The 72,089-nt window shown below is 39.1% G+C and overlaps 1 protein-coding gene across 1 annotated transcript; it reads left to right on the top strand.

Annotated features, from left to right (window-relative positions):
• Positions 1-19,361: 19,361 nt before the first annotated feature.
• PUM3 (pumilio RNA binding family member 3) lies at positions 19,362-61,046 on the top strand. The gene is made up of 18 exons (XM_010388784.2): positions 19,362-19,451; positions 26,444-26,535; positions 27,604-27,822; positions 30,811-30,946; positions 31,557-31,632; positions 33,638-33,731; positions 33,993-34,059; positions 35,242-35,416; positions 36,430-36,533; positions 38,053-38,131; positions 40,712-40,810; positions 41,713-41,766; positions 45,102-45,182; positions 52,781-52,923; positions 53,583-53,805; positions 54,735-54,822; positions 57,247-57,337; positions 60,734-61,046. Exons 2-18 carry the CDS (start codon positions 26,454-26,456, stop codon positions 60,864-60,866), a joined length of 1,944 nt encoding a protein of 647 aa, XP_010387086.1. The 5' UTR covers positions 19,362-19,451; positions 26,444-26,453; the 3' UTR covers positions 60,867-61,046.
• The last annotated feature ends 11,043 nt before the right edge of the window (positions 61,047-72,089 follow it).

Below are 72,089 nucleotides of genomic sequence, written 5' to 3'. Positions count from 1 at the left end.
AGGACCTGGTAGAAGATGGGCCAGACCAGCATCAGTGGCCAAACACATGGGTTACCTAAACAGAAGGGGTAAGGCAGAGAGGCCCTCAGAAGCAGGGTGTATAGGGTATGGCTTCTGCAATACCAGGAAGAATTTTGCTTCCTCTAGGCCATCTCAAGCTGGTGCCTAGGCTTCCTTCCATGAATCTTTATCATTTTATTTAGATCTTTGTTAGGAAGGAGTTGGAGGGAAAAAGTTCCAATTGATAAGGATACCCAAGGTGATTCAGTTCATTACTAGAACCCACTACTATATACTACGATTTATATTTAAAGTTTCTTTACCACTTGGCCTGGTGTGGTTTCTCATGTTTAAGAGATTTCTGTCTTGTCTTTGAGACACTGTTTGAGAGAATAAAATGCTCAATCTCCATATTCTTCGTGCCTATCAAGATTTCCTTGGGGATGCTCAGCTTGTATATTTCGGTGTAGCATTCCTAAAGGTTGACTCATGGGATAGGTCTCTCTTCTGCAAAACGTACCCCATTTTTCTTAATGGTAAGTTATGTCAATATTTTTAAATAAAGCCTGCATTTAAATACTATTTAGAGCTTATAAAATTCTATTGGATGTTTTTGATACTTATTTCAATGCAAATATCATTGGGAGAGTTGTGGGTCTTATCATGGATACAGATTTTAGTGTAATATCTGAAATGGGGACTTGGTAGAAAACTTAGAAGAAAAGGAATGAGTATACTTGGTATATACAGAAAAGAGGCCAAATATTACCAAACAGGGGAGGAAAGTTTGGGAGGAGAGAAGGAGGACGTGACCAGTACCAATAACGAGACTGGCATAGCTGTGATAAAGCTGAAGGTATGGTGGCACTCTGGTGCTCTGCTGGTTTAGTCATCTTGTTTAAATTCACATGACATGCAAACTTACTTTGAATGATCCCTTAAGTTCATTTATTCTCTATTCTCTTTTCTACCCTATTAAATAGGTAGAAAAAAAAAACATTTTTGCTGAAAAAATTTGAGAGAGTAATTTTTTTTTATAATACCAGATTTTTTGAGCCTGAAAGAAAGTAACAGGAATTATGTAAGCAAGTATGCTATTATAAAATAAATTTAGATAAAAAGACTTCCTAGTAGCAAGCAGTTAGGGGGAAGAGGAAGGAAGAAAAGAATGAAGCCAGATAAATCTGTGTTTAATTGTTGAAGATTCAATACAAAAGTAAGGGCAAAGAACAGCCAGGAGACTCCTGTGGGGACTTTTAGGGTGCTGAAAATGTTGTTTATTTCTTGACATGAGCAGTAGTTACTCAGATGGTCACCTTACACTAATTCAGTAAGCTGTATATTTTTGATCTTTTTTGTATATGTTAGTCATTTTCCAAATAAGAATTAAAAGAAAAAAAAACTGAACCCTAAAAACAAAAGACAGAGACAGACAGAGAGAGAGAGAGTGATCCAATTCAGGCAGACATATCTAAAGTAGGGGGAAAATCAGCAAATTGACCGCTTCATATTTCAAACAATATACTTGATACTTTTGGATATGTGTTCCCTGGTTTCGTGAATAGGCTGAAAGAATTTCAGTCATAGGTCCCTTTTGGGCAATAAGGATTGGGTCAGTGGTTGTGCATGGAAAGGATACTTGATTTTCACAAAGGTTATATTTAATATAAAATATTCTCCTTGCATCACTTCTCTAACCTGCATGAGGAGATATGAGTAAGAATGTTGGAGAAGCATTATTCAAAATAGCCAAAAGTAAAAAAGGTGTCCATCAAAGTAAAATTGATAAATGTGCTATATTCTGGCTATATTCAGCCACATAATAAAAGCTATCCGCAACAATCCAGATCGATCTTCTTTTTTCAAGTGTTGGGCAGAAGAGAACAGAAACAAAAGGACACGTTTTCTATGATTTTGTTTTTATAAAGGCCAAATACACACAAAGCATAAATGATAGTATTTAGGGGTACACACTTATGTGGTAAAAGTGTGAAGAGAAGCCAGACAGTGGTGAGCATAGAAGGAGTGAGCAAGGAAGGCATGGCCTAACATGTGCCAGCCTCACTCCAGGCTGACTGGGAAGACAAATCAAATGGAAGAGACTCTCGCTCCTTAAGGATGCTGAGTAATTAGTGTCTAGAATCACAGCACCTCAGGACTGAAAGGAGCCTAAAGATCACTAAAATAAGTGACTTTTAAATTTTTTACATTTCAATGTTTACTATTATATTTCAATAAAAATTAGGGAGTTCAATAGAGGATTTCCAAACTTTATTCCAACAGATAAGGTATATTTACAAACATACTACAATCTATCATTGACAATTATTTCATACAAAGAAAAGCCTTGTCACCCTCCAAAGTAAGAAGTAAATAATTTTAGAATAAATGATAGCCCTTTACATTGAATACATTTAGATTTATGAACCATGCTGCCTATTTCTTTCCACGAACTTAGTAAAAAAACAAACAAACAAAAAAAAGTTTGGTGTTTTTTTTTTTTGAGACGGAGTTTTGCTGCTGTCACCCAGGCTGGAGTGCAATGGCACGATCTTGGCTCACTGCAACCTCCACCTCCCAGGTTCAAGTGATTCTCTTGCCTCAGCCTCCCGAGTAGCTGGGATTGCAGGCACCCGCCACCACGCCCAGCTAATATTTTGTATTTTTAGTAGAGACGGGTTTCACCATGTTGGTCAGGCTGATCTTGAACTACTGACCTCAGGTGATCCACCCACCTTGACCTCCCAAATTGCTGGGATTACAGGCGTGAGCCACCGTGCCCAGCCAGTAAAAATTTTTAAATAAACTACCATCAATCCATACACTAGTTGGTGTATGAGAAACTTTGACCTTACCTACCACTCATCCAATACTGGAATCTTCTTCCCCAAATCCATAAAAGGTGTAACTGGAGCTTGCCTATGCTTGCATACTTCTGGTGAATTAGAACTCACTACTAGAGATGCTGACATATTTTCCTCTTAGAACATTTGTGACTAAATGCTCTTCTGCTGTTGAACCTAATTATTTCCCCTTCATTTGTGGTCTTAGACTAGTGACTGCACTTACTGTCTAGACTGTACAGTCTTCTATGTGTCAGCCTCAACCTATGAGCAACACGTTTTATCCCCCTCCCTGTCATGACCCCTGCTCCTTCTCATGTTGAAACATCTCAAATCCTCTGTACTATTTCCTATACATATCCCAAATCGTCAGCATCCTTACCTCTCTGCTTGAGGTGTTCCAATTTGTCTGTATCTAATTTTAAAATGTGATTTTCCAAACAGAGTACAACTTTCCAGGTTGGTTTGCCTCACCCAAAAGAGAGTAAATGCATCATCTCTTTTATTCAAGACATTCAACTTCTTCCCTCAATGTAGCCTAAAATTTCCTAAATCAACTCTCCCATTCCTATTAACTCATTTGATGAAAACAAGTTCATATGCCAGTGTGAGTCTAGAGGACTGGTTTCCCACAGAAAAAAGGAGAGGATGGCAGATCTTTCAAACTTGTTAGATACGAGAATGGCTGATTATTTATTTTTAAATGCTCTGAATTCACCTAATTTGTGCTTAGTATACATCTCTTCACTTGTGAGAAAGTTAGCAAGATCCTCAGACACCTTTCAGAGGACTCACACATCCTCTTAATACGACACTCCAGTCTAGTAAGCTCCAGAAAAAAAGAGTGGAGTGACGGTGCTGGGATTTGTCCTCGGTGACTGCTTGCTGGCGCCACCTACTGGGATCAGCGTCTCTTAACAGTTTCTCCAGGTTCGTACACTCGGGAACGAAGACTGAGTTCCCCAGTCTGCAGTTTGTAGAGTTTATTTTCTTCCCATCTTAGAAACTGTAAAGGATGTGAAGTTCTTGCTTGCAGTCTCTTGTTACCCATGAGGTTAAAAAAGTCCCACTAGCAGCAGTTCCATGATCTCATTTGCATATTATCTCAGTAAACTACAACTTTGATTTGCCTGGGCGGTGAGACACAAAGGTAAAATGAGTTGTTCATGATAGGAAAGTAAGACTATTTACAAAGAAATTAATAACAAAATTACTTCCATTTGTGCTATTGAAAGTTAGTTAACACGTATTCTTCTCTTCCTCATATATTTATATTCATAGTTTATCCCAGCCTGTAGAGCATTTAGCTATAGATAATACATATTTAGCTACATATATATACAAATATATGTATTCTATTTGATAGCAATAGAAATTTACTCATGACCCACATCGAATATTTTGTGGAGAGACAGTATAAAATACAGACGGTTTTGGGGGATGGAGGTTGTTTTTTATTTTGTTTTGGATACAGGGTTTCACTCTGTTGCCCAGGCTAGATGGAGTGCAGTGGTGTGATCACGGTTCACTGTAACCTCGATCTCCTGGACTTAAGCAACCTTTGTGCCTCAGCCCCTCCAGTAGCTGGATACAGGCACGAGCCACCACACCAGGCTAATTTTTTAATATTTTGTAGAAACAGGGTCTCCCTATATTGCCCAGGCTGCTCTCAAGCTCCTGGCCTCAAGTGATCCTCCCACCTTAGCCTCCCAAAGTACTGGAATTACAGGTGTGGGCCACTGCACCTGACCTTTTTTATTAAAACAAAAAAGTAACTTTAAAAAAAAAGATCTCTTTAATTAACTCATTTCTTCTTTGAGTGTGGCCAGCTTGAGGGAAACTTTACTTTCTTCAGTTGGCAAAAATGTGTCATACAGTCATTAAAAAGGCATTGAACCAAAGGTTATTAACATTGGGTCTTCCAATAGTCAAGAGATTCATGGACAGAAATCAAGAGGTTCATGGACACAGTTTTTAAATATATATATAAAAATATGTATATATATATATATATTGTTTTTTGTTTGTTTTTTGTTTTTTGGGTTTTTTTTTTTTTTTTTTTTTTTTTTTTGAGATGGAGTCTCGCTCTGTCGCCCAGGCTGGAGTGCAGTGACGCCATCTCGGCTCACTGCAAGCTCCGCCTCCTGGGTTCACGCCATTCTCCTGCCTCAGCCTCCCAAGTAGCTGAGATTTCAGGCACCCACCACTGCACCTGGCTAATTTTTTGTATTTTTAGTAGAGACGGGGTTTCACCATGTTGGCCAGGCTGGTTTCAAACTCCTGACCTCAGGTGACCCGCCCACCTCGGCCTCCCAAAGTGCTGGGACTATAGGCGTGAGTCACCGTGCCTGGCCAGTAAAAATAATTTTTAAAGAACAAAAGAAGGGAGGAAGGGGAAGAGAGAGAGAGAGAAGGGAAAAGAAAATACACCTTTATTTTTTACTGACTTTTAAGTAAAATTATAGTTTATAAAATATGATTGTAAGCCACAACATGACATTATAGTTGTTGCAGATATTTTGAAATACTGTTTTTGCTTATTGTTATTTTAAAATTACAATGGATAGGAGGCCAGCCTCTGGCTTTTATTATTTACTGCATTAATAAAGAAGCACATATATTACTATGTCTTGCATTTGCTTAAATATTCCAGTAGCTGCATTTCAATATAACTGCCTTCCGTTGCAATCCTATGCATCCCATTTTTGCTTTTAAAATCACAATGCTGAGAAGGAGTTCAGAAGTCTCACCAGACTGCCGTAGGGATTAAGAGCTCCTGCATTAAACTCTTTCGAGAGCTTTGTTGGGAAAAACAGAATCCTTCAGGCCATCCCGTGCCAGGGGAACTGAATTGCCTCAGAACAGACAGAAGCTTTGCCTCTGTGGTTCTAGGCCGTGACTTTAGAAGAGATGTTAATAATAATGAAAGACTCTCCTTTGTAGCCTGGAGAGTATTCCAGAATCCTGGAGAGTATGCCATCCTGGTGATTTTGGGTACCGCTGGGTATTTCAGGGAAATAGTGCCATCTGGTGGCTGATGCTCCTCCTCCGGTGCACACTTCTGTTTGTCTTGCAATTGGAAACATTCATGGCGAAACACAGTGGCATTTAAAAGTATCTTCACATAGCTCTTCCCCATTTCCGTCCACTGCATGTGTTTAGTTTTGTCAATTCACAAATCTCACAGATTCAGTGAATGATAATGCTCAGTGTTCTGTGGAATCACATTTTTGTCTCCTTTTTAGACATGTTTAGCAGGAGACAGTGATTGACAATATTTGAATTCCAATTCTCAAGCCTTCAATAATGGTAAAGGTCCCTCTTCCCTCAAAATAGCATTTTCATTTTTTGTAATGCCTAGATCATTTCAAATGCAAGGTGTACAAAGAGATATTAGGGCTGCAGGGTTGTGAGTGGGGTGTGCTATCTGCAGGCTTCAGGTGATGTTGATGTTAGTGGATACACAGGGTTTCTGACACATTGACCCTGGGTTTTCTTTCATATTTTGGTCACATTGCCCTTGAATCAGCAGTTATGATTCTGATTCTGGCTCTGAATGCAGGCTGTGCTACTTTTCCCTACCTTCTTTACTGCTTTTTACAACTTCCACTGCCCCCTTCTTGGTCCAAGCTACCAGTCCCTTTTCTCAGATTATTGAAAGAGTCTCCTAACTGGTCTACCTTCTTCCACATTTTCCCCGCTAAGTTCATTCCGCACATGGCAGCCAGAATGATCCTGTAAAACCACAAGTTAGATCATACCCACTCCTCTGCTCACAATCCCTTTCCTTCAGAGAAAAAAATAGAAGTCTTCTAATATCCAAAACACTGTAATCAGGCTCGCAGATAACTACCTAAACGCATCTCCTGCTCCTCTTACCCTCACCAACAATACTGGCCTTCTTGCTGTTCTTCAAACAAAGCATGGCTCTGCCTCAGGACATCTGCACTTGCTGTTCCCTCTGCCTAAAACACTGTTCCTCCAGTTATTAACATGGTGCATTCTGCATTCTCTTCTTTCAAGGTCCCAGAGACTGTGTGGCCCTTCCTTTATTTTTCTCCACAGTCCTTATCACTATCTAAATTTTTATGTGCTTTACTTATTAATTTCTGTTGTTTTCTTCCTCTTGTTAGAACATAATCTTCATGAGCATAGAGATTGTCATCTTTGCTTCTTATTATAGTATCCATAGTGTCTAAAAAAAATGCCAGTCATGGAGCAATCAAATGCTTGTTAAAAGACTCATATTTCCTGCCATGATGAGATCCCGATCTACCTGTTAGGTGGACTTTATTTTACTGTGCCTGCTGTGAGATCTGTCCCACCTGGACTCTCCTGGCCTATGATGGTCACTGGATGATTCTCAGGTATGTTCTGAGCTATGACAGGTTTCTCTGCTGCTTATAGCATCGAAGAATCATTCCTAAGTTATAAACCTTAATGTTGAATGTCCTTCCTGAAAATAGCATATGATGACTCAAAAAGTGGCTCTATTGATAACAAAGATACTTCTATGAAAAATGAATATACAAAGTTTACTAACTGAAATGTCAAAGTAAGAACAAGCAATATTTATAAATTTGTATGTTATTTTTAAAGTGATTTTAAATGTGTCTGTGTCACTACATACATTAATATTCTAAGGAGAAATTTGGCTAGTTCAATTATGTCTATAAAAATTTAGTTAACCAAGTTGGCCCAAAGATACTTTTGCGGCTTCTTCTAATGGAAGAGAGGAACTCTGTATATTCAAGCATATATAGTATTTGCTAAGCCTCTCTCCCTCCTTCACTTTCTTCCTTCCTTCCTTCCTTCCTTCCTTCCTTCCTTCCTTCCTTCCTTCCTTCCTTCTTCCTTTGCTCCCTTCCTCCCTTCCTTCCTTCTCCCTTTCCTTCCCCTTTCCTCCCCTCCTTTCCTTTCTTTCTTTGAGACAGGGTCTTGCTCTGTCACCCAGGCTGGAATGGAGTAGCACAATTATAGCTTAATGTAGCCTCAAACTGGGCTCGAGTGATCCTCCTGCCCCAGCCTCCCAAGTATCTGTGACTACGGGCATGCAACACCACATCTAGATAACTTTTAAAAAGTTTTTTTGTAGAGATGGGTGGGGTCTCACTATGTTGCCCAGGCTGGTCTTGAACTCCTGGCCTCAAGTGATTCTTCAACCTCAGCCTGCTGAAGTGCTGGGATTACAGGCATGAGCCACAGCACCTGACCTAGCCTCTCTTTCCTCTCTTCTTCCTCTGCCTTTTTACTCTCCACCATTTTCTCCACTTCCCTTTTCCACTCTTCTTATCCTCCTCTTCTGTTTTGTCTTCTTGACCTTTTTGTTTTGCTTTCTCTTCATCTTTTCTCATTATTTTAAAATATGTACCTTTAAAAGATCTCCATTTTCCTTGGTCATATATACCCATTCTTGTTCACATGTCAATTTCTAGAGGATAGAAAATAGTTCAGAAGACTGGGGAAAATCAAATCCTCTTAGGTTGCTGAGAATGTCTAGGCACCTACACTGATGGACAAGGTCTGAGAATAGTCATGGAGAGGATGGTTCCAGCCACAAACCTGGCAAAATATCACTCTTCACCCTCCCAGGTGTGGTGCTTCTCAGTACATAATTGCAAAAAAGTGTTTTTTTGGTTTTTGTTTTTTGTTTTTTTAAGTATAGGGTATGTCTTAGTTATTCCTTCTGTTGCAGGTATGAATTTGCTGCAAGAATTGACTTTTGTTTTTCTAAATCGAAAAGATTTGGCTAAGCTGTCACCCACTAGAGGTGGTGGAATATTTTCAGTGGTGTCTCTAGAAGTTTCTCCCTCTCTCGTGGGTCATGAAGAGTCCCATGGGGCTTTAGCTGTCAGAAAAAAAAAAAAAAAAAAATCAAGGAACAGAGTCTTTAATCTTTAGTTCACTGTGATTGTCAAAGAAATGCTCGTTCCCCAAGCCCTTTGGACCCTCTGAGGCATTCCCTTCTGTTCCACCTTGTGTTCCCCCACATTGTGGGAGTCCTGCCCCGCCTCCCGCTTCCACCTCCACTGCAGTCCCATCACCACCTGCGCTGCTCCCTGACACCTGGAATGCTTTCTCTTTTGGACATCTCAGGTCCATTCTTCAAGGACCCCAGCTTTCCTTTATCTTTCTTTATCTTTCTTTTAGATTCTTTTCTTTTAAATTCTGTTCTGTCTTGCTGAGGAGCCAAGGGGTGGGGAAAAGGGTAAACACCTCTCATTCTTTTTGTTACAGCCATGAGAATGAGACTGTATTAGTGCTTCAGTATATTATTCACCCATGCTGCTATTTTTTCATTATCAGACTTGGGGGAGGTTTTCTCGAAAGCTCCTGCTGGAAATATTTGAACAAACTGTTAGAATGTACTTAAAAATTGTTTTTCATTTATTCCTAGATAATGTTTCTTGATTTCCATTATTTCTTATTTTTTGTTTCATCTCTATGAAAAGGACAGAATGGCTAAAATGAGCAAGTCTGGAGTTTGACGTACAGTTGTGTGTCACTTAAAGACAAGGCTACATTCTGAGAAATGTGTTGTTAGAAATGTGTTTCATCATTTATAACATCATTGTGTGGACATCACAGGGTGCAATTACATAAACCTACATGGTACAGCTACTATACACCTAAGCTATGTGGTACGGCCTGTTGCTCCTGGGCTACACACCTGTACAACATGTTACTATACTACATAACTGTAGGCAGTTGTATCACAATGGTCAGTGTATGTGTATTTAAACATATGTAAACAGAAAAGGTACAGTAAAACTATGATACAAAAGATAACAAATCGTACTCCTGCCTAGGGCACTTACCATGAATTGAGTGCAAGACTGGAAATTGCTGTGGGTGAGTCACTGAGTGAGTGATGAGTGAATGGAAAGGCCTAGGGCACTACAGTATACTACTGCAGACTTTATAAACACTGTATACTTAGGTTACATTACTTTTTTAAGTAATTGTGCTATAACATTATGACTGCAATGACATCACTAGGTGATAGGAATTTTTAGCTCCATTATAATCTTGTAGAACCACTGTTGTCTATGTGGATGACTGTTGATTAAAACGGCATTATATGGCCCATGACTGTACATTACACTACTATTCCATTAGTGTGTTTTTTCCACCTTTCCCCAGATCCTTTTTTAAAAAAGATTGATCTTATGAATACTTATTTTCCCTACTGTATTAAGAATAACGCATGTGGGACCAGGATCACATTTCTTTCTAGGCTAACTCCAAAGTCATTAAATGGCCAAAATCTCTGGTTGCTTTATAAGACAAGGATTTTTAAGACCAATCCCTGCAAATATTCCTCTATACAAGCTCATAAAATCTGTTCTATCTTTTCACTCCCTACTATCAGCACATTAGTCTGGGTCCAAGTGACTTTCTGCTGAGGAAACTGAAATAATCCACTGTTAATAATCCTGTAGTGGATCCTGCCAGTAGACTGTCCGAATCCCCACCCTTGCCTCTTCAGTGCACATTGTCCGGCCTTCCATTGCCAGCAGATGGATCTTTTTATGAAAGTTTCTCTGATGCCACCAGATGCCACGTTGATGCTCATATAGCAGACCAGAAATATTAGGGAAATACTAGCCCCACACCCACCCTCAGAAGCAGTCATCAACTAATGACTGATGGGAGTTCATGTACGAATGTCCCAGCTTCTGAACCCCTTGGGTGGTCTATCTCTGAGGTATATGTACTCCGTTGGCTCCCAAAGTGCCCCAACAAGATGGCTGTTCAGTTACCCACAATGGTAAGTTGTTTGACAATGAACCTTGTTGGTTATCTTCTGTTCCTTGCCTCACTCCCCATTCCCATACAGACATTCCCAGACTAAGCCATTTGCACTTGAATCTTTGGTTTAGGGCCTTATTAAGATCTAACTTCCCTCCTGCAGAAAGACAACACAGAAGTCTCTTTCTGAAAAACAACATGTGCCCTCTTCCCCCACCCAGAGCTACCCCAGATGCCTCTCCCAACTGCCAGGCCAATAACTGAGGTCAAATCCCAGAGAAATACCGGGCCTGATGAGGATAAAGAGAGATTGTATCCTAAAGGACCTGCAACAATTACCTACAGCATTTACTTTCAAGAGCTGGGGAGTTCTCAGGGGCAGGACTATGAGAGTTCTTGACCCAAGGGCTGGAACACAAAAGTGAACAAGCAAGAGTGCATTGACTTGGAGTCACTTTCTCAGGACACGGTTTTAGCACCCTGGTAAGGCCCTAGAGATGGGACAAACACACTGCTATGTGGCTTTCCAAAGCCTAGTAAAAGCAGTGCCCAGTTGCTGAGCAAAGGTGAAATGCCTGAGTTGCCACAGCAGATGGTAAAATGGATGGAAAAAAATAGATGGAAAATAAGATCAGAAACAGTTCATATTCCTTGGAATGAACAACGATACTCATTTACAGTTTTGCACCAGGGCTATGTTAGCTCGCCCACCCTCTGTCTTAATATAGTCCAAAGAGATCTGGACCATCTGGACATCCTGTAGAATATCACATTTGATCCATTACATCAATAAAATGAAGACATGGCTGCTATGCTAGGAATCTTGGTAAGAAACATGTGTTCCAGAGAGCAGGAGAGAAATCTTACAAAGATTCAGGCACAGGCCACTTTGGTGAAGCTTCCAGGAAGTCAGATGAGAATGTACACAAAGTATAAACATTTTCACATGCTAATACCCATCAGAAAGCATCCACTAAAGGAGAAACATTGAACAATTAAGTAGACAAAATATTGCAGCCAGTTGACATTGGTCAGTCTTCAGCAATGGGCATGATGGACACATGAATGCAGTGAACACAATGGCAGAGGTGAGGGCTGCACATGTGCCCAACAGCATAAACTTATACTCATTCTAAGGCCATTCTAACTGCTGCTTCCTCTAAATGTAGAGTCTTCCAGCAACAGGAACAAATACAGCACTCCTGATATGGCCCATTTCCCAAAGAGACCAACAAACCACTCAGTGGCAACTTGACAACATTTGGGCTCCTTTTATTCTGGAATGGCTGACAGTTTCCCCTCAGTGGGATAGTCTTATTCCAAATATGAGTTTGCCTTTCCCATCCACAAAGCCTCAGCCAGCATCAATATCCAGATGTTTATGCAGTGCCTGATCCATAAGCATGTAATCCTATGTAACATAGCATCTAAACAGGGGCACAAATCACAGCAAAGTGGGCGCAGGAGTGAGCCCATGGTCATGTGATTCTGACATCACATCACAGATGCACCATCAAGAGGCAACCAACCCACAATAGAACACTGCAGTGACCTATCGAAGGCACAGCTGGAGCGCCAGTTTACAGACAATAGTCTACAAAAAGGAGGTGCTGTCCTCCAGAGTGCAGAATAAATAAATCAGAGATCTCTATAGAGTACTATGCTCCTAATAAGAATACATGGGTCGAGAAACCAAGGGAAAGAAGCAGGAATCATCATTCTTACCATTATTCTCAATGGCCCTCTGGGGAAATGCATGTTTCCTGTCCCCCTAACTCTAGGCTCTGCAGGTTTAGAAGTCCTTGTCTCCAAAGGAGACACACTCTTGCCAGGGGACAGAGCAAGAGTTTCATTGAACTACAGATGTCTCCTGGACATTTTGAACTCCTTGTGTCCAAGAACAACAGTTAAGAAGGGGCGTCTCCATCTGGGCAAGTGTGATTAACTCCAATAACTAAAGGAGATAGGACTGCTTTTGGTCAACTGAGACATGGAGGAATACATATAGAACCCAGGTGATCCAGGGGCGTCTCCATCTGTACAAATGTGATTAACTCCGATAACTACAGGAGATAGGACTGCTTTTGGTCAATAGAGACGTGGAGGAATACGTATAGAACCCAGGCGATCCACTTAGGTACCTCTCAGTTCTCCTCAGCCCCCACTGTAATGGTAAATGAACATATGAAGCAACCCTTGGCTTAGAGGCTATGATCACTAGAGTCTCAGACCCTGTAAAACCAGTGGTTTGAGTCACATGACCAGGTTAGTCATCAAGACTTGCCAAGCTAATAGCCAAGGACGAGGTGAATTTAGAATGGATAGTGCTGCCATGAGATGATGAGTACTTGCTGCAGCCCCCAGGAGACTCTACTTTGTCCCCCTGGTCTCCCTCTTCTAACTTTCCCCTCTCAGCAGAGGGCCATAGGAACAATGGAGGAGCCGCTCCCTAAACACAGATGGAGAAATAGCCCTGTGCTGTGTGAGGGGTAGACCCTGGCAGCCATGGAGTGAACTGCTCCAATCTCCTTTCAAGAGAGAACCGGCTGCGAGAGGTGTAGTTAGCTGATGCCTCCAGCTGCCACAACTTCAGCATCCACCGCAGCATTCATGCTGAGGCCATGTGCTCCCTGAGTTGCTCCCAGCCAATGACTGAGCACAGCAGGGGTACCTGAACTGGGCCTTTCCTACTGAAATTAGGTTTCCTTTAAGGAGAAATCTTTGCTCTGTAGTGCCATGCTGGCCTCACTGAGGCTTTCTCAGAGCTTTACTACAGCCTGAAGACTTTCTACCACATCCTCCTTCCTTCTGCCTCTCTCTCGACACACGTCAGATCTGTATCATGGTATCAGGCACTCCCTATTTACTGCTATTTCCTCTCGCCTCATCTTATTGTGAAGTTTTTCTCACAACATGTTTCTCACAACATGTCTCACAACATGCCTCCTAATTCTATCTTGGCATCTGCTTCCTGGAGAATTTAAACTGACATAATAGGTTTGAGCAAGTGGGTTAATTTTTTTCTTCATCTTAAAAGGAAGAGGTAGGCTGGGCACAGGTGCTCATGCCCATTAATCCCAGCACTATGGAAGACTGAGGTGAGAGGATCACTTGAGGTCAGGAGTTCAAGAGCAGTGTGGGCAACATAGCAAAACCTATGTCTCTCCAAAAAGAAAAAAAAGGAAGAGAGGCATATTGGGTAGGTAAGTAGAGCTATATCATTATTCTAAGTACCAACTTGAAATTTCTATACTTTTTAAAAGTAAAGTGGGAGGAATAATTAAAAATTTTTTTCTATTTTTAGCTTTTTTATTATACTTTAAGTTCTAGGGTACATGTGCACAACATGCAGGTTTGTTACATATGGATACATGTGCCATGTTGGTGTGCTGCACCCATTAATTCATCATTTACATTAGGTATATCTCCTAATGCTATCCCTCCCCCTCCCCCCACCCCACAACAGGCCCCGGTGTGTGATGTTCTCCACCCTGTGTCCAAGTGTTCTCATTGTTCAGTTCCCACCTATGAATGAGAACATGTGGTGTTTGGTTTTCTGTCCTTGTGATAGTTTGCTCGGAGTGATGATTTCCAGCTTCATCCATGTCCCTACAAAGGACATGAACTCATCCTTTTTTATGGCTGCATAGTATTCCATGGTGTATATGTGCCACATTTTCTTAATCCAGTCTATCATTAATGGGCATTTGGGTTGGTTCCAAGTCTTTGCTATTGTGAATAGTGCTGCAATAAACATACGTGTGCATGTGTCTTTATAGCAGCATGATTTGTAATCCTTTGGGTATATGCCCAGTAATGGGATGGGATGGCTGGGTCAAACGGTATTTCTAGTTCTAGATCCTTGAGGAATCGCCACACTGTCTTCCACAATGGTTGAACTAGTTTACAGTCCCACCAACGGTGTAAAAGCGTTCCTATTTCTCCACATCCTCCCCAGCACCTCCTGTTTCCTGACTTTTTAATGATCGCCATTCTAACTGGTGTGAGATGGTATCTCATTGTGGTTTTGATTTGCAAGAAAATTATTCTTCATTCATATTTTATGAAGCCTGACAGCAGAATTTTAAAAACTTAAAATGCCAGCATATTAATTTTTCTTATCCTAGACAAAAAACTGAAGCTAGTATGTGTTGCTTGAGGAGTTTTGTTTAACAAAACCATAGTGCATTATAAATGCCACTGTGTATAAGTGACAATTAAGTGATATTACCTACTTTTTATTTCATTTCTCCATCATGTGCTGACACAATCTTTTATTAAGGTGAGACTGCTACAATCAGATAAACTTACATCTTGGCCAGATAATTTTCTGCTGCTCCAAAGTATGTCATCAAAGAAAGCAAAATACGACAAGGTTAATACTGTGTTTACTAGACAGCAACTACAGCATTATGAATGCTCAATTAATGTTTAGACTACATTAGTGCACTTCATAGGAAATGATATTGGAAAACATAATGCACACTATTCAGAAGCAGTTCTTTTTCACTAAAGAAAAATGTGTTGGCAACTGCTCCGTTTCCATGGATTTATGATTCTAATAGGTCCTGAAAATATAGCCCAATCCTTGCCAAAATCTTACTTGTGCTTTATATCAGTAACATGCCCTCTATCCCTGCTTATGTATTTGAGAAACAGAAAAACAACACAATTTGTTAAAAATCCACTAATTAGAACTCCAGAGAACTGATTTTGGGGAGGGGAAGATGTACGGGAGCTGACACCTAACTTATTTTATTTTTATGGAAAAAAGAAAATTGCACAAAATTATGTGAAATTGAAAAAAGAAGCAAACATTTTCCAGAATATGTTTGAAAGTGTATAGTTCAAATTTAAACCGTTTTTTAACATTTAATGGTATTAAATCACTTCAGGAGAACTCAATCAGCAAGAAAGATACAATTCTCTCCAATGTTCTACTTACAGAGAGAAGCATATTGTACACTTAATTCTTAAATTCTGGTACCTGCAATACAAAGAGGAACTGGGAGATTTAACCCCTAGTTAACTAAAGAATCAAATCAACAGACCCAGGGCAGTGACTCACACCTGTAATCCCAGCACTTTGGGAGGCCAAGGCAGATGGATTACCTGAGGTCAGGAGTCCAAGACCATCCTGACCAACATAGTGAAACCCTGTCTGTACTAAAAATATGAAAATTAACCAGGCCTGGTGATGCACGCCTGTAGTTCCAGCTACTTGGGAGGCTGAGGCAAGAGAATTGCCTGAACTCGGGAGGCGGAGGCTGCAATGAGCTGAGATCGTACCACTGCACTCCAGCCTGGACAACAGAGCAAGATTCTGTCTCAAAAACAATCGTCAACTTGAACCCCATTCCTTAAATAACTGGGTCTTAACCTTAGCTGCATGTTAGCATGAGATCTAGGCACCAAATTCTCAATGCTCAGGTCCCACTCCAGACCAATTAAATCAGAAATACTGCTATTTAAAGAAAGAAAAATGAAAACTCCACAGGTAATTCAATGTGCTGCCTAGATTTCTATCCACCACCTGGGATACTATAGTTATTTTAAGTTTTAAACCAGATTAGCTTAAGTCACAAATTAAATCTCTACTGCTGGATAAAAGCATATTTGCTAAGTGACCTTTAATTTTACCAGAGTACTAGAAAAAGAATGAAATCCAAATGCCTGGTTAACATTATATCTGATGGTCTTTCAATTCTGGGGTGGCCGTGTAATCCAGTTCTTGGCACTGAAATAGAAGGGAGACTCCTGCTGGGTCTTTTCCTTCTGGGATAAAAGGACAGAGCCCCACTGGGAGGAAAAAGTGGATTTCATTTCTTTCTCCACTTTCACTAGCCCTGAACTCTCAGATAAATACTGAAACTAAGGAGTACATCTTGCAATCAAAAAGCAGTGAGAGAATAAAAAGTCAACATGTTGAGGATGGTGGTAGGACAAAGATTAGAAGAGCTTGGGTCTTTGATGACATTGTTGTGTCATTGAACCACAACAACCAACTACCTTCCACATTTTTATGTTAAGAAAATGATTGCTTAAGCCACCATTTGCTGAGCTTTCCGTTACATGAAGTCAAATGTATTTCTTTTCTTTTCCTTTCTTTTTTCTTTTTTCTTTTTTTTTTTTTTTTTTTTGAAACAGAGTCTCCCTCTGTTACCCAGGCTGGAGTACAGTGGCACAGTCTCCACTCATTGCACCTCCGCCTCTCCAGTTCAAGTGATTCTCCATGCTTCAGCCTCCGGAGTAGCAAGGAGTACAGGCATGCACTATCACACCCGGCTAATTTTTGTATTTTTGTAGAGATGGGTTTTCACCATGTTAGCCAGGCTAGCCTTGAATTCCTGGCCTCAGGTGATCCGCCTGCCTCGGCCTCCCAAAATGCTGGGATTGCAGGTGTGAGCCACAGCGCCCGGCCCTAAAGTATTTCCAATGGGTACACTTTAGTTCTCTCTTAAGCGACGAATCACTCAACATTTACTATTGGCTAAGAACTTTAAGATATTATCACTTTTAAGCCTCACAGCAACTCCAGAAACAAGTGTTGTTATTCCCATTTTACATATGCAGAAACTGAGGCCCATACAAGTTAACTATCTTGCCCTTGGCCATACAGAATTTAGACTTTAAGCCAGGTTCCTTTGATTCCAATGGCAGTGCTCTTCATTGCATTGCTATAGTACTGTTATTAACCTCTTGGATGTGTGCAAGTCTAGTTGCTCTGATTAAATTGTGTATCATGCAAGAAGAGCATGTTAGGCTTGTAGGAGTACACCTAATGGTCTACATTTAGGTCAATAGATATTTGAAGAATTAATGGGTTTGCTTGACAAAAAAAAAAAATCACAGGATAAACTTTTTTGTGCTGTTCTGCAAAACCACACGAGGCTTTAAATTCACTCCACCAAAAAAAAAAAAAAAAAATCAAAATCAATCCACTTTCACAGAAGACTTGATAAAAACGTTTTTAATAATAATCAAGGGCTTTGGTATGTGATAACATTTTTTTCCCTCCCTGGTGAAAAGGCAAATAAATAGTAGGGTTTTGGTGTAGATGCTTAAGGCAACTATATGGACCTATCTTCAAGGATATGGGGTGCTGCTATCTGTCGAGTTGAAAAGACAAACGTACCCCTTCCCAGGGTTGTGTGATAGGGTATATTTTGTGATTTTTTTTTTTTTCTTTTTGGCCAGTATTTACTCTTCAGGTGTTTCAAGGTGTCTAATATCCCCACTACTATGCTATTTGCCCAAAAGGCACTGCTGATGGGCCTCCTGCAATTCCTGTTCCATATTCTCTTAGCATTTACTGAATTATTGAAAGCAATACAGAGGCAGCCACGTTGAGTTTAGAGTCAGGCTCACTGGACCAAAGCTACTATGTTTTGTCTTTCTCTGTGAAATGAGAAAAGACCTATTTAAAACTGTTCTTATGAGACTTAAGTGAGCTGAAATGTAAACAAACTACTAACAGTTAAGGTAAACAAGAAGAAATTATCAAATATCTATGTGCTGAATAGTGAGATAAGTGCCTGGAAAGTAATGATGGCCCCTGTCATCAAGAAGCATACAGTCTACTAAATTGCCAGTTTCAACTCTAACTCCTTAGTGGCCAGAAAACGGAGTAAGTTGGAAGATAGTAAAATCTGAAGTCTGGCACCTGGGATCAAGTGCCAGTTCTCAACTTTCCCAATGTAGTGGGTTGAATAATCTCCAAAAGTATGTCTATGTCTATATCCTAACTCCCAGGACATGTGAAAGTCACCTTATTTGGGAAAAGGGCCTTTGCAGATGTGATTAAATTAAGGACCTCCAGATGAGATAATCTTGGATTATCCCCGTGGACTCTAAATTCACTGTTCGGTGTCCTAAAAACACAGAGAGGTGACACAGGCACAAGAGAAGGCCATTAGAAGACAGGCAGAGATTGGAGTCATGCAACAACAAGCCACGGACCGCCTGGAACCATTAGAAGCTGAAGAAGCAAAGGATTCTCCCCTAGAGCCTTGAAAAGGTGCAGGGCTCTGCCAACAGCTTGATTTTGGAATTCTTGCCTCTAGAACTGTTACAGAATAAAATCCTGTTGTTTGACACGACCAAGTTTGTCGTGTCAGTTTCTTCATCTAGAAAATGGGGCATATATCCTAACCACAATATTATTTCCTGAAGTATAAAGTGGAATAACAGCACTTTCCAGGCACGAGCAGACATTAAAAATAGCATTTATTGAGAGCGTCCCATGCTAAGCGCTTTGCACGTGTAACTTAATTATTTCTATTTTATTGATCACGAAGCCAAGGCTCAGAAAAATTTTGTAATTTTCCCAGAGCCACACAGCTAGCAAGTGAAAAAAACGGGATTACAATTCAAACCGATTCACGAGATACCCCTTTTATCCTCCACGCTGGACTGCTCAGGAAGTATGCAAATTAACACACTTTAGAAACTTTAGCTACTTCAATATTTGTTCAGACTACGGGATTCAGGCCTCCTATTAATCGCGCCGGCCAAGTCTCTCCTTCAGCAGCCTGTTCGACCTCGCAAGAGATTTCCCTTTCTTTCCAGCACGGAAGCGACCGGGTTAATGACGTCATTTTCCCGTGACCGTTGTCGCGTCCTCTGCCCGACGGATCCTTTCAAGGGCCAAAATCCTCGCTCCTCAAGAGGAGGCATAATAGCAGCGGACCAATAGAAACTCCGAATTTTTGTATTGTCTGGTAAGCTCCACCTCTTAGTCACTGATCCGCCGCGGAAGATGAAAAAAAGCGGCCCGGGGGCGGAGCAAGGCAAGGAAGCGGAAGCGGAGCCGCGGTCCGGATGCGCTGCGCGAGCTGCCTCTGTCCCACGTGTGCGGTGAGTGTGGCAGGCTCAGCGGTCGCTCCTAGGAGGGGTTCGCACCCTGCCGGGCGCTGGAAGTCGGAAAGGTCTCTCGGGGCTGTTGTCCACTGGGCAGTCTCCTGTGGCCTCTTTTTGGGCTAGGAGTTTGGGACTGATTGGAACCTGGCAAGGAGGGCGGAGCTCCGACCTCTCTCCCACCACGTTGCCTTGCGTCCTGGGTTAGATTGGACTAGCTTCACTCTAGAATCCCAGCCCGTGCTCGGCCTGATCAGCCTGTCTGTGCTGTTTCACAAACACCAACTCCAGTGCTAGGTGGTGTGCCTGAATGTACGCAGATTATAAGTGCTGGGAGGAAACGAATTGGAAGCTGAGTTGGGAGATAGTGGAATCTGAAGAAGTGATCTTTAAGCGGAGATCTAAAGCATGGCGAGAGGCCACCCGGAGATCTGGAAGCTCAGGGAGTACTTCAAGCAGAGGCAATAATGGGCTAAGTCCCTGAGGTGGGAGCTAGGAAGGAGTACAGTTAGAGTACAAGATAAAGTTAGAGGGATAGAGTGGAACTAGGTTCTGTAGGGCCTTGAAGGCCATGATGGGGAATTTTTTTTTTCTATACAGTAGGAAAACATTTCCGTTGCTATTACCATGTGTAGAAAACATTGAAGGCTTATAAGCAAGTGAGAATAATGAATAGGCCCTGGTTCTCTTTAGAAGATGTATTTAATTTGGGAGCTCAAGAGATTGTATTAATAATAGTTTACATTAGGGTGGTGACTTAAGGGGCATTTAAGAGAACTAACTTATGGTTCAGTGTGGCAGACAAGAGAGAGGAAAATGTCAAGGGTAACTCACGTTTCTTACTTGAGCAGTAAAATAGATAATGTGCCATTGGCTGAGATGGGGGACAGCGGGGCAGAGAAAAATAGTATCTTGTTGTCTGTGGGACAGACAACAATAACATAGAGAACAACATAAGAGAATTATGTTTTGGACACATTAAGGGTAAGGTGCCTGTTAGACACATAATTAGAGGTATCAGATAAGCAGTTATACACAAGTTTGGAGCCCAAGGAGAAGTTCATATTGGAGACATGATTTGGGAGAACTCAGCATAAAAAGCCAGGAGATTGGATAAGACCATCTAGGGAAAAGTGTGGAGAGAGAAGGGACGTTCCCTAGGACAAAGATTTGAGGAATGCTGACATTTAGAGGTTGGTCTATAAGAAAATGTCATTTAAACTGAATTTGAAGGATGGGTCGGAATTGTGTTGCAGAGAGAATGGCTAAACTTCACTTAAAAGTTCACTATTTAGATAAAGAATAATGAGAAAGATTGACTCCTGTGTGGTGTTGATGAGTGGAGTGAATTAAGACCACATTCTGAATGGCTGTGAATGCCTGAGTTGGCACTTTTTCCTGAAGGCAGTGGGAAAGCTTTGAAGCTATTGGAGCATGGAAATCACATGAAATAGGTGTGCTAGTGGAAGGTTAATCAGGCAGCAGAAAGTGGATCAAAGCAGATTGGATCTAAACAAAACTGAGCAAGAGCTAACAGGAGCCAGAATGGGGTAATAGAGGGAAAGCAAAAAGAGGGGCCAATTCTGAGAGACACTATGGAATGTGATGATTGATTATGAAGGTACAGGGTCCCTGAGCAAAGCAAATTGCATTTTGCCGAGTGCAAGAAGCAAGACCCAAAAAGTTACATATTGTATGATTCCATGTATATGAATGACATTCTGGAAAAGACAAAATAGGCATGAAAACCCAATCATTGGCAGTCAGGGAAGAGGGAAGGAGTTGATTACAAAGGAGGTGTACCAAGGGACTTTCTAGAGTGACAAGACTTTTCTGTAAGATACTATGGTAGAGGATGCATGACTCTTAGCCATTTGTTGAAGCCCATAGAATTATACACCAGAAAGAGTAAACTTGACTATATGCACATTTAATAAATCTGCCAGCATTTCTGGGGATGCAATGCAGACTGTGACAAATCAGTTAAGCTATATTATAAACATGTAACTTCACTAAAGAGAGTGAGAGACTGAAGGGCTGATCTAAGTAGCTTTTTTTTTTTTTTTTTTTTTTTTTTGCCTGCAGCAGTAATTGCTACAGGCGGAATCCACTGACTTGAGTGCTAAAGTTAGCAGGTAAAACTTAAGAGGAGGTAGGATGTCTACATATTCTCCAAACATCTTGTCTAAAATGTTTATTAATTGCTATGGTAGTTTAACATTTGAAACAGAGTCTCACTCTGTTGCCCTGGCTGGAATGTAGTGGCACAATCTCAGCTTGCTGCAGCCTCCACCTCCTGGGTTCAGGTGATTCTCCTGCCTCGGCCCCCTGAGTAGCTGGGATTACATGTGTGCACCACCACCACGCCCAGCTAATTTTTTTTATTTTTAGTAGAGACAGGGTTTGGTCTTGAACTCCTGACCTCAGGTAATCCACCCGCCTCAGCCTCCCAAAGTGCTGGCATTACAGGTGTGAGCCACCATGCAAGCCTCTAAGTAACTCTGGAAAAGTGTTTTGAATGGATACAAAAAAGAATTGTACATCAACACTGTACCTTCATTGTAAATTTATTTCTCGTGGGATACACGTTAGCAGTTCTGAAAGTATACATGTATAGTAGGGTTGAACATACCTATACATAAATTGTAGATGGTGGGAAGCAGGTTGCTCACTGTCAGAGAAAGAACTTACAAATGAGCAAGAGGAGATGCCTAGAATGAAATCTGTGGTGCTTGATTAGATTTGGAAACATTAGTATGAGCTTCATGTTATTTTAATAGATATAAAAATAAATATAGGTATGTGCATATGCATAGGTTAATGTACATATGTGTGTTTCCTGAATCTGCTGAAGGGACGTAGAAACAAGGACACCTCAGTGACAACAAGCACACCTAGCACTCAGATCTTGGTTTTTAAATACCATTCTTAAAGGAACCAGGATTCCTTGGAGAAGTGGCTAATTTCAGGGCTAGTTTAAGGAAAATACAGAATGAACCTGGAGCTAGTGCCACAAAATAAGGGTGTGCTTTAAAAAACAAAACAAAACAAAGCAGATGGGCCATGTCAAAAGGACACAGAAGCAACCTGAAAAACTTCCCACTGGCTGGAGCTAGAATTATTTGAGCAACAAAATAACAATGGTAGTGGATTATAACCAAGGAATGAAATAAATATCTGAGACTATATGATATAAGTAAATAGAAAAGATGGGACAAGTCTTCCCTCCAGAAAAGTTCAGAATAACAAGGGTAAAAGTAATAAGAGAAATAGAAGATCACCATTTAAATGCAGTAATTGCTGCAGCCAAAATCCACCGACAGATGCTAAAGTTAGCAGGTAAAACTTAGGAGGATATAGGATGTCTACATATTCTCCAAACATCTTGTCTAAAATGTTTATTAATTGCTGTGGTAGTTTAACATATGCCTGGATTCTTTAGTACCCTGCCTTCTGGGAAGTGGAGCTTAATTTTCCTCTGAGTTTGGGCTGGACTTGGTGGCTTGGATCTAATAAAGATGGAAAGGTTAAAGTGGCAACTTTACAGTGGAGAAACCTGGAAAACACTACTTTGACCAAGTGAACACGGTTAACATAAACAGTAATAAGTCATGTTAATGTCATGTACCTCCTGGTAGAGTACTACCAGAAGAAAGCTTGACCTCTGGTAGTCTTCCAAAAAATGTGTAGCCTTAGCCTAATCATGAGAAAACATCAGGCAAACCCCAAATGAGGAATATTCTACAAAATACAAAGGAAACTTGATGGCCAGAATCAGTGTATCCTGGTACAGAAAGAGGATATTAGTGGAAAAACTGGTAAACTCCAACTCAACTCTGTAGCTTAGTTAATAGTATTGTATGCTAACGTTAGGGGAAGCTGGGAAGAGGGCATATGTGAACTGTGTATCTTGTCAACTCTTTTCTAAAGCTAAAATTATTTCAATATAAAAATTAGAATAAACATATAGAGAAAACATGTAAATGAATAGATTCTTAGAAAACTACATGGCATAGAAGAGCTAAGAGATGCAGGTGTGGTCATTGAGAGGTGATAATGTGCTAGCAGCCCTCACTCTCAGCGGCTCCTCGGCCTTGGCGTCCACTTTGGCAGCGCTTGAGGAGCCCTTCAGCGTGCTAGGGCACCGTGAGAGCCCCCCTCTGGGCTGGCTGAGGCCAGAGCCGCCTCCCTCTGCTTGCGGGGAGATGTGGAGGGAGAGGCGTGGGCGGCAACCGGGGCTGCGCACCGCATGCTCAGGGGCCAGCGCGAGCACGCCAGCGCGAGTTCCTGCGGGCGCGGGTGCAGGCTCAGCAGCCCGCACACTGAGCGGCCGGCCGGCTCCACCTGCCCAGGATAGTGAGGGGCTTAGCACCCGGGCCAGCAACTGCGGAGAAGGTTGTGCCTGGTCCCCCAGCGGTGCGGACAGTCGGCGCTGCACTCAAATTCTCCTCAAATTCTTGCAGGATTTAACTGCTTCCCCACAGGGCAGGGCTGGGGACCTGCAGCCCATTGTGTCTGAGCCCCTCCCCCCCGCCGGACTCCCGTGCGACCTGAGCCTCCCTGGTGGGCGCCATCCCCTGCTCCCTAGCGCTTGGTCCCATCAACAGCCCAAGGGCTGAAGAGTGCAGGCGCGGCTAGGGGCTGGTGGACAGCTCTGCCTGCAGCCCCCCGCCCCACCCCCCCATGCAGGATCCACTGGGTGAAGCCAGCTGGGCTCCTGAACTGGATGGGGACTTGGAGAACTTTTATATCTAGCTGGAGGATGGATCATATGTGCACCAAGCAGCACTCTGTGTCAGGGTCAGGGTTTGTGAATACAACAGTTGGTACTGTAGCTAACCTAGTGGAGACTTGGAGGACTAGCACTCTGTGACTCTGTGTCTAGCTCACGGATTGTAAATGCACCAATCAGCAGTCTGTGTCTAGCGCAGGGTTTGTAAATACACCAATCAGCACTCTATGTGTCTAGCTCAGGGTTTGTGAATACACCAATTGGTACTCTATCTAGCTAACCTAGTGGAGACTTGGAGAACTAGCACTCTGTTACTCTGTGTCTAGCTCAAGGATTGTAAATGCACCAATCAGCACTCTGTGTCTAGCTCAGGGTTTGTAAATACACCAATCAGCACTCTGTGTCTAGCTCAAGGTTTGTAAATACACCAACTGGTACTCTGTATCTAGCTAACTAGCACTCTGTGACTCTGTGTCTAGCAAGGATTGTAAACACACCAGTCAGCACTCTGTCAAAAGGGACCAATCAACTCTCTATAAAGTAGACCAATCAGCTCTCTGTAAAATGGACCCTTCAGCAGAATGTGGGTGGGGCCAGATAAGGGAATAAAAGCAGGCTGCCCCAGCTGGCGGCAACCCGCTCGGGTCTTTTTCTACGCTGTGGAAGCTTTGTTCTTTCGCTCTTTGCAATAAATCTTGCTGCTGCTCATTCTTTGGGTCTCCGCTGCCTTTATGAGCTGTAACACTGACTGCGAAGGTCCGCAGCTTCACTCCTGAAGCCAGCGAGACCACTGGGAAGAATGAACAACTCCAGACGCACTGCCTTTAAGAGGTGTAACGCTTACCACCAAGGTCTGCAGCTTCACTCCTGACAGCAAGACCACCCACCAGAAGGAAGACGCTCCAGACACATCTGAACGTCTAAAGGAACAAACTCAGGACACACCATCTTTAAGAACTGTAACACCAAAGGGTCCGCGGCTTCATTCTTGAAGTCAGTGAGGCCAAGAACCCACCAATTCCGGACACGTTATGATGGCCATAGCTAAGTAATAATGTGACCTTTCAGTTCTAAATGTCCCAAGGAAGCCGAGTAATTCGGGGGCTTTCCGTATTTCAAAATCATTAGAAAAGTCTAGATTAGAACAGTGCTTTTCAGAGTGCTCCTTGGAACTCTGCTGTTCCCTTGTGATGTTCCAGGAAAAAGTGGTTCAACTGGAGTTGGAAAATCCTGCATCCTTTTAGCCTTTGCTTGACAATTAATCGTTTATATTAGCAAATTAAAGAATCTGAAAAGCCTTTTCTTACAGACTGATAGTTGTCATGTAACTTACTGTTTCCCAAATATATTTTATCCCTGAACCCTTCTTTTCTCTTATGCTGATATCCTGAGAAATTAGTGATTGAATGGGCAATTCTAATCTAGAAATATCTAATGTTGTCTGGGGATCGCTAACATCTGTTGTTTAGAGTCAGCTTTCAAATGAGTTGATCGTCCAACTTTGGAAAGTGGAGAAATGAGCCAAAAGGCTTTTGCTCTTGATCTATTCCACTGCTTTCAGGGACCTTGGGTAGTTGAGGGGTTATAACTTGTTTATCCTGTGCACCATGGTGTCTCAGTAGTCTATAAAGCGCCTATTAGACAGATTCCTTTCAATGAAATATTAACTATTTCAGCATGATCTTATTTTGGAGTTCACTGCCAATTACTTGGCTGCCTCTAAAACAATCACAAATTAAACACTGGATGCTAATCTTTGTTTTAGCTATGTTGGATCACATAGGACTCTTTCAGGTAATCCTTTATTTTCTTGTATTAAATGCATGTAGTGGTATGTGCAGCCTATTGTTTGTTCCTGGCTATTTAGGCTCCAAGAAATAAAGAGATAATTTTGTCAGTTACTCATCCTCTAGTCTTCCCAGGTTACAAAATGCAAACTCTGATGCTTATTATACTTAGTGTCAATCGTGGTCTATTTTTAGCCAGTACTATTGTGGAAGTGAAGTGTTGCCTCCAGATATATCAAACACTGGCCAGGGTGTGTATTGTTCCTAGTTTTTTTATTCATACCTTGTTCATTTTCAGTTTTAAAATCTGAGGCAGTGATTGCATAATTGCTGGATTTAAGTAGTTGCCCATTCTATATCTGGGTGATTTGTATTGTATTTGTAGACTGAAGGACTAAATGCGGCAATGACTATGTAACAGCTCTTATTTGATGAAGAGAACTGCAGTGATTGTTTTGGTTTTGGTTTTCTAGAGTTGCTACAATGGAAGTCAAAGGGAAAAAGCAATTCACAGGAAAGAGTACAAAGACATCGCAAGGAAAAAACAGATTTCATAAAAATAGTGGTAAGATATGCTTCCCATGTGGTTGTTTGGCTATTATAATTGGGGGATGGGAGGGCAGGTAGTAAATTTCAATCTGTATTCATTGGCTAGGATTAGGATTAAAATAGTAGGAAGAAGTATGTGTTATTGTGTATGAGTTAACATGTTGCTCATGACATTTAGACACTTAAGAAATTGCCAGAATAATTGAGGAATGCTTTACTCATGAAAGACTCCTTATCTCAGTTGTTACTGCTGTTGCGTCATTTCATTCACACTAGTTCACCATATGTTTTATTTTAACATTTGATAAATTAGGACTGTTTAATACATACTGTTCATAAGCCAAATACTTTTAGGTTCAGAATTTATAATGGTGATGTCTTTATTATTCCATCAGGTGTCAGTATTGTAAAATAGAAAAGTCAGGGAACTATACAAATAACTGTTTCCTTAAAATATAGCCATTGCTGTTTGCATCTCATTTGTAAGGTACTAATTTGTAAACCTTCTTGACTAAAAGTTTTTATTAAATAATTTTATTGTAGGCTTTAAAATTTTATTTTCTTAAAACTAGAAAATTTTAAAATTAACATTTTAGATGTCCTTATGTTATACTTTCCAAGTTTCAAGAATGTTCATTTTATTCTTAGACTTATTTTATGTTATTGAACTCTTGAAAATTCTGTGTAGACCATCACTAAAGCAGAATGCAAAGGTATATAAATAATAGCCTTGCTATATGCTTAAAACTAGAGAAACATACTAACGTGACACCAGTGCTTATCTCTAGTGGTAGAATCATGAGTAGCTTTTGTTTTACATTTCTGTACTCTCTAGGGTTTTTTGTTTGTTTGTTTTTTGTTTTTTGTCATGAACCTGTATTAGTTTTATAATCAAGGAAAGAATTTTTAAATTTTGTTTTGATTGTTTAAATCCAGTTCTACTCAAAAGGCTGTATGTTGCGTATCTGAGAGTAAGACAAGGTATTAGGATTAAAGAGTGTAATTTTCTATAATGAAGATAATCCCATGGATACAAGAGATTTGGGCCCAGAATCATTGAACTTGTAATTATTACTGTCACTAGATTCTGGTTCTTCAAAGACATTTCCAAGAAAAGTTGCTCAAGAAAGTGGACCTAAAATTACATCTAGGAACTTTGAGAAAGGTATCACAAAACCTGGCAAAAAGGGTGTGAAGCAGTTCAAGAATAAGCAGCAAGGGGACAAATCACCAAAGAACAAATTCCAGCAGGCAAATAAATTCAACAAGAAGAGAAGATTCCAGCCAGATGGTAAAAGCGATGGTAAGTACTGATTCGTTCAGCATGGTCTTTGCAGAGTCCTTGCCCTGCCTGACCTAGTGCTTGAAGCATTGTGCACAGGGACTCTGGAGGTGCATTAGAGACCTCACATTCTTATTCCTTGGCAGGTAACATTTTGGGACAGGTAGATGGCTTAAACAAACAACAGAGCATCTTTCATGCTCAGAATTTCCCTCTGGTGCTTGGAGTTTTTTTTATTTCTTAGCCCTTTTCTGAATTACCTTAGCCATGAAGTTAAACTAAATTATAATGGCTTTGTACAGTGGAACCTCAATAAAACATTTCTTTCCATAAGCTAAAATTGGTTCATCCATTCAATGAGTATTTGAGTTTTCTATGCATTGCACCAGAAGATAGGGTAAAACACGCACGCACACAAAAACAATCAGTAAGGATACAGGACCCAACTAATCATCATAGAATCTGGCTTTAAAGAATCAGTCTGTCCCCAGCTAAGTGTCATCCTTGGTTAAGGATGCTTTGGTGAGCAAGAAACATACAGACCCTGCCTTCACAGAGCTTAGGCCAGACTAATACGATAACCCATCTGATCGCACAGATCCATAGTAGTTCCAGAGAAGGTGTCCTGCACACATGACAGATTTGATTTTAATTGGTTCAGGACAAGTTGCTCACTGATTGGAGGTATTGGCAGGTCTCCTGCTTGTCTGTTGAAACAAACTGCCCATCTCTGTGACGATGTTCAGTGGGTCATTTCTAACCCAGAGCTTTGCTCTCTATTGTATAACATTCCTCTGTTGTGCATTGTCCTGCATTGATCTCAAACAAGCAGTTTCCAGGTTATGTGGATTGTCATATCATTACTTCCTTTGCAACATCCTGAGAATTTTTCTGGTGCCTTTTATTCTCTTTTTCTCCAGAACAGCATGTCTTAACACTGCTCTTTTGTTACCAGCTGAGACCACTGGGGATGGTTTTCTCAGTGCCATCCCCTAGTCCTGGTGCTTGCTTTTTACCCTGCCTAAGGACTGCTTACCAGAGGGACAGCAGCCTTAAGACGGAGCTAGGGAGAGAGGAAGGAGGGGAAGTGCCATTGTTTGCCATTAGGGCTGTAGGATCTTTTCATGCTTCAGTCTCGCTCTTCTCCTTTCATTTTTTCTTTCTCCCTCGTCTTCCTCCTCCCCCATTGCCAGTAGTTTCTCTTCTAGCTCTCTTTTATACTTTCTCTTACCTAGCCTCTCTAATAGATCCCAAATCTTACTTTCTCTACTGGAGTTTTTGATGCCTGCATTTTAAACACATATACACTAATTTCTCACGTTGGTGTGAGAAAAGCCATGATTTCTTTTGCTATGGGAGATATGTTCCTGTTATCTCAAAATGAGACTCTTGATTTCATTTTCTCATATTTTTGTATCAGTAACTAGACTGATAGAATAAGATGAGAGATTGGATACTAGACAACCCCCACATTGATAAATGTACTGCAGCCTAACATGACGTATGTCAAGGGTACCCAAATATTTATGGAATTAAATTAGCCCTGGATCAGAATATCCTCTATTGTGTAGTAGAGGATATCATGTTAATATAATGGTAAATACGCCCTCTGTTGCCTATAATCTTTTGTATTACCAGGCAGGGAATATATAAGTAAACAATAAGGGAATAATAAATACATTGTAGTATATTGGATAGCCATTAGAAATTATGTTATTGAGGAATGATAATTTCATGAGAAAACATAATCATGTTAAGTGAAGGCAGATTCTGAAGTATTTTCTTTTTTGAGATAAGGTCTCACTTTGTTGCCCAAACTGTGAAGTGCAATGGCATGATGATGGCTCACTGCATCCTCAACCTCCTGGACTCAAGTGATCCTCCTGCCTCAGCCTCCCAAGTAGCTGGAACTGTAGGCGTGTACCACCACATCCGGCTAATTTTTTAATTTAATTTTTTCGTGGAAACGGGGTCTCACTATTTCGCCCAGGCTGGTCTCAAACTCCTGGCCTCAAGTGATTCTTCTTCCTCAGCCCTCCAAAGTACTGGGGTTACAGGCATGAGCCCGGCCACATTTTGAGTTTTTAAAGATTAAAACATGCCTGGAGAAAAAGTAAGAGGAAAATAATCAGTGGTTATAACTAGGTTTTGGTTTTATAGGGCTTTTTCTTTTCTTTTTTGCATTTTTCCAGTTTTTTAAGAGAAAGGGAGATAGTTAGAAGTGACTAATTCCCCCAAAGGATTCCGTGCAGGATACTCATGTAAATAATACCCATTTTAGTAAGTTGTTCTTTGGTATCATTAGTTCCATTGGTAAGTTACTTGGATTTTGAAGACAAAAAAGTGGTGATAGAAAGATATTCGACTTTAATAGTATCACTATTTGTGGCAAACTTGGAAATTTTGGTTGTTCATTGTCATGACAAGATAGCAGAGGGCTGTTTCTAGGTGTGAATCCTAATTCTAGCAGGTTGTGTGGCCTCAGATAGAGAACTCAACTGCTTGGTTCTTTTTCCCCACCGTGGAACGGAGGGTAATATTAATACCTACCTCTTGGAGTTGTTTTAAGAAATAAGTGACTTAATATACAACAGCACTCAGAACAGTGAATTTTCTAAGTTGTTTTTCCTGTTTTCATTTGGACTAATTTTTGTTTTCATTGAAAGTTGATTATACTCCAAGTCCAATGATCTTAATCTTAAAAAGTAGAATTTTATTTCACAATTGAAAAAGATATTTAAAATATTTTAGTTACTTTTGTAATTCTTGTAATGTCCTTTTCTCTTAATAGGTATCCTGTTAGAAGAATTAAATATTTAAATTTAACCAAATGTAAAATGTACAAACTGCTCAGAAAGCAAAGTATGTATGGGGGATGGTGTGTTCCCCTTTCTAGCTTCCAGAATGAGCATTGATCCTGATTAGTGATCGCCCTTTATACCTAATTTGTATTGGTTTATGACACTTAGAATGTTAAATGTAATTGAAAATAATTTCTATAATAACTAGAATCAGCAGCCAAGAAACCCAAATGGGATGACTTCAAAAAGAAGAAGAAAGAACTGAAGCAAAGCAGACAACTCAGTGATAAAACCAACTACGACATTGTTGTTCGGGCAAAGCAAATTTGGGAGATTTTAAGAAGGTAATTCTACCTAAAGATGTGTTTGTTAGTCCCTTTGCGACAGTGGAGAAGTCACTTGTAAATAGTGAGATGTACCTTGTAAATAGTGAGATGTCCTAAAATAAATGACGTAGCACTTGGGTTATTGAGGGAGTCCTCATGACACCCCAGTGGACATCAGTACTTGGATGTCTGCCCGTTGCAGAAGTGTGTAGAATCATTATGATGGCATCGGATATGCTTATGAAAATGTATGAGGTTGAAATAAATTTGACATTCTTCCTGAGAGATTTCTGAGAAAACGAAGGATAATTTCTTATCAGCTAGGTTTTGAGATACCTCAGTATTTGTTATCTTAGATTTGTTTTATTATTATTTTTTTACTTCTGAAGTTCTGGCTGTTAAGATTTGGATTGATACATAAAATTACACCTTTTGAAATGAGTTTCTGCCTTTGAGAAAATTACTTTTGTCTGGCTGCTCTGGAATAGTAATTTTAATGTCAGAGGTTTGCTGCTGCAGAAAAGAAAATCATGCTGAACTTGGAGAACATATATACTGGTATGGTTTTTAATTTTGTGTGTTTAAAGTAACTTTTTACTTAAATTGTGTTTCCTTTTCTCATTTGTAGAAAAGACTGTGACAAAGAAAAAAGAGTAAAGTTAATGAGTGATTTGCAGAAGTTGATTCAAGGGAAAATTAAAACTGTAAGTAGGACATACTCATTGTTGCAGTTTTAAATGATTGAAATTGCCTCACTCTCAGGAGTAGTTGACCATTCATGACAGGTGATCCTGTCATTGTTTCCGGTGTATTTGACCAAAAGTTTTAAATATCTTCCATAACACTGAACTACATAAAAATTTAAAAGTGAGGGACCTTACTGCTGGAGAGTTTTGCAAAGATTATCCATTGGCTGTGTCATTTTTTAATAATTCTTAAAATAAGCCGGTGTTCTCTTAAAGTTATCTTGAGAAGTTATTAGTTCAGTAGTATTTGTTTAAATGTCTTGTTCTGAACTCCATATAATTTAGTATGTTCTCAGTTGCCAACTTTTTTATATTTGTGATGTGAACATATTACTTCTTTCTTTTCCTCCATGCTTTTGTAAACATCATGCAAAGATCTTTAACGAAAATATAATCATTTGAGAATTCTAAAGTAGTTTTCATTGTTGATGCTTAATCCGGTTTTGTAATAAATTTCCAGTGACTCTTGTGCATTTGGATTAATATATAATGGCTTGGAAGACAACAGATTCTCATAGTTTTACGGCACCTAGGGGGGCAGCCTTTGCCAAGTCAGATGCATAGGTCTAACCAGATGCTATATTACCTCTTGAAGGAAAATAGCAAGTCATCAGCTGCTGCTTTCTTATAAATTCAGCAGGATCTTTTTACAATAGAACTGCCCCCTCAGCTCCGACAGTTTATAAATATTTCACTCAGCATTCTTTCTTAACTACCCCGAGGTCACAGCTGTGTGACCATGGTCTTAGAAGTGAGTTTGGTGTTCAAATCCTGGCTAGGCTGCTTAAAATATGTGTGCCTTTGAACAATAACAATAACCTGTTTATTATTTACTATAGGTTAGGAATTGTGTTAACCAGGACATGCATTGTGTCATTTACCATATGTCATCATCCCTGTTATATATTTGATGTATTTGGGACTCAGAGAAGTAAAGATTCTTCCTTGGGGTAATAGCGAGTTCCTTCTCATAACTTTACTTCCCTTATCTGTAAAGTGGGAATAATGACAGCTTATTCTTATGGTTGCTTTGAGATAGAAATAAGAACACTATGTTTAAGGCAGTTATGTTGGTTATATAGTAGATGCTCAATATATACACAAAAACAGCCTTAATTTTTAAAAGATATTCAGAGATGTCTTACAAATCTTGAAATTTATGACTTTGATGGAAGTATACACTCACCTTCTGATTTGTTGGAATTAAAAAACTTTAAAGACAGAGTGAGCAACAAATAAGCACTGTTGAAGTAGACTGGTACTGTGGCATAGTAAAAATAATTTTGCATGATGGATGATTTGTGGAGGGTGCTCTAGAAAATTGACCAGTGGGTCCTTCCAGCAGTCGTGAGGAGGAATGGGTTAAAGAATCAGATTCGAAACACAGCAACTCTTCTAGAAATATAACTGGATATATGTGCAGGAATTATCATGAAAATGTGACAGATGAATGATTAGCTTATAATTGCCAGTGTGTATGGATATAGTTATATTTATTTCTTTAGGAAGACGTTTAGATTCATCTTACGGATATACTTCTGGTTGTCAAAGCCAAACATTCTTAGATCACTTATATAAAAGTCATAGGGTAATAGACCTTTTAAACAAATATTTCCCTTTTAGGGACAGTAACTATCAAAGAAGTGAGGAGTTATAGTCTTTTAATCATCAGATGGTTTGGATTGGTTTGGTTTTAATTATAATGAGAGGAGTATTGCAGAATGGTTTAATTTATCCTTGCCTCAATGTCATTATTAATTGTACCTATCAAATATGGTAGGCCTCAAAACAAAAGAATGATGTTCTGTGTAATTAAAACAAGCAGTTCTCGGTAATCTGGGTTTGATTTTATCCATGAAGACTACCTTTTTTCTAACAAGAAATTCCAGAAGAGGTCACAATAAATTAATGAGAAACATGACTCTCAGAAGAGAATTAGTCTAACTCAGACTTTTTCCTACAGATTGCATTTGCACATGATTCAACTCGTGTGATCCAGTGTTACATTCAGTATGGTAATGAAGAACAGAGAAAACAGGCTTTTGAAGAATTGCGAGGTATTTATTACATACTGAAGATTATGTTATCATTTGCAATAAGTCACTTGTTTTCTCTTAAAATACCCAAGACTGTCTAGAAAACAATTTTTGTTTAGGTGTGTCTTCTCCAGATCCTTTTTTGTTTTTATTTTTTCCTTGCCTGGGACAAATTGAGAATTATTTGTGTTTCCAGGATTGTGCATTTATTTAGTTTCTCCCTTTGTTTCCAGAGAACTGAAATGAGATCTCAAGTCATTGTAATGTATTTTTGTTTTTCAGATGATTTGGTTGAATTAAGTAAAGCCAAATATTCCAGAAATATTGTTAAGAAATTTCTCATGTATGGGTAAGTTGTTTTATTTATAAAATACATTTTTTATTTGTCTTTTGAAGGCATGGTTTCCAACTGTGCTCAGATGTGAAATAGGAAGTCTGTGGTCTTTATAAGTAATAGTAATGGCTCTCAGCAGATGCTTGTGTTGTTTCTAGAGAATATCATCTTAAATACAATTATTGAAATTAATGTAAAATTATGGTACTGCCTTCATTCCTAAAAAGATACATGAGAGATGTCTTGCAAATCTCCTTGAAATTTATGACTTTGATGAAGGTATACCCTCACCTTCTGATTTGTTGGCATTCAAAAGATGCTGGGCCCTATTCTAAGTCCTCCCCCTCCACGTGTCCATCTTTTTGGCTGTCTCTCCATCTGTGTTCCTGTCTATATGTCTGTCTTCTTGTCATCCAGTAAACACAGTATATGCGGGGGGAGTTCAAGTGGGGACTTCCATCAAAAGAAGAGGCAGTTCTGTCACAAAGACAGAGTGAGCAACAAATAAGCACTTTTGAAGTAGACTGGTACTGTAGCATAATAAAAATAATATTGCATGATGGATGATTTGTGAATGTTTATCTTGATCCTCTGGAAGAAGAGAGATAGAATAATTAGCTTGTAATTAGCCACCAATATTAAGAGGGTAGAGAGTGGGGAGGGGGTGGTGGGTGAGTAGACTGATACAGGGTTAGTGGCTTAGAAAATGTCAACATGGGAGAATTTCCTAAATTAAGTGGAATTAGTACTTGACCAATCTTTTTGAGTGTAATAATGTGCTAGAATATGATAATCAACAACAAAAAGTATAATATATGCAGTTGACAAAATTTTCAAAAACATATTCCTAGCTATAGTTACCAGCTATTTGATTCTTTTAGGATATAGTTAAAATACTTGTGATTAAGTCCCATCTTCAAAAAGAATCTTAGAATATGATTTTCTATTTCCCTGAATCTTTTACTTTTATCTTTTTTCCTGCCATACTTTTTTTTTTCAAGCAGAACAGTTTAATAGGAACTGACATTTATCGAGCATTTACTATGTGCTAGCCCCAGCTTCTCAATGCATGCTTGCTCATTTACTCCTCAGAGCAACAGATTGATGAGTTGGTCTTGGAGGAAGTAAGCTGTGTTTTATTGTCACCCAGCTTTCTCTTTCTATCGTTTATTTTTTCCATGATTGTGTTGCATTTAGAAGTAAACCACAGATTGCAGAGATAATCAGAAGTTTTAAAGGCCACGTGAGGAAGATGCTGCGGCATGCGGAAGCGTCAGCCATCGTGGAGTATGCATACAATGACAAAGCCATTTTGGAGCAGAGGAACATGCTGACGGAAGAGCTTTATGGGAACACATTTCAACTTTACAAGGTGACATCTCCAGAAGTCTTTTTCTAGTATTTTTACTTTTTCTATATGCTCTTCCTTAACTTCCAGTGCCTTATTTTCAGAATGTATTATTTTTTACCTTGGCTGGTTCTTTAAGAGACCATCTTATGCCCTTGATTTTCCCTCATGCTTTATTTTGTCTCTGGTGTAGTAAGCAAGTGATCATACTTACGCGTCTCTTTCTCCAGAACATTGGCTTTAAATCCACTTCAAATCAACTTTTGTTCATCTCCTAAGTACTCTGTGTAGCGCTTCAGTACTTCTATTTTTACAGTCAGAGTGAGGGAGAAGACTCCCAATAGTTATCAAAGTTGTGTAAGCACCCCCAACCAGCTCTGGCTGAAGTGTGTTGGGCTCTGGTTGCTAGCTTCTCCTGTGTTTTCTCGTGTACATGCGTTGCCCTTCTGCAGATTGTATCTAAAGATGAAGGGGAGTAGAGAGACCTAACCTTGGATAGAGTGCAGGGATTGAATCTGAGAATAGTGAGCAGTGGGACTAGCTGGTTGAAGAATCTATTTCAAACCTTGGAACATAAATGCACACATTTGTCTGAAGGGATATGGATTGATTCCTGGGTTGCCTCCATTAGTCAGGTTCAATTCTTCAGTTGAATTTGCTGCTGTACTAATTTTGTTAACAGTTCATTATATTTAATAGGAATAGCCAACTAAATGATTCAACTCGTGGCAAGAATTTGTGAAGTGACTACTTGATCTCATAATTAGGCGAGAGCTAGGTGCTTGGCAAGTAACTATTGACTGGTTAACTTGGTTGGTGTTTAGCCTGGCTCTTTAAATGCATTGATAGATATACAGACTGAGAATCAGCTAATCAGGTTACTCCACAAGGATATACAGCAGAGCTTTCATTATGTAAATATGGGAAATCTTAAATTTGTTAAAACTTACTTTAAAATTACTGTAATTGCTTTTCTTTGTCCTGAAGTGAAAAAATGGATTAAATTTAGAGGGGTTTGATTTTTTCTTTTGTTGCAGTCAGCAGATCACCCAACTCTGGACAAAGTGTTAGAGGTACAGCCAGAAAAATTAGAGCTTATTATGGATGAAATGAAGCAGATTCTAACTCCAATGGCCCAAAAGTAAGAAAGTTGTTTTTGTTTTTTTCTTAACAAATGACATTCAAAGGAGGAAGGTTTTACATAACTGTTGCCCAGAAGAGGTAGATATTTCCTGCTTACAAGTGTTAATCTGTCCTAAATAAGAGTGCAAAAGTATTGGTTTGAAACCATTCTTGGTGCAAAAGGAGATTTCTTTTTCTGATATTGTACCCTATAAAATGACAACTAACATGCACTCGTGATTTATGAGCTTTTTAAAGCAATGAAACATTCTTTCCCCAAATAAAATGTTACATGGAAGCATGTATACTAAACAGTTTCACAAATATAATCTGTTACTCAAATTTGGTTGTAGGCAAGGTGCAGTGGCTCAGGCCTATAATCCTAGCACTTTGAGGGACCAAGGTGGGAGAATCACTTGAGGCCAAGAGTTCAAGACCAGCTGAGGCAATAGCAAGACCCCATCTCTGAAAAAATAAGAAAATTAGCCAGGCTTTGTGGCATGTGTCTATAGTCTTGACTACTTGGGAGGCTGAGAGGCAGGAGGCTCACTTGAGCCCAGGAGGTGAAGGCTGCAGTGAGCCATGGTTGTGCCAGTGCATTCCAGCCTAGGCAACAGATTGAGACCTTGCCTAAAAAAAAACAAAAAAAAAACAATTTTTTTCAAATGGATTGTAAGACTCAGAAGCCTGTGCCTGTGCCCTTCATGGCATCTGTCCCGTAGTGGAGTGGCTGAGCATAGCTTTTAGGACCCGATTGCCTGGGTACAACTCCTGGTTCCCCACTCCCCCCACTAACTGTATAACCTTCAGCAACTTAACCTCTCTGTGCCTCAATTACCATATCTGTAAAATTGGGATAATAATAGTACAGACTTAATAGGAATTTTATGAAGATTAAATGGGTTAGTTGTTCCAAAACATTCAGAACAGTGTTTTACCCATAAAGGCAGTGTTAGTTTTTGCTGTATACTTGGATATCGCCTGTGAACTCTAGGTCTTTGATGCCTGACCATCACCCTCCACTGTACACCTAGATCCACCAAGTGTCACACTAGGGGGTTTGGATTAAATAGGTGTTGTTGCAATTGCTGACAATGTTTGGTTCATTCAAGTTTTAATTTTGCTAAAATTATTTTGTGAAACAGATGGATTGTGAAGGGTGTTGACAGAAATAAAACAACTATTAAAAAATAGTTCCACGTGTGGATTTCTAATCACCATGTCCAGTGCTGGGGAAAAAAATGAAGATGTCCTTATTTAACAGAGCAGAGCATATTTCAAATGTTAATTTTATGTTTGCTGAGTAGGTATTAGAAATTTGTACTGGTCTTGGTTGTAGATGGCACTAAATCAATTTTACCATCTAAGTTTTTGTTTAAGTTTTAGTATTTCTGAAAGATGCAGTCTATTTTATGACAAATTATATTCAGTAAAACCATTTCACTTGTTTAGATTACTTTAGGACTTCTGAGATTACCTATCTTGGTATGACTAGTGCCAGATCTGATGAGTCTTTTTGCTTTTTTTTCTGTTTTCAGGGAAGCTGTGATTAAGCACTCATTGGTACATAAAGTATTCTTGGACTTTTTTACCTATGCACCCCCCAAACTCAGATCAGTAAGTTCTTGGTTTTTGTTTTTAAACTAAAACATGGAGAAGGAGCGGTGTAGAAATTTGAAAAACTGCTTTGATGTACATTGTCTTTTGGAAATTTTAGAGTTGCTTCCCTATTTAGGGAAGATAATTTACTCACCTCCCTTTGAACATGTTTGCAAATTCCATTTAGATATTCCAGTAAACAATAGAACTGACCCTAGTTTTACTAGTCATATTGAATGTTTATACCTTAATTATAATCCGGAGAGTATCCGCTAGCTAGCTTACTCTGAAAATTAACTAACTCATGGAGGAATATTCAAGCATTCGGGTAGTTTTAAATTCAACTGTGCCAAAAAAAAAAAAAAAATTTGCTTGGCATTAAAAGGTTAGAGGAGGATACGTTTGTAAAACTAAATGGACCATGAAAACCTGGCCTTTAAATGATAGAAGAACAGAGAGTGAAGGTAAATTGCACTGCCCTTCAAGTCAGTCATGGGAATACAAATGAGAATTCATCATTTAGTTCCCTGAACTTTGCTTGCCTCATCGTACAGTGAGCTCATTGTCCATTTGTCCTCATTTTCCAATCACAAGGGATAATGAAAATAATGAGACTGACTTAACAAATATGCCAGACTATACATTCATTGGAGTTTTGACTCTCTTAAAATTGGCATGCAAAATAATTTCCCAACGGTAGCCACCCACCTAAGTTTATGGTTCGATGACCATAGCAGCACCTTCTCTTTCGGAGATTTCTCTTATTTCCTGCAAAACACAGTATCCCACAGTTCTGAGGCAGGCCTGTATGCTCAGAAATGACACAATGATTATTTGAATATATTCAGTGGTAGAAAGTATCTTTTTAGTGTTGAATGTTTCAGTAACAGCAAAAAATCTTTTGTAACTTAGCATGCATGTAAAGTAATGAGACAAATTGTCTTTTCTGGTACTGGGGGCTTTTTCAAAAGAGACTTAAAAAAAAAACCTTTGGGGAAAATGGAAGCATAATTGGGATATATGCATGGCTTTCCATCTGGGTACCTCTGAAGAGATTCCTAAGTTCAGGTATGTTAGTTGAAACTGCTCTTGAGAGTCATCTTGGGAAGCGATGTAAGATACTTGAGGGTGAAATTGTTTGTTCCTTGATGAAATTAGGCACCTATCCTCTCTTTCCTGGCATGGGGCTTTGTATTTATTTATTTAACGTAAATTTTTAAATTGGGAATAGACTAAAATGGGGCTCTGAAGCTGTTCGTTGCCAGAACTCATTTACATCCTATGTGCTTAGACTTTGAAAATATAGGACTGGGCACGGTGACTCACGCCTGTAATCCCAGCACTTTGGGAGCCCAAGGCAGGCAGATCACAAGGTCAGGAGTTTGACACCAGCCTGGCCAATATAGTGAAACCCTGTCTCTACTAAAAATATAAAAATTAGCTGGGGGTGGTGGTGGGCGGCTGTAGTCCCAGCTACTCGGGAGGCTGAGGCACGAGAATCGCTTGAACCCGGGAGTTGGAGGTTGCAGTGAGCCGAGATCGCACTACTGCACTCCAGCCTGGGCGACGGAGCGAGACTCTGTCTCCAAAAAAAAAAGAAAGAAAATATAAATAAGAAATTATGTACATGGAAAATGAAGACTAAGGGTTAAATTAAGCTAAGCTACCTAGTGAGAAATTAAATGTTTTTTACCAAAGGGTCATTTATAGGTGAGGTCTTAGTCTAAATGTTAGTACAGAAATTTTTCATAAGGAAATATTATATAAGCATGTTTATGGTAAAGAATATGATTTTTGGAGGTAATCCTGTTATGAACTAAAAAGGGAACTTTTTCAGTCAAAATGAGTGTTTTGATTCTGTTTATTACATACAGGTCTCTTTTAGGGAGGAGCATTTTCTTTATCTCACTTATTCTGTTAAAAGCTCCCTTCTTTTTTTTTTTTTTTTTTTTTTTTTTTTTTTGAGACAGAGTCTCGCTTTGTGGCCCAGGCTGGAGTGCTGTGGCCGGATCTCAGCTCACTGCAAGCTCCGCCTCCCGGGTTCGCGCCATTCTCCTGCCTCAGCCTCCCGAGTAGCTGGGACTACAGGCGCCCGCCACCTCGCCCGGCTAATTTTTTGTATTTTTTAGTAGAGGCGGGGTTTCACCGTGTTAGCCAGGATGGTCTCGATCTCCTGACCTCGTGATCCGCCCGTCTCGGCCTTCCAAAGTGCTGGGATTACAGGCTTGAGCCACCGCGCCCGGCCAAAAGCTCCCTTCTTATCACCACCAACTCCTAGGCTTCTTTTTCTTGGCAAATTATTAGAATATATTATACTATGCGTATAGTTTGTGACTTTTTTTTTAACGGACATTGGTAAAAGTCAGATACTGTGTTTAACAGAAATTGTCTGCCAGCAGTATTTACTGCTCTTGATGGAAAAGAACGTTTCTAGAAAGAGGTTGTGTTTCTGTTTGCCTACAAAATGGAATTGTTTGCTACCTGGCATTCTCTTCCTTTCCTTCTCTCGGCATAACTGGCCCCTGTAGACAGACAGATAAAACAGCAGAAAGAAGAAAATAAAGCAAAGCCCTGTTCCTGACAGCATTTGTTCCCTAGGAAATGATTGAAGCCATCCGCGAAGCGGTGGTCTACCTGGCACACACACACGATGGCGCCAGAGTGGCCATGCACTGCCTGTGGCATGGCACGCCCAAGGTAAGTGTGATAGCACTTGTGCATTTAAACTGTACAAGTCAGGGCCATGCTTTATCTGCAGGCTTGATTTAGCTGTCCTTAGACTTTTAATCTCCTTTGGTCTTTTCCCTGTTGTGCACAGCAACATTATCTTCCAAAAGTTGTGTCTCAGGGCCTGATGGGAATGAGCCATCTTCTTTAGGCCTACTGTTTCTTCTTTTCTCTGCTGTAGTAGAAACCTTAAAGTTTCATTAAAGGATGGGAAGAGATCTATCAAGCAAGTAGACATAATATGTATTTAAGCTTTAGTATATAGAGGTTTTTGTACCTCCTCACTTAATGATCATACTATGGCAGAGGGAAATGGGAAGGGCTAACAAACAGCTGGCCACACACATTTGCTCCCATAGGTGTTAAGTACTTGAGGGAAAAGGTGAAGATCCTTATTAGTCACAGAAGCTTAACAAAAATGGTCATTATTTCCTTGGTCAGCATAATTCTACCTTTAAAAGATAGTTGTACTGTATCTACTTTTTTAATGCAAATTTAATTTTGTTCAACAAATGTAGATGAGTACTGTTTGCTAGACTCTGCATTTGAGGACAGTTCAGACCTTGGAAGAAAGGTCTGTCTGGTCTCACTGTGAAAGGTGGCTTCACTAGGTTTGCCTTGCAATTTGCAATTTAATGGTTCCATATTTATGTCTGAATGGATTGTCGCATACACATCTAAGCTTGTAATAGTTCTAAGAGAACTTCTTTGGTCTATTACAGTTTTTTCATTCTGGCTGCATAACTATTTTTACTAATGAAAAAATATGGCACTCAAATGAAAACTTAATAAATATCGTATTAAAATGTTTAACTACAAAATACCCTTAATACATAACTGAAAGTTCAGTGAGACAATCTTTTCTTTTTAAGGACAGGAAAGTGATTGTGAAAACAATGAAGACTTACGTTGAAAAGGTAGCTAATGTAAGTATAATAAAACTACATATTTCTTCAAATTATTTTTAATAGTAAGATGTATTCATGTATATTACGGGAACTTTGGAAAAATTCAGAAAATTACCAAGAAGAAAATTATTGTTTTATTATATTTTTCTGTACATATACATGTATTTTCATATTTTATCTACATAAAATGGAAATCATGCCACATGCATTCTTTTCTCCTTTTTTAATTGAACATTATATTGTGATAGTTCTCTACTTTTATTAGATATTCTTTGAAAACCTGATATTTACTAGCTTTTTTGGTGAATTTGTCCAGTCGTGTTAATTAAACATGGGAATTACTGCCTGGATACGGTATGTCCATATTTTAGTCTCTGGTGAATGATGTCAGATTGCACTTCAGAAACTTGATACTAGTTTTCCTTAGGACCAAAACCATAAAAGAAATTAAAATGTATCTTTTTATTTTTTAAGAATAAATTTGCAGTGTGGTTATGGAAATTTTTAGTTGTTAAATTTTATAGTTCTTTAGAAATGCAGTAACAATTTTCCTTATTTTTTCTGGGGGATTTATTGCTTCAAAAATAGTGTTTGTATGTTTTTAGATATTAAATAATTTTTCATGCTGTTACTATGGAGTACTATAACTAGAAAATATGTAGTAAATACAATTTTAATTTTTGAGTTATACTTTATAAATTTGATGGATAGCAATTCATCAGTAAAGTTCTAATTTATTGGTGAACTAAAATTATGTAGTAATCAACTACTTTATCCTTTGAAACAAATCCAGTGAGAACTACTAGCATCTGGTGAATACTTCAACTTTTTGAAATAGTAAGTCAAACAAGTTAAAATTAATGCTGTGATTGTATACTTGACTGTTGTCTTCTGTTGGGCTAGAGATCAGAAGAATTCAGAAGACAGCTAACATTCCTATAACAAAGTGAAATATGGAATTCTCTGATGAGTTGTTTCCAGTGTATGTGATTTGTTTATGATTCACAATTCAATGTTAAGTAAATTTTTATGCGTGGCATTCTAATTTGAATACTTTACATTAAAATGAGTAAAAACTAGAATGTTAATAGAAAATTCACAAAGGTATTAATAGTATGACATTTTTAAATAATAGATTGTTTTAGTTCTACAGTTTGGTTATGTCAGGTAATTCAACACTAAGTTTTTTGAGAACCTAATCCCAGCATGGCATCATGATGGTAACAGAAATTAACAATACATGTCTTTTTAAATCTCTAAGAGTTACTTCTAAAGGGGTGATAAACTAACATTACCCATGGATTTGATCCATGGGTTATTTAGAGTTATTAATTTCCAAATATTGGGGGTTTCTTGATATACTCTATATTTTGTTCCTTTTAAATTTATTGAGACCTGTTTTATGGCCTAACATATGGTCTACGTATTTTGAAAATAATATATTGTAGAGTTGTTTGGTGGGGTAGGTATTCTATATTTGTCAATTAGATCAAAGTAGTTGATAGTGTTCATACCATCAATGTTTTTACTGGCTTATTATTTTCTAGTTCTATCAGTTGCTGAGAGAAACATGTGAAAATTTCCAGCTATACTTGTGGATTTGCCTATTTCTCACTTATATTCAATTCTGTACCAGCTTCTGTTGTATTCATCCAGAAATATTTTATGCTTGGTTATGCTTATGTATGTCTGAGTTAAGAGAACTGAAACCAGTGATTTTGTACTAGGCACATTGTTCTTCATTTTGTTTCCTTCACTTAATTCATATTACGGGTCATTTTATTTCAACATACATACATCTGTCTACCTCACTTTTCTTAGTGACTATAATATTTCATCATATGCCTGTACCATAATTTATTTAACCAGCCCCTACTGTAGCGCATTTTGGTAGTTTCTAGAATTTTTAAAATTACAATTAGTATTTCCGTGAATATACTCGTATGTAAGTCTTTGTACTTACATGGAAACACGTCTGCAGGATGAATCCCTAGAACTAGAATTGCTGGATCAGGTCATACCTGCATTTTAAATTTGTATAAGTGTTGTCAGTTGCCCTTCAAAGAAGTTGAACGACTTTACATTCTCATCAACATAAAACTGTGCCTGCTTTTTCCTAAACCTTTGATAAATTAGTCTATTGTCAGAGGTTTTCACCATCGCTTATAGGATAAATGGCATTTCATTGTTTTAATTATTGTCCTCAATTAGTTCCTAAAACATTATTTCATACATTTAAAGACATTTGTACTTCTGTTTTTTGTGATCTGACTCTTCATGTTCTTTGCCCATTTTTAATTGGTTGTTGGTCTTTGTATAGTAAGGTATTAGACCTTTGTTGTTTATCTTCAGTTTGTCTTTTTGACTTTACAATTAGCAACTCTGTTATTGTTTCTGATTGAAATTGTATTATCTGTGATATTCATCAGATCTGGCTCTGAATGATTGTGGGTTATTATCAAAAATCAAATTCCTATCAAAGTTTAAAACAATTATATCAAAATCCAGGATACTCATGCAACAAGCTCTGGAAACAGGTTTTTGTTTTGTTTTGCTTTTGTTCTTAACATAAAGTAGGTGTTCTTTAAATGTTTGGAACAGTATTAGCATCATGGAAATAATTTTATTTCGAAAGATAAGTGTTGTGAAAGCCACATGTGTATTTCTGTGATCTCATGCAGCTATACTTTTTTAAAGTAATGATTTTTATATCATTCTCATTCAGTGTATAATTATACTCTTCTAGTTTATCTTTTTCATGTTTATATTCTAATTTTGTGAGATCACGTTAAAGAAATTGAGCAATATAGAAAAGAAAATTAAAAATTGTTTGTATAACCCAGAGATGACTATTACAATGCCTTGCCTTCCAGGATTTTCTGTGTACGTGTATTATGTATATCGTGTGTGTGTGTGTGTGTGTGTGTGTGTGTGTGTGTGTGTGTGTGTGTGTGTAAAATTATGTGAGTTTATATTTTCTTTTTCATGATTGGAGTATCTTATATATGTGTTTATATATGTAGGTTTTTTGAACCTAATCTTATAACTTGAACTTTTAAGTATAATTTTCAAGTAGCTATTCATTAACAGCATACCTGTTTACATAGGTATTGGTTTTAGACATTTGGTAATGAATAATGTGCTTTAAAAAAAATCAACCTTACCTCTAGAATATAATTAATGAGGTCGTGATAAGAGAGAAAGTTCGTTAGAATTGCTTTTATTCATCTTGTTTATATTATGTTAGACAAGTTGTCAATGTAGGTAACCTTTATGAAGATATTCTGTGTGTGGAATAAGAGGGAAAATCTATGCACTTGTTTTTAACCTTTACTGGCTTCCAATTCTTGCAGGGCCAATACTCCCATTTGGTTTTACTGGCAGCATTTGATTGTATTGATGATACTAAGCTTGTGAAGCAGATAATCATATCAGTAAGTAATTCTGATGGTCTTGAATTTAAGTTATATCGATAAACCAATTGTGGATGTGTAAGCTTGATTTCACCATGAATGTGTAAAGACTTGCAGCTGTGCCTTCTATCAGTATTTTTGCTTACTTTTAAGTTAATTATGTTTTATTTTGGAGGTTTTATTCCTGTATAAATCTTAACCTTGTAACTTGATATTAATACTGTTTTAAATATTTAAGACTGGTCAAATTAAGATTTAACACTTTTATTTTGGATTAGGATAACATGGTACTTTAGACTATATGCGATTCTAAACTATGGAAAGTTAGCAAAGTAATATTTAGATATGATCAGAAATCAGCATAGTAATTCCTCAGTTATTCCAGAACTCAAATACAAGCAGAGGATATCTGTGACCTATTAAATTCTCTCTCTCCCTGTGGAGAAATAATTACCTCTGCACAGTTACCCAGTTAATCATTACATCTGTGCAGGACTGAGCTGATAGAGAAGAAAAATGTACAAGACTCACTCAGTTGTGATGCTTCTTAGAGCTTTTGTAGGGTCAAATTAAAAGTTATAACTCAAATTAAAGCTCTAGCTTCCTTTTTACATTTCAGCAATTCCTTCTAGTCCAGTGTAATGACCATAAAGTGGTAATACATGAATGTAGTGTATTTGTCCCTAAACTGGCCTTCAGAAAAACTAATTGTCCTCTTAGGGGAAGTTCTCCAAAGTAAAAATTGCATTCTAAACTATTTGTTTTCTTCATTCTGTATCAATAGCCTCTTTTTCTGATTCTACGATTGTCTTTTCTCTTCTTCTATTTTTAGTGTATGAGTGGTGTTGAGTATATGGTAGAGGTTGCAGCAGAGTGGGGATAAGAAAATACAAGCTTGATAGTAGTGACCAAACTTGGAAACGTCTTGAAAACCACTTAATCTGTATAGACATAGGTTATTTGTCTGAAAATTACACAAGCCTTTCTGTTTGATATACATGAATGGGACCCTTAGAGAAATCTTAGTGACGACAAGTGGTACTTTCACATCTGCGAGAAAGAAGAATGTGGATGATTCAAAAAGAGAATTTACCTGTTGTCGGGTGGTGGTGCTGTGGTCTCTCTTTGTAGCCCCTCGGGATCAGTAGAGCTGAGTGTAGTAGAAAAAGTATACCAGCTAGTGGAGGGGAAGATTGTTTTCTTAGATGCCAGCTGTAGGTCCCAGTGTGTGTGAGTTTCTCATGCCCTTGCTGTCATTTTCCAACTTTACCCTTGACTATTTTAAGATTGTGATGACTTTCTTTGGGATAGGATTGTGGGAAGAAACAAGTTGGCAAGACTTCAACGTTACAAACTGAGTATTTTGACATGTTCCTTGTGACTTTATTAGCCTTTTGACTCCAATCAATAATGATTGTTTTTCATTCCTGTGACAGAGATGTGAGGCCATAGAATTGGCTAATGAATAAAGTTGTTTCACAGAAATGGAAACAGGCTGGGATATTGAAAGTTTGCTTTTGTTTAATATTTTCACGACAACTAAAATTTGCATAACTGTTCCAAATGGATTTCAAGAGAAACCAGATTTCCTTCACGATTTGCCAGAATTGTTAATTTTTTTCCAAAGATATATGCCACTTAAAGTTGCTGTTGAAACAGTTTTAATTCCTTATATCACTTTGATTCCCACAACTGCTTAACCCACATTCTTAATGACTTTATCATACTTAGGGCAGCTTTCCCTGAATGGCCTGATTTGCCGATCTCTTGTCTGTAACTGACAAATGTTCAACAGGTTCTGTGTATTATTAAACTGTATAGCTTGTGATAAAATTCTGGAATGCTAATTGCCCTTGAATTTTTCCCACCCCTCATCTACGACAAAAACAGTTGCAGTATGCAGTGCTTTTAAAAAATAAACAGGAAAGCTTAGTGTTGCTAAGCACTCTGTTCAGGGCACCCAGACTTCCCAAAAAAGTCAGGTTCAAATCACAGCCTGGTCAGCGGAGCCTTTCACCTTTCAAAATGGATACGAGCTCTTTCTAACTACTTTAGTTTCCTAAACAAACATGAAGTTTCATCCAGTTTACCTTTGTAGTCGTTGATACGCAAGCGGTTTGACAGCAATGTTCATTGGAAAGTAAATAAGTACACTAGCTAATTGCTGTTTGAGGGTGAATAAATATTGATGCATATTTTTAAAGGCATTGTCTTTAAAATATACAGAAAGGTATGAATAATACAGTGAACACCCAGCCTCCCACCACCTGGCATAAAATAGAACTTGACAAATACAGTTCAAATTTAAGCCCTTTGTGTACCCATCCCTGGTATCCTGTCATCGCCCCATATCTACTATGATAAATTTGGTATTTATTATTCATATGCATTTCCTTATTCTTTCACTGTATGTAGACGTTTTTTATTCTGTAAAACATGTATGTAATTTTATTTCACATGTTTACAAGTTCTGTATAAATAATGTCTTACATGTATTCTTCTGCATCTTGCTTTTTTTCTTTTGTCATGTTTGTGAGATTTAGCATCGGGGTCAGCATGCCTTTTTTATAAAGGACCAGTTAATAATTATTGTAGCCTTTGTGGGGTATATATGGTCCTATCACGTATTCTTGTTCATTTTGTTTTTGTTTTTTAAAACGCTTTTGAAATGTAAAAACTATTACTAGCTTGCAAGATGGACAAAAACAGGCTATAGGCTGGATTTGACCAATGCATCATAGTTTACCCATCCATATTCTAAATCATTTATTTTTCGGTGCCAAATGGTATTCTATTACATGTGACTATACTGCGAGTTATTTTCTATTTTTCTGGTGATGGATGTTTAGATTGTTTACAATTTTAAAAACTAACTTTAATTCTTAATTTTTGCTAATCCAAATCCATGAACATTCTTGTATATGTATCCTTGGGACATGTTAAGTTTCTCTAAGGCACTTAGCAGAATCTCTGGGCTGCCAGTTTTGCTGCATGTGTTTATATAGAGAGTCATGTGTTCCTATTTCCCACTCAGCCACTACAAAACCATTGTATTACACAGTGCTTTTAAAAATAGCCAAGAAAGCTTAGTGTGTTGCTAAGCATTCCATTTAAAGTAACTAGATTTCCCAAAATGTCAAGTTGAAATCATAGCCCGATAATCACTGCTTGTTTTCTGTTAGGACTAAGCTCTAGTGTAATCACCAGATAGTGATCTTCTAGTCAGATGTGGTCTCCTCACCCACTCAACTACTATAGTCTTTTTCTTTGCCATCCTTTCCTTGAGCAGTTAATCATGATCTCACCCAGGGCTCACAAACCTGCAAAACCTTCATTGACCAGATAGGTAAATGAGTGGCCAGGCCAGGTGTGAGACAAGGAGATGTGGGAGGGACCGTAGCTCACACAGTCCCTGGCAGTGTGAGCTCCATGGCGATAGGTCTTCACATTTGTTTTCTTTTTAATTGAGGTAAACTACACATAACAAAATTTACCGTGTTAACCGTTTTGAAGTATACAGTTAAGTAGTATTAAATATGCTCATTGTTAGGCAATCTCCAGGACATTTTTTATTTTGCAAAACTGAATGAGGCACTGTATCCACTAAACTAGACCTTCCAGTTTTTTTATTGCAACTGAAAAGGTAGACTTTTGCAAATAGTCACCCTGTTTTCAGAACAAAACACTCGGGAAGCTGCCTGATGATCTAACCTGCCCTCTATAGTTCTGTTAGCCATTAGTTAAATCTCTTAGTTTTAACTTTTTATTAACTGTCTTCCCTCTTCGCTGGATTTTAGGTTCCATATAGTAGTCTGCATTTCTTTTTGTCCCCACAGCAAACTACCGTAAGAGTGGACACCATAGGCTCAGTCTTCAGCACCATGGATGGGTTGATTTTTACGTTTCTAACCTCGACCAAAAATGCACACACTTTAACCCTACTTCATGTGTGCATCTTTTATTTTGACCTTTACCTTTCCTCTTTAAAAGAGCATTGGCAAAACAAGAGTGCCAAGGTATCTAGCTAGAGGTCAGCACAAGGCAGTCAGAACTGGCCAAAGATGTCTTTGGAAGAAAAGTCTTTGTAATTCCCATGCTTTCTTTGTTTGCTTGCCTACTTTAGAGCTTAAGAAGAAATTACAATAAATGGGCCTTTGTGAATTTTCTGTAAGTTGACTCTTGTTAGGAGTAAGCTAAGCCAGAACCTTTCAAATTAAACAGTTTTTGCTATTCTTTCTCTTGAGGGTGAAAACTCACGACTCAGCTAGCTTTATTTAATCTCCATAGTTAAGGAGGAGATACATATTGAGAGGTATGTTTTTCATATGAAATAATTATTTTGTGACAGCTTTCGCTTTGCAGTGTGACTTTTTCTGATTTGCTCCTGGTAATAGCCCATGCGTTAGGCGGGTATATCATTTCCTTTTAAATATAAGGGAATTAATATGCAAAGAGGTTAATGGATTTGCCAAAGGCTACACAGCTTGAACTCAAGACCCCAGAGACTAAATTCTGCACAAAAATAACTATGCCTTAGCTGTCTCTTACCTATTTATACATGTCACTGGAATTGTTAGTACACACCGTGTGATAATCCAGAACGTCCTCCCCATTTTCTCTGTAACCCGAGTTAAAGAGAAGTGAAGTCTATAGTACTCTTTCAAAGATGTGTGTTTTTGATGGTAGGGGAGAGCTGGAATGAGAGTGATCTGGGGAAGGATTAAATGATACTACATTTTTTTTTTTTTTTCTGATCAATAAGGTGGGTTGAAAAATATTACATTTTGAAGTAAATGTTTTTTAGTTTTTTGTAAAATTGCTATTTATAAACATTGGCATTCTTTTAAAAGCCTTAATTAAATATGAATTTAGATTCTAAATTCCTTAATTACAAACCAAAAGGGAGTAAAGGTCAATGAATCTGGGGACTGGTCTGAGTAGTATTTAAGCACAGGTTTTATGCATATCATGAAGTCCCAGTTTCTCATTTTATAAAACAATTTCTGCCCAAGCCGTATGTGTCGGATTAGTCCCTAAGCGTGGAAGCTGTGGAGAAAGCTCGCTATATTGAGGAATACATTGCCAGTGTCATGCCTCCTCCCTATACCAAGGGAAAAAAATGTTAAATAAAAGTGAAGAGTAGCCATTATAATTGTTCACTACATACAGTTTTTGTTTTTTTCTCAAAAAAAAAAAAAACATTTTTAATGGTGTTATAGTTCAGAATCATTTTGTTAAGGGCCGCGAAGTTTTGTTTCAGTTTTTTTTGTTTTTGTTTTTGTTTTTAACTGTAGAAATTGGCCCAGCCTATGTATTATTCTCACCTCTTTCTTTGAACAAATTAACAAAATATATAAGAAATTAAAACATTTGTCCTCTTTTATGAGTTGGTTAAAGCTTAATATAGGTAACTAAAGGTACACTAAAGGCACACTCAAGTTACGCCGTATTTGGGGCATTAAACACTTCGTTATCAACAACACATAGATTGTCCGGGTGCAGTGGCTCATGCCTGTAATCCCAGCAGTTTGGGAGGCTGAGGTGGGTGGATCAGCTAAGGTCAGGAGTTTGAGACCAGCCTGGCCAACATGGTGAAACCCCGTCTCTACTAAAAATACAAAAATTAGCTGGGTGTCATGGCGCAGCCTGTAGTCCCAGCTACTCCGGAGGCTGAGGCAGGAGAATTGCTTGAACCCAGGAGGCAGAGGTGGCAGTGAGCCAAGATTGCGCCACTGCACTCCAGCCTGGACAACAGAGTGAGATTCTGTCTCAAAAAAAAAAAAAACAAACCATAGATTGAATTCACATTGGAGCTTGTTTGCCTTGAAAGAGTTCCCTACCTTGTAACAAGTTCTGTATATTTTGTGTGTGTGTGTTTTCCCATTTATTACTGAAATGTTATGTTCATTTTCCCTGGGTGCTTGAAATTATATATTCATTTTGAGGTGGTTAGAACTATTGAATTTTCAGTTCTCTGAAAACTTTTATGTTTTACATGGGAATCTTTATACTGTGATCTTAGACTTCAGAAGTAATTAGGAGAGCATAATGAGGATCGGACTGCTAGAAACAGGACATAGTGATCAGAAGATTATGATCAGTGCGCAGTTCTCAGTAGTGCTTGACTCCTAGTAAGTAAGCACTTAACGAGTGTTAGCTACTGTTATCAGAAACATGCTATACTTTTGTGCAAAAAATGAGGGAAGGTTGGGATTTTAAAAAGAGAAACATGGTGTTTGGAACCTGGAGCAGCATCATCAGCTGTAGGATCATGACAACGAGATTCATGGTCCCATGGTTGATGGCTGACTTGATTTTGAGCTCGGTTCCTCACACTAAAATTGTTAATCTCATCATGATAAATAGGCCATTTTAAGAAGAGCAGATCTGAATATATCATCTCAGAGAGAATCCCTTTCCTTAAGAGGAGGTTTTATGTTTGAAAGAGACTGGATTTGGAGTTGGAGAACCAGGATACTGCCGCTGTGAGTCCTCTGGCAGGTCCTCTCCTCTTTCTGGATGCCTCATCAGTAAACCTGGCCAGTTGGACAGAACTCTTTCCGAGGCCCAGCCAGTTCTAAAGAATATGGGGTGCTCAAACATGCACTGAATACTTGTAAAGTTTGTTACAAGAAGTAGGAGTGTCAGAGGTGGGGAAACAAATTGATGACTCTTCTGTTGGATCTTCTCTATTAAGAATAAAGGAATTTTTAAAATTTTTCAAGTGACTTTTCTGTCTTTGAAAACATCAGATTTACACAGAAGTTTAGTTAGGGTGGGGATGACATTGCTTTTGTCCGTTAAATTCGAACAACTAGAAAAGGAGGTTACTGTTCTTGGGTATGTTGATTGGAAATGTCATACAGTGTAATTTGTAACTGCTTAGTTGAGGCTTTCTGGATTTGGTTTCCCCTCCTCCTCTGTTTTTGTTTTTCATTGCGGTAGCTAAACAGCCTTCATTTGCCATGAATAAGCAACCTAACTTTAAAAGCCTTTATCCACTTGTTCGATTTAACAGAGTTTCTTTATCTCCTTTCACATACATCCCAGCAGGGAAATTCTAATAGAAATGTTCTTCATTCATGCCGATGCTACATTTAAATGCAGCTGCAAATTAACTGTCTCTACTCAGTGACCTCAGCAAGTGATGTCCCTCGTAATAGTGGCCCAAGAAATACTGGCCATGATGAATGAAGATAACACCTTTAAAGATTTTTTAAGTCCTTGGGCTTGGTCAGTTAATATAAATGAGTTGTTCAGTAATGCTAGTCACAAAAGAGAATTGATTCTGTGTTCTAAGTGTAAATCTCTGTGTGCTTTAATTTCAGAACTAGCTCCACATTTTCCATGAAGTACACTGGGAAAAATAGTTAAGTATGTCCTTCACCATTTAATTCCAGGCATACTTTAAGAGTGTAGATATCAATTCTTTTTGTTGTTGTTGTTGTTTATAATTTTATAGGACATTGTACTCACTTTGGCGGCACATACACTATAATTTTATAGGAAATTATCAGTTCCTTGTTTAGCATAGTAAATGACAAATATGGAAGGAAGGTCCTGTGGTACTTTTTTAAGAATGCAGATATTGATTCTTCTTTTTGTTTATAATTTTATAGGAAATTATCAGTTCGTTGCCTAGCATAGTAAATGACAAATACGGAAGGAAGGTCCTATTGTACTTACTAAGCCCCAGAGATCCTGCACATACAGTACGAGAAATCATTGAAGTTCTGCAAAAAGGAGATGGAAATGCACACAGGTAAAAACAAGTAGAATGGCTTGACTTCTTTATTCCTCTGCTCTGGTTGTCTGCTAATGTTGAATAGTGCATGTGTCCAGAAATCCACTTACGCATCCATACCTTCTCTCTCTATAACTACTGAAAAGGTGAATTCCATTTTCAAGCCTGTATTTTTGACAGATTCTTAAAGTTTTTATCTTGAAAAGGAAACGAAAGTGTCGTGCCAAAAGAATATCTCTGAGCCCTTGGCACGTAGTAGGCATTCAGGTGTGTGGTTTGACTTTTGCTTTCTTTTCAAAGCTACCGATACCACATATTTGAGTACCCTAGAGTATGGTGTCCATACAGCAGTGTAAACATGTTGTTTTGTGGGTATGTTGTTTGGTTTTTGGATTTTTTTTTTTTTTTTTTTTTTTGGTATTACACAAGCCAGACTCCCTTTATTGAGCGCTTGTTCTGTGGCAGGCATTATTCAGATCGGGGGACAGAAATATTTTTAAAAACAGATAGAACACATACTCAAATCACTCATTGTCTACATGCTTAACAGAAAGATAGACAATAATAATAGAGTGTGATACAGTCTGTGATAAGCTCTTAGAGGTTTTTGTGATAATAAGATCACATTTCCTTTGCGATTTATCTTACCTTAATACCCCATTCAACATATTCAACAGTAAGAAAGATACAGAGGTCCGAAGACGGGAGCTCCTAGAATCCATTTCTCCAGCTTTGTTAAGCTACCTGCAAGAACACGCCCAAGAAGTGGTGCTAGATAAGTCTGCATGTGTGTTGGTGTCTGACATTCTGGGATCTGCCACTGGAGACGTTCAGCCTGCCATGAATGCCATCGCCAGCTTGGCAGCGACAGAACTGCATCCTGGTGGCAAGGACGGAGAGGTAATGTGCCGTTAAAGGCCAGGCAGGAAAGCTGCAAAGGCCACAAAAACTTCATTTTTGGAGGATGCGGGGTGTCAGTAAGAAAACTGGGGAGGGAGATGCCTGTTGAATAAACAACAAAGAACCTCCCACAGCAGCAATTACAAGTCATCTTTAATTTGCTCTAACCATCTGGGTCAAAGCCTGGCACTTGGGAATGTTTTGCAGACGTTTATTTGGTTATGAATGAAATCATTGCCAAGTATTGAATGCCCAAGGTGCTTCTGACACCTGAGATTGGGGAAGAGAAGTGGGCCATGGATCTTAGAGAAGCCCTGGCTCCTCCTGACCATATTAACAAATGGGAAAGATGAATGCACCTTGAAAGTTTCGCTATAAGGAGACTGAGCCAGTTGCCTCCCATACTTGCTAAGGAGAAACCCAAGTAACTGGGAACAATTGCTATTACTCTTGAAAAGGTGTAAGGTTGAGCTGAAGAGATGCTTTCTTGAGTTGCTCATCAGATAATCCCCTTAGGTAGTCATGTGTACTTAAACAGCATGCAGCATTGAGTTTTGATGTTTCTGCTATAGTGTTCTGTCCTGTAGGTTTATTTGTGTCTGAGAATGGCATATTTCAGTCTAAGACATGATTAGCATTAAGATGAGCCTTGCGCTGCTACTGTTCAGAGCACATTTCATGAAGCTGAGACTAAAGTGCTGTGCAGTGGCTGTGTTATCCGACATAACTGTCTTTTGGTCTGGGAGAATAGATTTCTGGTCCCCTCAAGTATGATGGTTGTTCTAGATAAAGACCTCTTAAGCCTGTGGAACTTTAGAAGTGGCTGAGTCCTTATCAGTATGTGGTGACATAAATTGTATGTATTCATTCAAATGTATTTGCATGAATGAAAACAGCTTTTAAGATTAACTGTTCTTGACCCCTCATAGCTTCACATTGCAGAACATCCTGCAGGACATCTAGTTCTGAAGTGGTTAATAGAGCGAGATAAAAAGATGAAAGACAATGGGAGAGAAGGTAGGCTATGAAATGTGACCTTTTCTTGTATCTTATGTGGAATTCCAGTAATTCCTGGCATCCCTGAACTTTATACCGGCCATTTAGGCTCAAATGAAGTTTGTTGAGTGTTTAGAAATGATGTCTGTGAATAAGAAATGATTCAGTGGTTGCTGGTAATGCTTTTTCCCCTAGAAATTTGTGCCCGAGAACTCTTTAATTTTCTTTCTTTTTTCCACCCCCCTCCCCCCACCACTCTCTCTGTTTTCCTTCCTCTGCTGCTGCAGGCTTCTAACCTGGCTTGGTCAATGCCTTAAAATGCCATTCTAATGAGGATGGTGAGGGGGGCAGGGGCCCCAATTGTTGAGTATCATTACCTCAGTAGAAAGGCATGATATTTATCTCTATGTTTGAAGAAAGGATAAGCAGAGAAAGATTATCCTCGTAAGAGAATTTTGGACTAGTGCCTGTTTATTTGGTATTGAAATACATGTGACCAAAGAGTAAGCCAGTCTTTGGCGCTTTCTGTTTTTTTGTAAGCCTTACAGCTGCTCTGTAGAAACTCAGCTCTCTAGAGAAGGACAGCATTAGCATTTGCATGCCATTCCCCTCTCTGTCCTATCTCCAACCAGACCTTCACTTAGGAAATCCAAATTGCATCTAATATTTAAACCACTGGAGAGATTTTTTTCCCCTAGTGAATTAAAACAGTTTGGGCTTTTCATTACAATGACTGAAAAAAAAGTGACAGATCGTGAATTCATGTCCTACGGGAAGTGGCAGCTCTAATGGCGAGGCAATCAGTATAGCAGTAGAGCTGTCTCTTCTCACTTTACCTTTAAGAATGGGGACCTGGGGCTATTTTTCGCTGAAAATTTTTTTTGTAAAAGAGAAGCCTTGTGATGAATATTAAAGAAAAAAATAGCATATGGAATCATCTTTTTCATTATTAAAAAGTTAATGTATAGTTGAGTTTATGCCAGAAAAATAGTCTGGCTTAATGTCCAGTGGTTTTTCTCCCTCTTAATTAAAATGTGCTGAGAACCCTAAAATCTGCCTGTTTGGGTCTGATGTGTTTGTCTTGTTGTATTCCTATAGCAGCAAATGAGTTTGTCCTCTTGCATGTCTAGCTGTTTTGATTCTCTTTTACTGTATAGTAGCCACCTTAAAACGTAGTAGTTTTCAAAACAATGACTTGATCAGGGTCTGGTGGAGCTTGCCTCCTCTGTGCTCAGAGTCAGTCATCTAAGGCTGCTCGGTTTGTGGCTGGAGTGTCCACTTTTCGAAATAACTCACTCACATGGCTGGCAAGTGAGTACTGACTGTTGACTGGGGACCAACAGCTTCAGTTTCCCTTTCTAGGCTGCTAGGGCTCCTTCACGAGATAGTGGTTGCTTTTCTAAGAGTGAGCATCCTGAGAGAACAAAGTAAATGCCTGGCACTTCCATGATTTATCCTTAGCAGTCATTTAATGCCACTTTCATCATACTGTTTTGGTCAAGTCAATCACAGAGGCCCCCTGTGACTCAAAAGAAGACATGGATTCCCCCTGTAGATGGGGGAGTGGCTGCATTCTAGAAGAGCACACAGGACAGGAGATACTATTGTTGTGAGCTTTGGAAAACAGTTTGCCTCACTAGGTGAACTCTGTCCCTCTTTAGCAGGTACCGTGAAAGACTGAATAGCCATAGGCCTCTTGACTTTTAAAGAATACTTACACTTAGGTATCTGAATGAATTATGTAGTACATGCTACCTGACTATGATGTTTGCCATCAAGATAGGTTGTCCCTACCTCCATCTACACTAAATCTTAGCTATCAGAATTTCTCCTTTGTCCAAGCATTAATTGCACAGTAAAAAAGATAATACCAAGACCTTGGGAATTAGAAGTACCAGAATAACAGGAGACAAATGGTATTTTTGGTTTGTGAGTATGTAAGCGTTGTAAAGAGAAATGCCAAGTGTAAGCTAGAACAATCATTTATCAACCACTGTTGAACACGTGAACACTGTGTTATGTTCATGGCACCTTCTGAGTGAGCATTTCTCCACGAGGAAGAACTTGATTTCAACCAACCATGAGGTGCTACTGTGAAACATTTATTTACTGAATAGCTTTCAGGTCAAAGTTAAATCGTTAAATAGTACAAAGAAATGCAGACATAACTCAGTGAGTGTTTTATTAGAATTCATTGTTTATCTTGAGTAATTACTGCTAAACATAGCCTAGGTTTTGGATTAGAGTTAAAAGAAATCGCTCTTTTGAAAATGCATTAGATAAACCTGCATTGGAATTTTTAGTGTTAAAAGGAAGACTGGGTGAAAGCTACTTTTATTAGCTTTTTTATTTAAAAATATTTGCAGGTTTGAGGGCAGTAGAGAAGGAGTTAGGGAGTATAAATCTTATTATATGATGTTCACTAAGCTTCAGTATATTTTACAGGTTGTTTTGCAAAAACTCTTGTAGAGCATGTTGGTATGAAGAACCTGAAGTCCTGGGCTAGTGTAAATCGAGGTGCCATTATTCTTTCTAGGTATGTATATCGTGTGCCCTTCTCTGAGCAGGGCCTGGTCATGCAGAAGACATACTTCCTTCACATTGATTTCTCAGTTCTAATATTTGTTCTCAATAGTCTAGTATTACTTCCAGTCAGTCATGGTCTAGATAAGCATACCAAATATTAGAAAGCAAATGTAACTCTTTCAGTCAGTCCTTAGAATTTTTTTTTTTTTTTTTTTTTGAGACTCCATCTCACTCTGTCACCCAGGCTGGAGTACAATGTCACAATCTCAGCTCACTGCAGCCTCAACCTCCTGGGCTCAAGTTTTCTTCCCACCTCAGCCTCCTGTGTAGCTAAGACTACAGGCACGTGCCACCACACCCAGCTATTTTTTTATTTTTTTATTTTTTGTAGAGATGGGGGTCTCCCCATGTTGCCTGGGCTGATCTCAGACTCAGGTTCAAGCAGTCCTCCCATCTTCATCTTCCAAAGTGCTGGGATTACAGGCGTGAGCCATTGTGCCTGGCCCTTAGGATTTTTTAACTACCATCTTTTTGACAAATTATAACATTCACAAGATATCAGGTGGCTTCACCATGTTTATGGTTTTGACAAAAACATAATTTTTTTTTTTTTTTTGAGACGGAGTCTCGCACTGTCGCCTAGGCTGGAGTGCAGTGGTGCGATCTCGGCTCACTACAAGCTCTGCCTCCTGGGTTCATGCCATTCTCCTGCCTCAGCCTCCCAAGTAGCTGGCACTGCAGGTGCCCGCCACTATGCCCGGCTTTTATTTTTTTTATTTTTTGTTTTTATTTTTTGTATTTTTTTATTTTTTGTATTTTTAGTATTTTTTTTTATTTTTAGTAGAGATGTGGTTTCACTGTGTTAGCCAGGATGGTCTCAATCTCCTGACCTCGTGATCCGCCCACCTTGGCCCCCCAAAGTGCTGGGATTATAGGCGTGAGCCACCATGCCCAGCTTGTATTTTTTTTAATGAATAACTTATGTCCCTGTGAAAACTGTGACAATGTTGATTCTTAAATCATGCCTAATTCTACATGTAATTTCCTTCATTGTTTTAAAAGATTCTAAAAGGATTGGAAGAGCATTTGCTACTGAAGTCTGTATGCTAATTGTTGATATCTGACTTAAAATGAGAAAAAAACAGTGATGAACTGTGGCCTGTTTTGTATTATTCTCTGAACTTAGTTGAGTTTATAATCAATCCACAAGTCATTGAAATTTTCCAGACATTCTATGTGCAGATGAAAACCTTCTGTTAAGAGCATTCATTTAAAAAAAGATTTGTATGTTGCTTTGAAGCAATTACTGTTGATTTTTCCCCTGCTGTGTTATTAAGGTTTGGGAAAACAGATACCAACTCTAGTTTGAATTTCTCAAGATATTTCACTTGCAACATGCTATACAACCTAATTTATATTGTTTGCAAGTGTTATTTTAAATGTTTCTTCAACATATACCTGATCTGGTACACATGTACTCACAAACACACGCAGGAGCATTCATATCTTCAGGTATGTCAGTGTCTCCCAATATGTAAGTGTTACAGATCATTTTGTTCATTTCTGCTTAAAATTAGTTAATTTTCCAGTTGATGTCAAATGGTCAGAATTCATTAGCTAATACATGAACTTTTTTGTTACAAATTCTTTTACCAGGCATTTGGAGTATTAACATCTACTGACACATTCTTTCTTTACACTCAATTAACTGGAAATTTCAGCAATGCCATGAAATTAATTTATAAAGGATGTTCTCCCATTAGGTGGATTTCAAACATAGGAAGGATACTATAGGTTTATTATGGAGCACTACTTAGAATTGGAACAGGAACACAGGAAATATTGGAAGTTCTAAATGGAAATTGAGCTATATATAACAATAATACAAAAAATTGTTTTTGTAAATTTTAGGTGAAAAGAAAATCAGCCTTGTATGTTGGTTGAAAAGTAGTTCAGAGAAGCAAAATTCTCTAACATTTGGGAGTATTGGCTCTTGACAGACTGCCTGGGTTCCAGCTTAGTGCATAGCCTTGGGAAAATTCAGCTTTCCTGGGCCTTAATTTTCTTGGTGGCAAAAAAATGAGATTAATCATAACTCTATGGTTGTTATGAAAACTAGATTGGAATGATGCATATAAAATGCCTAGTATTATGTCTAATATGTGGCATATGCTTAGTAAGTAATAACTATTATGTGTTATATAACTGTGTGTTTAGCCAAGATGCATGAAATTAAAACACCTAGTGAGTCACAAATTCATTACAAGGGAACTTTACTTTTTAGCATCATAGGTGGCAAGCTGAATTTGTTGCTTGTCTTCCAGAAGCAGTAGAATACTGCTTGGTGCTGAACATTTATCCTCCTCTTTATTGACATAATGGAAGTTATTGGGACCAGGGACTTTGGAAAATACCAAGTACCTCATTTCTAGAATGTGTTTCAGAGGTCCGTATTTACATATGGTCCTGAAAAAGAAGAGAACAGGAAATTCAGGCCTGGTGCTCTGCAGTCAGAGCTGTATGTCCTGTTCACAGAGAAATGGGCCTGCTGTTACCAGCCTCTAGGGCTCCCTTCACTTTTGATAGGGTACTCGGGCAGGGTTTCAGAAAGCAGAGGCTGGGGTTATTTTGTTGAATGGCTAACGTTTATTGAGTGCTTACTAAGTGTCAGGCTCTGGCTGGGAGCTTTAGATACAAGGCCATTTGAACCTCAGAAAACAACTCTGTGAGGTAGAAGGTGGACTCTGTTGTGAATCCCATTCTACAATTCGGGAAACTGAGTCTTAAGAGAGTTTAAATAGCGTGCTCTTGGTTGTACAGTTACTGAGTGGTAGAGGCAGGTTTCACACCCAAGCAGTGAAGCTCCACAGTGAAGCTCTTCGCCCCTTCACTAAACGTTAGTGCTGTGGAGTTCAGTGAGAAGGCTGCTAACTCTGACCTCTCTGTGCCTCTCTTCACACATTTTTATTCAGCCACGTGGTGGGCATTTTTTGGCTGTCTGCTCTATAAATGTAGCATCATGAAATAAATAAAATACGGTCCCTGCTCTAGAGCTTATAATCCTGAGATGGGGAAGGGAAGATAGAATACATGTAGAATCATTTTAAGACAGATGTAAGTAAGTCGTAAGATAATGTGAAGGTAGAGCCAACTCTGTATGGAATGGTGTTGGTCCTACAAATGTCTTTGCTTGGGTGACTCCACCAGCAAGATTCTAAAACATTTTTTTCCATGGCTTTATAATATAAACTACTGGTCCTCATCATTCATCCTTTGAATGAAAAATAATGTGTATATAGTTACAAGGCTTGTCTCACAGTTAACCAAGTCTTTTATACTATTGGTACAGGTAGTATTGGAGATGATGTAGGAGTTCTTTGAAATTTAATTTTTTTTCTCTCTTCAGCCTCCTTCAGAGTTGTGACCTAGAAGTTGCAAACAAAGTCAAAGCTGCACTGAAAAGCTTGATTCCTACATTGGAAAAAAACAAAAGCACCAGCAAAGGAATAGAAACTCTACTTGAAAAACTGAGCACATAGGTGGAAAGAGTTAAAAGCAAGATGGAATCATTTTTTTCTGTTCTCTGTTCTGTTTCCCAATGCAGAAAAGAAGGGGTAGGATCCACCATACTGGTAATTGGGGTGCTCTGTATATGTGTTTCTCCTTTGTATACGAATCTATTTATATAAATTGTTTTTTAAAATGGTCTTTTTTAAAAATCTCACCCGTCTCCTTTGTTATATTGAGTAGTAAGCATATCAATGTGTGAGGCAATTAATGTGTAAGGTTTACCAATCATATGTGGTGGGACCAATCAAATATATAAAGTGTAGTTGAACGAGTTGATTCGGGGGAGATGACATCTTCAGTGAGCATAGTCTCAGAAGGCTTCCTGGAGAAGGTGGGACTTGAGAAGACTTTCATCTTGTCAAAGGAAGGCAGGATGTGGAAAAGAAGAGCCAGGGGGAGTCTGGGCACAGTAAAGTGGAATTTAATGAGTACCGGGGAAGTGGAGGGTCCACAGCTGCCTTCCTAGCTGTCTTATGGATTAGGTTCCATGCTAGATTTTGTTTGAAAGCCACTCAGGTAAGTTAAGCTCATAGGAGGAAATGTGCTACTGGAATTTTCTGGTCTATCATGGTGAGAATGGACTCCCTCCTCTCCATGCGCTAGGTATTCCACGTCCATGGTTCTGCTGCCTTCCCTACTGCTTCCTGTTCTTCTAGATACTTGGTGCTATCTCTCACCCACTGTGGCTTCTCTTCTGTTTAGTTTGTTCCTGTGAGTTTATACAATTTTATTTTTCTAGTCTTATCTTACTCTTTCTGGAAGGAACAGAGATAAACTCAACAATGCACCATTTTTAAACAGAAATCCACAAATGGCTTTAAACAGATTGAAAACAACCTACCTGACTTCATGGTGGTCTTCTTCCATGGATGAACTTAGCAGATCTGAGAATGTCTTTTATTTGAAAATTCAGCTTATTGTATTTTCAGTTTGCATCAAACCCTGCTTTTCCTAGGAATCAGCTGTTGTTAGAAGGAAGGAGAACCCCATTTTCCCTTGAAGTCTGGTGTAATAAGCATTTGCATAACAGAATAAAGGCCTCTTAGAGGAAATGGCTTCCTACCTGACCAAACTCAAAGGACTGGCTCTTGAAAACATGAGATGGCACTTCTGTTTCTATTTCAGTGAAAATATGAAAAAGTTACATATTAGTTTTAGCAGATTAATCACTTTTAAGATTAAGTCTGGCAAATTTATGGATGTATGTATTTAGAATAATGGTTAAGAGAACGCAAGATCACAAAGCAGCAGCAGTTAGTATGGAGCCCGTAATCAAACTATTTCTAGGCCAAAATTAATGACCTAAACACACATAAAAATTTGAGACTTGAGCTCTTGTCTTACCTTTTGATAGTGCTTAACCTAAGGAAACTAAGTTTATGATCGTCCTCATCTTTTCTAAACCTAAAAACACCACCACCAAAATGCCCAAGGCTCCTTACTTCCCCAAATGCGTTAGTAAAAATTTTAATGAATGGCCTTAACCAAGAGATACAGTATGCTCTTTGGATTGAGTGGCTTTTATGAATAGTAACTAAATGGCTGCTCTGCATTCCAGAGTGTGCAGACAGACACTGATTGCTATGTATGTTTGTACCCATGACAGTGCCCTGGATGATACCATGGATAACACCCTGTAAAAGAACGGTGTTTGGAATATTTTTCATCAAAATGTTTTATCCAGTTTTTAAACATGGGCTCATGCCCATGGCTGAATGTAAGTGGACAGATAGAGCTGCAAAATTGTGGGAATGAGACATTTTGGTCTATGCGCTCTTGTTCTTAGGGAGTTAATTGTACCTTGGGAGGAAATGATTAGCTCTTAGTTGTGCTTGATATGTGATAACTACTTGAGGGAAAGGTGAGAGGAGTCTGGTAAGGTCATGGGAATCATCTGACTTTAAGCTCCTGATGACTATAATTAAACATAATTACTAATTTAGATATCTTAAAATGACTTTCAGATGCTTGACAACAGACTTTCCTTTTAGATGAAAATCCTCTTGCATTTAAAACTTAGGTTCTTACTGGTATATCTACCAGTAAGCACGTACTGACTTGATGTTATCACATTTAGCAGGAGGCAGTGATAGAAAAACTGTGAATCTTAAAGACCTGTAATAACAGGAATATCCTTTTGAAGAAACAGACAAGACATGGGTTCGGTTCTTCTTACCAGATCAATTATTTGGCCCCATTGTATTACTTGATATCTAAGTCTAGTTCTAAATATCTGTTGGAATCTGCGCTTTTGGTAATAATACCCTGCCTGGCACCTTTCTGGAGGTTCCCCTGCTCCTACATTTCAGTCGCCTTTTTGGTTGGAGTGGAATTATGATTTGCCTCAACCAGTGGCATGTGACTCTGGCCTCTGAACCACAACACTCCCTTGGCCACTGTGATTAATTAATGAAGTATACGTGTCCCATGGTAAGTTGAAGAGCATTCTGAATTTGTATCACTTTGTTTCATCATTTTGACTTTTGCATAGTTGAAAAGTCGTAAGTAGGCCAGGCACAGTGGCTCACACTTGTAATCCCAGCACTTTGGGAGGCCGAGGTGGGCGGATCATTTGAGGTCAGGAGTTCAGAACCAATCTGGTGAACACAGTGAAACCCCATCTCTACCAAAAATACAAAAATTAGCTGCACGTGGTGGCAAGCACCCATAGTCTCAGCTACTCAGGAGGCTGAGGCAGGAGAAGCGCTTGAACCTGGCAGGCGGAGGTTGCAGTGAGCTGAGATCGCACCTCAGCACTTCAGCATGGGTGACAGAACGAGACTCTGTCTCAGAAGAAAACAAAATCGTAAGTTGATCTATTATAAATCCGGGACAGTCTGTACTCTTAATACTAAGAGTAGCACCATATCAGGATCTGGCATGAGACTGAAGCCAGAGCACTTACAGTTCTCTGGCTAAAACACTGTTGAATGTACTAACATCAAGTCAGTTTCTGGAAGAAAAATGTGAAAGATGCTCTCCCTCATTCTGGGATCTCAAACTTAGACTATGACCTGGGCTGCCTGCCTGCGTGTTACTATATTTCATCAATTCTACATTTTTATTTTATGTTTAACAAATCTTTCAGGACGTCACTTACAGTCAGTGGCATATTCGCATGACCGTTGATAGGCAGCTTTTTTTCTGAATGATAAAATAGTGTTACGTCTTAGAGTCAAAGTGTTACAGTTGGTAAAATACAGTTCCATCTTTTCCTCTCTCAAATGTTTCTCAGTCTCCACAAGCCTGGTTTGCTTTTCTATAGTAGCTTTTCACCCCTCAAAAGTTTTCTTTATTGCTGGACCCTCCGACAGATGATCAGGGTTAGTTGGGATGAGGTGTTTTCTGCCACATAAGTCACACCCTTTTGGAAAATGAAAATCAGGTAAAATTAAAGGCAATATAAAATAGTGACTGGGAGCACAGGCCTGGAACCACATTTGAAGCCTGGCTCTGTAGCTGGATGATCTTTGTAACTTATATACCCGCTCTGCTTCATTTTCATCATTTTTAAAATGAAGATAATCACACTTCGCTGTGTTTTTATGAGGGTTAGGTTCACCTCGAGTTTTTCCCGTAAAACATTTCAGCAGCTTCTGCCCCTACACATAGTTAAAGTTACATTTTTAAACATATATTTGCTAAGAAGTCACATAAGAATACCCACAAATTCATTACCACTTTATATTATTTACAATTTTAAACATCAGCACTATACATTTGAAAAGTAGTCAAAACATGAGCCTTCATTCCCTTGGCAGCTGGTGCTTGGGCTAAAGTTGGGTTTGCAGGCTCCTTGTTATCATTTCTGCCAATATAGATTAGGAAGCAAAAGGTGAAAGTACTTAAACCAAAATGGGCTTCTTTTAAAATACAAATAACCCTGGTGGAATAGCACCACTAGCTGTTGCCTGTCATTAATGCCTTCCTGTGAAGTCTATCAAGTTGCTGAGGTAGATGGCAGAGAGTTAGACAGGTTAACAAGGGAGTTTGTTTCTTGGGGCAGGAGAAAGGGGTGAACTGAACTCACATACCTGGCCTATTAGGTGGAGGTACAGCAGAGAAGTGGGGGCTTCAAGTTGTTTGGTGGACTTGGCATCCAGAGATGAAATTTGGGTCAGCACCAAGGGACAAAGTGGATTAACTCCAGGTGATTGTTTTGTGGAGGAACTAGCCTTTGACTTGTTTGGGGGCAACTTGGACATGATTTGGCTTCTGTCAGTTGCTAGGCAGGTGATCATGGTCCTCAGTTTCCCCATCTATGAAACAAAAGCACCTACTTCATGCGCCCTCAATTTCCCAAGGGTTTTTTAAACCATAAGCTTCTCTACAATGTGAGGGGTTGTTAAGAGCAGCACCACAGTGAAAGCCCTTGGTGTTTGTTATCAGAAGATCTGGCTTTGCAGATTGACCCTGGTTCTGACCAGAAATGTGGGCAAGTCACAATCTTTAGGAACCTCTATTTTCTTATCTGTGAAAATAGGGATGATACCTGAACATCTCAGGAGGCTGGGGTCAGAATCAAATAAGACCATATGTGAAGATGCCTTATAAAAACATTGTGTTTATGACTCCCCAGATCCAAATATTCCTTGCCTTTTTTGGTTCCCAAGTCACAGGGTTGTAGTTTACAGATTATAAAGAAAAAAAAAAAAACAGACAAAAACAAAAAAGCTCTACTACCATTAAGTAAAATTATCCAAAGCCTAGAAATAAAGCAAAAATATTTGTCCCATTTAAAGACATGCTAGGGCATGGTCTGCAAAACCACAGGTCTGTTTGACTTTCTGGAGGGGTGTGATTTTGTTTGACTTGCCATTCTGTTAGGGCCCAGACTCTGGGAAGGAGGATAATGCTGAGTAGAATATCAATAAATTGCAAATGATTTCTGCCCAATAGTAGAGACAACACAGAAATTACAGTATTGCCCTATTTATTACCTGGTGTTAATCTAACTGCAATCTTATTCCAGTAGACTTACTTTTCTTGAAATGGACATACAGAAAAATGTACATGTATAACTCAGTCCACTGTATCCTCCTTTGAACTAGTTTTACCTGCTTGTTTTCTCATGAATGAGTTACATAATTCTTTGACATATATTTTTGTGAGAACCATGTTTTTAATATTCTAACATCACAAAGTAGCCGTTTGTTTCTTTATTGCACTTTAGAGGTAATTGTTATTTTGCTGCCTTTTTGTACAACTGATATGGTTTGGCTTTGTGTCCCCACCCACATCTCAGCTCAAATTGTAATCCTCACGTGTGGAGTAGGGGACCTGTGGTCCCCACGTGTTGAAGGAGGGATGGGATCATGGGGGTGGTTTAGCCCGTGCTGTTCTTAACGATAGTGAGTGAATTCTCATGAGATCTGATGGTTTTATAAGGGGCTCTTCCCCTTTTGCTTTCTCCTCTCTCTCCTGCCGCTGTGTAGGACATGCCTACTTCCCCTTCTGCCGTGATTATAAGTTTCCTGAGGCCTCCCGAGCCATGCAGAACTGTGAGTCAAACCTGTTTCCTTCATAAATCACCTAGTCTCAGGTACTGTCTTTACAGCAGTGTGAAAACGGACTAATACAAAACAAAACCTAAGAGATATATTCACTTCTTTTAAAAGTTGGCCTGTTGATGCCCATTTCCCAAGTAGAAGAACAAACTGTTTCCAGTTACAATTTATTGTCAACTGTGGTCATGCTGTGACTATTTTGTGGAAACGATTCTGTTACATTCAGATTGCATTTTAGGTTTCTTTTGTTTTAAAGAAAGCTTTAGAGATTTATAATTTTAGTTACTGAATAACATTAAGCCTTCTTACCAGTTTGAAGTTTTTAAGTGAAATTTTATAATTGAGGAAAGCATGGGACTGATGGAAGAATTTTTCCTTTCTAATTAGAAGACCTAAATGAAGTAATTTTGCCCACTAACAACTTATTTGAGAATTGTTTGAATCAAGGAAAGCTGTGAAAGAAAAAGCAAACAACCCGATGAGAAAGTTGATTGTAAGACCTAGGTGGGCAAAAATCATGGATACTTCCATGAAATGGAGCATCAAGTTAAAAATATCTCTGGAGAGATTCCTTAAGGCAAAGTTTTGCCAGGACCAGAAGCATAGTCAGAAAAAAAAAACCATGAAATTCCAGCAAGTGAGGAGGATTAAATTTGCAGCCCATATTTAAGTCAGTCAGCAATCAAAATCAAAGATGGAAAAGAAAATAGCCATGTGCCTATGTGTAATATTTCATTGCATGTCGGTTTCCTTTTTTCATACAAGAAGGTAGCTTCTCTCTATACACAACTTATAAATTTTATGTCCTTGTGACCCAAGGGATTCTTGCTTTTTCCCTTTCAGTGGTACAAATGCTACCCACTGATTCCATTCTCTGCCACTTGCGTTCCCTGGGGTGTGCCAGGGACTTGGCTAGTGATGCAGGGTGAAACAAGAAGAGAAAGAAGAACAGCAGTTCAGGGGAATAACCTCTAGTGACTTAAGCTAAGCGAGTACCCACCCCTTCTCTACTAGGGCTGCAGCTGGGGAGACATTTTCTGTCTTTTCCCATAGAAATGGATAATACCTTGTGGTTTGATTCAATCGTGTACTGCAAATACTACATTTGGGATAAGGCAAGAGACGGCTCAATAAAAGGCTTTTGAAGGCTGGCCTAGAAATCAAAGGATTATTATGGTATAGTGAAAAGATCTGTGGATAGATAACAGTTGTGGTCCCCACCCTGCCAGTAACCAGGTGATGACCTAAGCTGAGTTATTTAGTCTTCCTGGGTCTTTGTTCTCTCCCCCATAAGAAGAAGGGCTTAGAATATATCAGGTGATTTTTGAGATAGGTTCCTTGAGGCCCCAGGGCACCCCAAGATACATACATATATATATATACACTTTGTGTCCTTCAATCAAGTTGATATTATTAACCATCACACTAACCATGGGAGGAATTTAGTGTATGTATATACACACATATATATGTGTGTATATATATATTTATATATATATAATATTTAATAAACTCCCCTTTATATATATATACACACACACGTATATATGTACACACATGATGTATATACACATGATGTGTGTATATATATGTGTGTGTATATATATAAAGGGGAGTTTATTAAATATTAACTCACATGATCACAAGGTCACACAATAGGCCATCTGCAGCCTGAGGAGCAAGGAGAGGCAGTCTGAGTCACAAAACTGAAGAAATTGGAGTCCAAATGTTCAAGGGCAGGAAGCATCCAGCACAGGAGAAAGATACAGTCTGGGAAGCTAGGCCAGAGTCTCCTTTAACATTTTTCTGCCTGCTTATATTCTAGCTGTGCTGACAGCTGATTAGATTGTGCCCACTCAGATTAAGGGTGGGTTTGCCTTTCTTAGCCCACTGACTCAAATGTTAATCTCCTTTGACAACACCCTCACAGACACACACAGGATCAATACTTCGTATCCTTCAATCAAGTTGATACTCATTATTAACCATCACACTAACTATGGGAGGAATTTAGTTTATAGTTTAGCTTTAAAGCAAGGATGATAATAGTCCCTCCCTAAAACGGGCCGCCTCCTCCTTATTCAGGGACTGAAACTGTCTGTGTAAAACTAATGAAATGCCATAAGATTAGGATTATGGAAGGGGCCTGAATTCTGCTAACACGTAGGTGTACTTTCTTTAACCCCTTACTGCTCAGCAGTTATGTGGCCAGAGGTCACAAAGTTTGTGACTTCCCCAAGTGCTCCAGTAGATAACATCACTATTGTAGAACCTAAGAGTGGTCGTTTGAGATGTTTTTCAGATTTTTGCATCCTGGCGATTAACTGACCCCACCTGGACCCGTGAAACATGACTCAACCAGTCATGTGGCCTCCACCCCGAGGTGGACTCAGCACACAAGGGCCATTTCCCACATGATTTCATCCCCAGCCAATCAGCAGCACCCATTCCCTAGCACCTTGCCTGTCAAATTATCTATAAAACCCTAGCCTCCAAATTCTCAGGGAGACTGATTTGAGTAATAACTCCAGTCCTTCCTCTTGGCCGGCCTTGCATTAATTAAACTCCTTCTTTACTGCAATAATGCTCTCTCAGTGAATTGGATTTATCTGTGCAGGAGGAAGACTAACTCATTGGGAGATTACACTATGGGCAAGAACAGATGGGACTTTTGACCTACTACCATCTGGTCTCCAGCCAGAGCAGCCACACTTGTATCTTTTCAATGTGTTCAGATTCAGAGTGAGATTTCTTTTTGTAACAGGGTTCTGCCATTAAGAACAAACAAACCAAAGTTAGAAGACCACTGATCAATGTCATCTCCAGTATTTCTTCTACAGTTGGTGATTGCTTGATTGCAGTGATCTGCATTGTGTCCTCCGTGCTACAGGCAAGCAGTGCTGGGAAAGGAAGCATTAGGCTGGAGGTAGATTTCCCATGAAGCCATTGAGGCTTAAGTATCACTGCCCCTCACTTGCTGGGCATTCCAAAGCCCACTACCTAATTGTGTATTCACAATTTAATGGTTTTTTTCTTAATAGGGGGTCCTAAGTTGTACAAGCCTCAGGTCCCATGAGCCCTGGATTCTCCCTAGTGTTAGCCCCAATGTTTAATGTGCAGACACCACTGCAGACCTGTCCTAAGTGACCTGAAAACATAGTCTTAGAAGATATCAGCCATTTGGAGTGGGGTGGGAGTTGCTTTGCAAGCTCAACCTAATCAAATGATGGCAAAACCAATGTTACATTATTCCTGCTAATGAGGAACACATATAAAGTGTCATTTATTACTCATTTTTCATCTCCACCAAAACTTTTTATCAGAGTAGCATATCTTAGAAGCTAAGAATGAATACTTTGCAGATAAACCACCTAGGTTGAAATTCTGCTTTATCACCTCCTAGTTATGTGACATCAAGCACATTAACCAATCTCCAAAAACCCGTTTTTTTTTTTTTTTTCTGTTTGTTTTTTCACTCTACAAGATGAGAAAAACAATTCCACATAGAGTTATGAAGGTTAAATAAGATACTGTCATAAGGAATTTAATACCTGGACATATTAGCACTAAGTTTTAATTTTCTTTACTACCATTGTTGAGTAATTATTTAAGGCAGAAACAACTAGATTACTGTCTTAGCAGCTCAGTAATAGAACCTTAATTTTTAGTGGGTGGTCATGTGCCCAGCTAAAAGATTTTCTAGTTCTCTTCACAGAAAAGTTTTTGTGCCAATGAGATCTAAGAGGACAAGAAGTCCTCTCAGACAGGAACTCATGTGAAAGAAGAGTGAGTACTCTTCTCTAGGTTTTTCTCCATCCTTCTCCTTTGAGCTTGGATATGATGGCTGGAACTCCAGCAGCCATATCATATCATGTGGACAAGGTTTGTGCCTTAGGAGTGAAGGAATGGTGAGCAGAGAGTGCAGGTCCCAACTTCATGGAATTGGTATACTAGCCTTGCACTGCCTACCTCTCAAATTCTTTTATGGCAGTGGTTCTTAAATCACCTGGAGGGCTTATTAAAATAGATTTCTGTGCCACACACCACAGTTTCTATTTTAGTAGGTCTGGTTTGGAGCCTAAGAGTTTACATTTCTAACTTCCCACGTGATTTGGATCATCCTGGTTCAAGGACCATATTTGGAAAGCCAATGTTTTACGTGTTAGAGAAATAAACTTTTGTTTAAGCTACTGCTTATTTTGTGCTGTTCTGTTATTAAAGATGAATTTAATACATTATTTAAAATTTGTAACTCTTGTTAACTTATTTTACCACCCAAAATGAAGCCGAAAGGGTGAACTGAAAATTGAATTGTTGCCCTCTGAACCATTCATTTATCAAATGAGTACTGAGCGCCTAGGATATGCTAGGCATTTACAAAAATAACCAAGACATAGACCGTGGTTTAACAGAGGTTACTGCCTAGCTGATACCCACGTGGAATACTCAGTTGAGTCAGACTCCTAATAACCAATGTCTGCAAGGGAGTGTTGAAGTAAGCCAATGATTTTTCATCTCTCAATTAATCTGGAAATGGACATGGTCCTTAGGGACCATCAAATGCAGTAGTAATTGACCCCACCTTCACATTGGAATCACCTGAGGAACTTTAAAATCCTTATGTCTGGGCCCCACCTCCAGGGATTCTTATTTAATTGGTTTAGGTGGGGAATCTGGATTAAAAATTCCCTCGGTGATTCTAAAGTGCATCAGGATTTAAAACCACTGATCTAACCCAGCCCAAAGAGGTGAGGTGACTGCCCCAAGGTGACTGGCAGAGAGGGTCACAGGCAGGTCTGCTGTGCAGTCGAGTGCTCTTTAGATGCCTGGCTGGCCCCCAAACCTGCCCGAGGCAGGGTGTACTGCCAGGTTAATTCTCTCTCAGTCTTAATTGTCAATGGCACAGGATGTATGATGTTGTTAAGCACACATCTGCTGTCAGTACCAGAGAGCTCGCTGTACCTCATCAGTTTCCCTAACAAGATTTTCCTTAGTGACAGCAAAACAGATCATTTTAATTAGCATTAGATAATGAATTTAAACAGCATTGCAGTAATTCTAAAATCTCCCTTAACTGCACTAAATAATGTTGTGCCACTAGGTATTCTAGTGGGATTTATTGTTGAAGAGTAGTTGTGGTAAGAACACAGCTGAGAAAACTTATGTGAGAATATTTTCCCTGGTTTTTCTCTGAATCTACAGTCAGGTTAGAACTAGACTGTCAGAACTACAGGGATCTAGATATCATCTGGTGTCTTTGCTCCTTCTCTGTGTGCATCCTCATCCACTCGTCCCCAGGATACGGCTGTGGCCCTAAGCTTAGACCCTGCTGGCAACACAGTGTTTGTTCTCTTACCTCCTGAGATGATATTCCTCCACCAGAAAGTTCTTTACCATCAGCTGAGAAGGTCCCCTGTAACTTCCACCCTTGTTCCCAATTCTGCTCTCTGGGAATTCGTTCTCTGCCCTTCTGTGCCAAGGGAACAGGGCAGCGTCTCTGGCGTCATCATAAGGGATTTGAATAGATGTGTTTGAGATGAATACTGCTGCTGTTAGGCTCTGACTAAAGGGACTGGGAAAATAATGCATTGTCCTTCTGGCCCCAAAAGACCTTGCAAATAGATTTCCCCTCCCCCTACATTAATATTAGCTGTAGGTATTTTTGACTCACATTTCTCTGAAAGA

This window comes from Rhinopithecus roxellana, chromosome 16 (genome assembly GCF_007565055.1).
Source record: "Rhinopithecus roxellana isolate Shanxi Qingling chromosome 16, ASM756505v1, whole genome shotgun sequence".
Classification (NCBI taxonomy): Eukaryota; Metazoa; Chordata; class Mammalia; order Primates; family Cercopithecidae; genus Rhinopithecus; species Rhinopithecus roxellana.
This window is presented reverse-complemented; position numbering and strand designations above follow the sequence as displayed.

Coding starts and splice junctions, on each gene's coding strand:
- PUM3 (XM_010388784.2), top strand. CDS start 26,454: ATGGAAGTCAAAGGGAAAAAGCAATTCACAGGAAAGAGTACAAAGACA. Junction 27,823..30,810: donor GCCAGATGGTAAAAGCGATG/GTAAGTACTGAT, acceptor TATAATAACTAG/AATCAGCAGCCAAGAAACCC. Junction 57,338..60,733: donor GGTGCCATTATTCTTTCTAG/GTATGTATATCG, acceptor TTCTCTCTTCAG/CCTCCTTCAGAGTTGTGACC.